General features: G+C 47.0%; 1 protein-coding gene across 1 annotated transcript; it reads left to right on the top strand.

Moving 5' to 3' along the window:
- The first annotated feature begins 921 nt into the window (after positions 1-921).
- LOC131566190 (heparan sulfate glucosamine 3-O-sulfotransferase 3A1-like) lies at positions 922-36676 on the top strand. The gene is made up of 2 exons (XM_058817407.1): positions 922-1618; positions 36058-36676. The coding sequence occupies exons 1-2, from the start codon at positions 1056-1058 to the stop codon at positions 36674-36676; spliced, it is 1182 nt and encodes a 393-aa protein (XP_058673390.1). The 5' UTR covers positions 922-1055.
- Positions 36677-60948: the final 24272 nt, after the last annotated feature.

The following is a 60948-nucleotide window of genomic DNA, read 5'->3' as shown; positions in this document are numbered from 1 at the left end:
ACACCAGGAATTTGTTCTTGGGTCCGGAGGGATCCGGGGGGGGTCAATTAAAACCCTGAGTGGCCGGACAGGCAGGTGGACAGGGTGGTCAGCCAAACACCGGGGTCTCATTGCACCACACACGTGCTGGACAGAAAAGTCCTGCGGGGTTCGGCTGCCGAAAGAGGCAGCCCGTGGGCAGCAGGATGTCCCTGTCAGCACCGAGAGGAAAGCTAGCAAAGAGTTCCCAGCTCTCCTCCCTGCCCCGTGGGATGGACTCAGGGCATCCCTGCTCCCTCCACAACAGATTCTGGGGTATCTCCGCGCCTCCCGGCACAGCCTGCGGGCATCCCTGCATCAGAGTACCTCTGAACAGCCTCCCGGCCATTCAGGGCATCCCTGCACCATCCGTGACAGCTTCTGGGACATCCCTGCACGTCCCAGCAGAACCTCCGGGGCATCCCTGCATCCCTGTACCTCCGGAACAGCCTCCCGGCCATTCAGGGCATCCCTGCACCATCCGTGAGAGCCTCTGGGCACCTCAGCACCTCCCGGCACAGCCTCCGGGGCATCCCTGCATCCGAATACCTCCGGAACAGCCTCCCGGCCACCCACGCATCCGCCGGCACGGCCTCCCGAGGGGTTCCCGCATCCCCCGGAGCATCCCCCGGAGCATCCCCCGGAGCATCCCCCGGCACGGCCTCCCGGACCCCCCCGCTCCCCCCTAAAGGGCTCAGCAGCGGTTTCCCGGCGGGTCCGCCCGCTCCGGGCTTGGCTTGGCCCCCCGCCCCCGCCGCGCCATTGGCCCCGCCGCCGGCCGCGCTCCGCCCCGCTGCCGGTGATGCCTCGGCCGAAGTTTTCCGCGGCGGGCTCCGCACGTGGGAGCCCCGCGTCGAGCCCCCCGCAGCCAGCCGCGCTGTCCCCCGCGGGGGATGCCGCCCTGAGCGCGCCGGGGATGCGGCGGCGGCAGCGCGGAGCCGCCCGGCCCCGCGGAGCGCAGCGCGGAGGGGCCGCGCCGGGCGGCGGCCGCGGAGCAGGAGCATGGCCCGGGCTCCCCGCAGCCCTCTCGGGGTAGCATGGCCGTGAGCGCGGCGGCCGCCCCCGCCGCCGAGCCGCTGCCCCGCAGCATCTTCAAGAAGTTCCTGGTGATGCTCTGCTCGCTCCTCATGTCCCTCTACGTCTTCTACTGCCTGGCCGACCGCTGCCAGACGCTGCCCGGACCCATCATCGCCGCCGGTGCCGCCGCATCGGAGGAGGACGAGGGCGGCGGCGGGGAGTTCCTGGGCGGCTCGGCCGAGCTGCCCCCCTGGCAGGCGGCGGCGGCGCGGCGCAAGCGGCTCCTGCAGCGCCTGAAGCAGCGGCGGCGGCGGCAGGAGGCGGCTCCGGGCGCCGAGGAGCCGGCCGGGGGCGGCGGGAGCCGGGCCGGGGGCTCGGGCGGCGGGGCGGGCACGGCCGGCACCCTGGCGCTGCTGCTGGGCGAGGGCAGCAAGCGGCTGCCGCAGGCCATCATCATCGGAGTGAAGAAGGGCGGGACGCGGGCGCTGCTGGAGTTCCTGCGGGTGCACCCCGACGTGCGCGCCGTGGGCGCCGAGCCGCACTTCTTCGACCGCAACTACGAGCGGGGACTCGCCTGGTACCGGTACGGGACGGGGATAGGGATGGGGATGGGATGGGGATCGGGATAGGGACGGGGATGGGGATGCAGCCGTGGCCGAGCCGCCAGTGCCCCCCGCTGGCCGCCGCTCCTCGCTCCCGAGCCACCGCCGAGCCTTTCTCAGCCCCGCGTTCGTTCCTCCGCTCATGGAGCTCTCTTCCCCGCAGCCTCTCGCTCCACCCGTTCTTCCGTCCCTGCTCTCAAATCCTCCAGCCCTCCTCTCCCGGCTGTCCCCAGGACCCTCCTGTCCCCGCATCCCTCTCCCGGGCTGTGTCCATTCCTCGGTGCCCGCATCCCTCTCCCGGCTGTCCCCATTCCAGAGTGCCCCGGGACCACCAGCGCTCCCGGGGTCCCTCCGGCGCTCCCCGCTACAGCCCGGCTGTTGCCTGCTCCCAAATCCTCCAGCCCTCCTGTGCCCGCATCCCGTTCCCAGTTGTCCCCATTCCTGCATGCCCCACGACCCTCCTGTCCCCATTCCTGAGTGCCCCAGGACCCTCCTGTCCCTTCATCCCCCTCCGGGCTGTCCCCATTCCGGAGTGCCTCAGGACCCTCCTGTCCCTCCCCCGGCGCTCCCTTCTCCAAAGGGAGAAGCGCTGGGTGCCCCGCTGGCCTGGGGACTGCACGGGGATGCTGAGGCACAGCTAAACCCTGCCGTGAAAAGCACAGCCCCTTAATATCTTTATGCTCCCCCAGCTCTTTGCCAAACCTGTGGCTGACCGCTGAGTCTCAGCCGAGCCCCGGCTGCCTCCCCATCGCCTCCCGCCGCTCCCAGCCCGGCGCTGCAGAAGCCACTTTTCCTGTAGTCAGTGTGGATTACTTTTCCTGTAGTCAGTGTGGACAAAACCCCCTTATTTCCCACGTAAATGTTTCGGCATCCCACTAGTGACTAACCAAAAGTGTCGCTTTCAGGAGCACACCCCGCATACTCACCTTGCCTTTGAAATACGAGCAAAGGGTTGATCGGGTGTTTATTTCAATGAATTAGTGTTTTGTTAAACAAGCCGGTAAATGTGAAAGCCAAGAGGGTTCTCGCTGAAGTTCAGGGTTTTTTTTTGTTGTGTGTTTTAAAGTTAGCAGAGGAGCGTTTTCCCGGCAGCTTGGTTAGGGTGAGAGTGAAACTGCTGTCTCCAGAAGTGTGTCCTGTGTTTGTGGCTCTCTTGAATGAACAAGCAAACAGGAGAGGATTTGGGTACCCCTGGAGTTTGTTTTACTTTCACATAAAGCCCGGCTATTAGCAGAGAGAAGAGGATTTTGGCTCAGCTTGTGGTGACAGCATTGAAATGTGGAGTAGGGTAGTACTGGCAGTCCGAGTGTTGATGTAAAAGTCTTAACACGTGGAAGGGATGAGCTTCCTTGTGTATCTGCCAGTGTCAGAAACACTCTGGGTTCCTGCAGCCTGCAAAGTGTGACTTCTCTTGAGAAGGAAGATTTCCTTTTGTGTGGGCTGAAGCTGTCTGCAAAATTATATTTTTAGTCCGTGCTTATCCGATTTCCACATGCTGACCCTGTGGCAGAAAGGAAACGTTAAAAATGAATCTGAAAAACCTCAAGAACTCTAATCAAGCCTTGACTTTGAAAAATAAACACATGGCTGTGGGGTGGCATCTACTGAAATTTATGGTGGATATGCAGAAAAGCTCATTTGTCAAAGATGCTGTGGAAGCTTTGAGGAGCAGATGGCAGTGGGATAGACCTGCTTGTGGAGCAGTCCCTGAGTGAGGAGTGCAGACCTAGACAGAGGAGGAGCCACAGGCATTTAGGGCAGGGGATATAATTTTCCAGAGGTTTGGTCTTGATCTTGCAGCTCTTTTTGCCTGGCTGTGCTGCCCCGTGTGCTGTTTGTGTAATCATTATGTTTTAGCAGTTGGCACATGAGCTCTCCCATTAATTGCTGCAGTTTGTTTGTTCTGGTATTTGATGTGCTGAGTTCAGTTTCATTTTTTTTTTTCCCTTTCCTTTTTGTTTTTGTTGTTTTATTAGCCCTGTGGAGGCTGAGGTACAGTGAATTCTTTGTGTGGGATTATTCCTTTGAGACCTAATCTTGCTGGCTTTGCCTGTGTGAGTAATCTTTGCTAACACAGGATGGCAGAGCCGTGGTGCCAGCACTCTGGTCACCACTCACAAATACTCATTTACAGACCTACCTGTCTGTCTGCAGGCTTTGTTGTGATCTTTGATGAGGGTTCAGGGCTGGGGAAACGGCCAGATGTTTGCCAGAGGTCCCCATTCCTTATCTTTGCCATCAGAGGCTTAGGTTTCATGTGTGCTGCTGTTTCCCAGCAGTCAGACTAAACAGGTTTAGGGTCATTACAAGGTATAAACACTTGGGTTTGTTTTCAGTGCCCCAGGAAGCCAGCACAGGCAGCCAGCACCCAGGGAACAAAAAGCTGGTGGCTGATGCACAGATGGAAGGGGCAGCCAGCCTGTGGAGCTGTCACAGGGACAGGGTGGCTGTGGGGTTTTGGCCATGAGGAAAGCCCTGATTTTTCCCTGGAAATAAAAGAGCTGCTCCCTTAGCAGGGGGAAGGGCTGGGCTGTGCCTGCAGCAGTGGTGATGCTCCTGGAGCAGCCAGCCAGGTGTGCCTGTGGGGTTTGTGAGGTGTTCACAGGGGGCTTATGGTGAGGGAAGAGACGAGCATCTGACCCCATGTCTCAGAAGGCTTGATTTATTATTTTATGATATATATTACATTAAAACTATACTAAAAGAATAAAAGGAAAGGTTTCATCAGAAGGCTAGCTAAGAATAGAAAAGAATGAATAACAAAGGCAGCACTCTCAGACTCTCTCTGAGCCAGCTGACTGTGATTGACCATTAATTATAGACATCCAACATGGGCCAATCCCAGATGCACCTGTTGCACTCCACAGCAGCAGATAATCATTGTTTACATTTTGTTCCTGAGGCTTCTTGGCTTCTCAGGAGGAAAAATCCTAAGGAAAGGATTTTTCATAAAAGTTGTCTGCAACAAGGCTTGGTGACTTGCAGGTCACCTGCTGGGGTGCATGGAAACATCCTCCAGGAAATAAAAGGAGTAACAGTGCAGCCCCTGGTCCCCTGGAGAAGCTGACTTTGTGAAATCCATCCGTGGGATTTCATTTGGTGAGTGTGACGCCTCCGTGTGTGGGTTGAACATCAAGGGCAGTTGTGTGCCCCAAGGAGCTTTTTCTGCTTTGGGTTTGAGTCCCCTCGTGCAGTGGGGACAAAAGGAGGGAGGGGACAGCCCACAATGCTGGCATTGACTTCAGTGCTGAGCTGGCTGCTGCAGCCCTGAACAAGGCTATTGAGCCAGCAGGGTTCAATAGCAGGTGAGCACGGGCTTTAATAGAGTTCAGCTGCCAACCCCCAGCCCAAAACGGCTGCACAGCCTGGGGAAAACTCCCAGGAACAGGGGCTGAGCCAGGCATGGAAAAAAAAACCTGGATTAAAGGGAAATATCTGTGTTTGCGGCTGATACTGCAAATGTGGCTCTTTCCCTCTGATCTTTTGTTAGTCTGCACTGATTGAGCTGCCTGTTGGAATGCCATTATACTGTCACTCAGCCCAGGAACATTTATTTCATATGTTTTAATCTCCCTGCCTCTGTAGCACCGATGCCACTTTCACTAGAGTGAAGCTGAGTTAATGTCATTAGATTCCATCTGATGCAGGGGAAGATGAAAGATAATTCAGAGTTACTCCGTCAGGTTGGGAGTTTAAATATCTCTCCTCCTCAGTGCTTCCAGAACTGGGGAGTTCTGACTCCTAATTAATGTCCTCTTGGGATTTATTTCCAGGTGTTTTTTGTGGGTTTTTTTGCTTCTTTGTAATCTAGGCAATGACATTTCTGAGTCAGAGGGAACAGAGAACATCTCAGATGCTGAAGGGGTGTGAGATGGAGGAAAAGGGGGAATTTTGGGGATCCAGCTGTGAGCAGCTGGATCCCACCTCGAGCTGTGTCCCATCCTCTGTTGCCTCAAACCAGGGTGAAATCAGAGCCTGATGGGGATGGAGGAGTCAGGGGCTCCCTATCCCTGATGGGGATGGAGTTAGGCTGCTCCTGGGGCAGGGGTTTGAGGTCTTTGTGATCATGCAGAGCATTCTGTGAGTGAATTATTGTGGGAGGGAGGAGAGGAGTGTGTGGATGATGTTGGAGGGACATCAGGGCAGTAAATTCAATTTATGGAAGGTGGAGCAGGACTGGGTGGCCTTCAGGAGGAAAGAACTTGTTGCAAACGCCCCTGTGTGAGGGAGGTGCTGCTGCAGGAGTTGCCTTGAAGGGATCATTTCCCCACCTTCCTTCTGCAAGAAGCACCAGCTCAGCTCTGTGCCTGTGTTCAGGGTGTGCCCAGCACAGAGCATTGCCTGTTTTATTGGACATTCAACCAGTTTGGGTTTTCCACTGCCAGCTGCAGGTAGGAAGGGCTGGTTTAGCAGCACCTTCTGCTTGTCCTGGGAACATCTCATCCATCTCATCTCCCAAACACATTTGACTCACTAATAGCATCAAGCACAGCCTGGAGCAGTTTCCCTGGAAATTGCAGCCTTGCACGGCCACATGCTGAAGAGGATCAAGGTCCTTGTTTATTTATTAGCTGTGTAATCAAACACCTCCTGAACCGAGCTGGCAGCGCCAGGTAATGTATAAAAAGGAAACAAAAGGTGGTTGTGGCCCCAAAGTGCAGCAAATTCACTGTAAACAGCAGATGGAGATGGGCTGAAGCTGTGCTGGGTCTCCTGGGCAAGGAGTCCCTGCAGGTGGAGGATGAGGAGGGTCTGGGGGTGGCTGAAGGGACCTTTCTGTGCTGGGGAAAGGAGCTGGAAATGCTGGGGAAATGAGGGCTGGGAAGAAAATAACTGGTTCTGGTGCTTTGCCACTGCCTGGAATTGGATATTCCAAGGGTTTTCAGCAGAGATCTGAAGCAGTTTGGAAGTTTGGGGAGATGTGGTGTGCCCCAGTCGCTGCAGGGCTGGGAGCAGCAGGGCTGTGGTGGGACACATCTCTGCAGCACAGAATGAGGAGGCACAGGGATTCTGATGGGTTAAACACCACCCAGAGCTGTTGGGGTCTCTCACTTGTCAGAGTGAACTCAAGGAAAAGTTGGAAAGTCTCTTTTCCCAGCCCGGCACTTGAAGAAGCAGTCAGGGCTCTTCATTTCTCAGTCTCAAGGTTGTTCATTTTACCTTATCTATAAAATTCTTTCTCCTGCCCTGCCCAGGTCCATCCAGCAGGACAGTTCAGGCACTCTGCCTGCCCCCAGGGCGGAGTTATGTCTTTATACTAAAAACTACATATACAATGTTTACAATTACTTCCCAATACCTATCACCTGTGTTAGACAGTGAGCTTCTACTCTAAACCAATCCAAAAGTGCCACCATCACAGCAGAAGATGGAGGCCAAGAAGAAGAAGGAGAAAGGCAGGACATGCCCAGATCCCTCCATCTTGCCTCCTGAGCCCCCATACCAGAAACCCCAAAATCTACATTTCCACCCTGTGATAAATTCACTATTATTCTACCTAAACTGTTGTGGCTTGCAAATTACCAACCATATAAGTTTGGTAATTTGCTCTACCAGTCATAATCAAACCCTGAGGTGTTTTGGGCTCTGTGCCAGGGTCTCTGAGACCCCTGGCAGGGGTCTTGGCTGCTCAGGACAGCCAGAGGGATGTCCTGGGTCCTGACAGGTGCTATTTAACCCATCAGAAACCATGGCACAGCTTTGGCTGTCCCCTTGCACCTGGATGTGCCTCCAGGGATGGCACTGCACAGACACTCCTGCAGAGAACTGGGCTCTTTCCCCTCTTACTCCTTAAACAGACCCCAAATGGTTATTGGTTTTTGGTGCGGTTTTCCAAGCAGTTTGTGTCTCTACATATCCCTTCTGTTTTGTGTTAATGGAGGAGTTCATATCTGGGGTTTGTGTCTGTTCCTGGTGATGGAGTGAGCTCTTGAGTTGGCATATTAGAAGTCAACCACATTCCTATCAGAAAGCACCAAAATAAATACTTCAGATTTCACTGGGCTCTTCTTTCCAGATGCTGTGGTCTGAGCAGGGGAGTCTCAGAGGTCTGTAGCCCATCCTCCTCTTCAGTGCTGCTTCACACCCCAGTCCTGGAGAGAGCAGCTCCTTCCTCACCCACTGTGGCTCTGCTGATATGTTTGCAAATAAAGCTCCCCTGGCCCTGTCTGCTGGTGCTGAGCAATTGGGAAAGCATGGCCTTGGCTGTCCAAGAAGCTGTCAGTGAAATTCTCACAGCCAGCTCTCGTGGAGAGCAGCACAAAGCTGCAGCTGGCTGGGGTGAGAGCTCATCTATGGCAAAAATTGGGATAAACTTTAGAGAAGCAGCAGATTCACCTGCTCTAACCACTCTGGCTGGGTTTTGTGAGTGTCCAGCTGTGCTCCCAGCCTGTCCTGCTGCCCTGGGGGGCTCCTGGGAGTCATTCCATGGAGTGTGGGACTCAGGGCCATGCCCTGGCCACACCATCCCTGTTGCAGACGTCTTTTCATTAAAATTCCTTTCCTTAGGATTTTTCCTCCTGAGAATCTGAGAGGCCTCAGGAACAAAATGTAAACATTGATTATCTGCTGCTGTGGAATGCAACAGGTGCATCTGTGATTGGTCTCATGTGGTTGTTTGTAATTAATGGCCAATCACAGTCAGCTGGCTCAGGCTCTCTATCCGAGCCACAAATCTTTGTTATCATTCCATTCTATTCTTAGCTAGCCAGCCTTCTGATGAAACCTTTTCTTTTATTCTTTTAGTATAGTTTTAATGTAATATATATCATAAAACAATAATCAGCCTTCTGAAACATGGAGTCAGATCCTCATCTCTTCTCCCATTTAAGAACCCCTGTGCACACCGTCACACGTCCCCACCAGGATGTCTTTACCACAGCCCAGCTTGGGTTTCACCTTTTGAAGTTTAGAATAGGAGCAGAGAGGTCTGGGGAGGGGGAAGGGAGCTGGTGCACTTCCAGAGAGTTCAGGGCAAAGAACCAGTGATAGAAAACCTGAGAACAGCCCCCTGTGTGAGGCAGGCATTGAAACCCCTGAGCTGCCAATGATGCTTTTCCCCTGGAGGATTCTGAGCTAACCCAAACTGCAGATGCTGGAGAGGGGCAGCAGGGGCAGGGTGTTGTGGCCATAAATCTTTGGAAATTCTCATTATGTGCAGGTATTATGGGAGGGGAGTGAGTTAGGTCAGTTAAATTTGTGTTGCTGGGGTTGGGTACTGGTGATAGCGTTCAGGAACACATAATCACAATAATGATTATATGCAGGTGCTTTTATTGAAGAGCTCTGGGTGTCAGGGGTACAAACCCAAATCTGACTCCAATATGGGTTTGGGATGAACATGTTTTATATTCTATCACTATATAACTTTCATGTTAATTATTAAACTTATATTGTATACATAGATTTCATCCAAGCATAGGCTCCTCGTGGTCCTCCTCAAACTTCTAACATAGTTTCTCATGATTCTTCTTACGATTAAACAAAAATTATATTTAATTACTAAACAATCATCAATCTAACAATTATATCATTTATCATATACTGCTTATGCAGGTGCAATTTCACATGATCTGGCAAACACAAAGCCTAACATTTTCGGAGTATTTTTAACATTTTTTCCAGGGCCCCACTAAGTCTAGCCTTTTTCTAATTCCCCAAATTTTATGATTTGAAAACCTTTTACTATCACTGGGGCCATCCCAGGGATTGTGACAGTGGCTGGGGTTTCTGCCTTTCTCCTGCATAACCCACCTCCTGAGAAATTAACTTTTCCACGTTTTGGGGTTAAACACATTCAGCTGCACACCCACCTGAGCCCTGTGAGCAGGATGGTGCTCACAGTGAGGGTATAAATAGAGCAGCTCGAGGAAGGGAATTATTCCTGGCATTTCTTCCATTGAATAACGAGATTCTGCAGCAGGAAATCTTTCAGCAGAAGGAATTGCTGGTTCCCCTCATGCATGGCAATGCCATCCTTCTTGCTTCCTGGAAGTGAGGAGCCTCGTTCTGTGCTCCACCATCTGTTGCAGGCTTTGAAGATCCCTGCTCAGACTCCCCCCGGCTGCTGGGTTTGTCTCTGGTGGGAAATAGAGAGGGAAATTCTCCTCCCTGCTGCCCCAGGGGAGCTTTGGAAGCCTCCTGTGGTTGTTTTCCCCAAGTGTCACATAAGGAAATCCCCCTGGGGTGATTCCAGGCATCTGGGGGCCTTTCTTGCACCAAACTCCTGCAGTTTCAGTGGGATCCTGCTCTACCCTTTGTCTGCAGCTCCTGAGCACAGCTGTGAGCTGGGATGCTAACAGCTGGATCATTTCCATCCACAGCCACCTTCTCATGTCATCCCCCCTGGGGAGAGATGTTCAGGTTCAGCATCACCATGGGAAGCTGGCTCTTTATCAATTTAATTATTTATTTCTCTCTCTCCAGCGGGGTCTTTTTTTGTTAAAATTTGTAAAAAGCCAGGCTGATTTGTTCTGCCGTTGCCTGTTGGAAGAGGGCTCCTTCCCATAAACCAAGCTGTCTGGGGAAGCCTTTTATGGAAAAACACCAGATCAATAATTGTGCCTTCTGTGTTTTGCCACATGTGGCTCTGTGTGTTCATGTCTGCAGCTTTCAACTCTCAGTGTCGCATTTTGTCATTACCATTTCGCTTCTGCCTTCATCATCTTGTCTGGTAACACAGAGCATCTTTTGTCGTTATTTAAACACTTGAGCACAGTCTGAGCTGGACTGTTTGGGAAGCCTGATTACAGAGAGAAATCCCAAGAACTGGCTCTGTAGAACAAGTGAGGAAACATCTGGATTTCCCACCTGTGTCCTGACTCCTCCAGCTCAGAGTTAGTGAGTGAAAGGCTGGAGATGGGATGCCCAGGAGAGATGCTGTGCCAAGGAGGTGCCTTGTTGTATTTGCAGGGATGCCCTGATGAAGGAATGAATTATGAATCTGACTCCGTGTTCTTAGAAGGCTAATTCATTATTTTTATAATACTATATTATATTAAAAAAACCTAAACTATATTATACTAAAAATACAAAATAAAAACCCTTACTAAATACTAAAAAAATTTTAAAAATACTAGAAAAACCCCCTTACTAAATACTGAATAAAAATGCTAAAAAAATTTAAAAACTCTTACTAAATGCTAAAAAAATACTAAAAATTTTTTAAAAACCCTTACTAAATACTAATAAAACCTTGTGGCTCTTTCTAGAGTCTTGACACAACATTAATTTATAAAACAACTCACACTAAAATTTAATAAAACAATCTCCAAACACATTCCACACATAAACACAACACAAAAAAACCCCAAATAAAATAAAAATTACTTTTTTTTCTGAAGCTTCTCAGCTTCCCAGAAAAAAAAAATCTTAAACAATAATTTTTTTTTCAAAATATATAAGTACCACAGGTGTTCAGTGTGTGCTGAGCTTCCCTTGGCACCAGGCACATCCTCCAGGCTGCTGCTTGTGCTGAAGGTCAGGAAAAATTCCTCTGACACCTCTCACAAGAATTGAGGGTGCTAATCCTCATGTCTGGGCTAAATTCCATCTCTGGTAATCCTGGTCTGTGTCCCTAGAAATGAGCTCTGCTGTTTGAGCTGGCTCCAGTTCCTTTGTTCCCTGCCCATGGACCTGCTGGCAGAGCCCCACCTCAAGGCTTGGTGTGCTCTGCTTCTGATTGCTGAGAGATGGATGTTCTGAAAGCCAGTTTGGGTTTTTCTGCATGCAAAGCTGCGTGTCACAGCAAGGCACAAAGGGAATATTGCACAATTATCCTCCTGCACTGCTGAACTCTGCTGTGTGAATGTGAATATTTGCCCTTAAATGTTTGCCTGGCGTTCAGCATTCTTGTGCGTGTGTGGCAAAGGTTGTTAGAGCCTTCATCACCTCTAAAGGAGGATAAAAACACAAAGGGAAAATCTCAGTGCCTGCAGCAAGCAGAGAACAGGCAGTGACATGCAGAGCTGGGGTTTGGGGCTGTGCAGGGCTTGGGGAGCCCTGGCTTGTCCTTGTTTGTGGGAACTCAGCACATCCCTTTGGATGTCCAGAGTTGCCAAGAACCCCGTCAGGGTGCTTGGAGACCCTGGCATGCTGCCCAGAACACCTGGAGACTTGATTTTGACCCTTGCAACGAGTTGCCAGCTTTGTATGAGGACTTGAAAGTCACACAGGTTTGAATGGTGTAATAACAAGGTACTCACGGAGTGAAAATATAGATTTTAGGATTTTTGGTATGGGGGTTATGGGGACAAGATGGAGAAATCAGGGCATGTCTAGTCCTTCTTTTTTCTTCTTGTTGTTCTCCATTTTCTGCTGTGATGTTGGCACTTTGGGATTGGTTTAGAGTAGAAGTGCACTGTCTAACATAGGTGATAGGTATTGGGAATTAAGTGTAAATATGTTATACATAGTTTGTAGTATAAAAGGACAACACAGAGTGCCTGTGGCTGCCCTGCTGAGCAGATCTCGGCTGGGCAGAAAGAAAATTTTATAGATAAGAATTAATAAACAACCTCCAGACTGAAAAGAGAAGAGTCCAGACTCGTTCTTCAGTTGTGCAGGCCGAACCAGAGACATCCTGCACATCTCGGGGCAGAGAACATCAACAGCAACCAGAGACTTGCTCATTCCAGGGAGGTTTCATAGGGTGCTTTCTGAGGCACCCTGGCCTCCCCCTGTCCCTCCTCCCCCTCTCAGGTCTCCATCTGTCCCATCAGCAACAGGTTGGAAAGAAGCAGAATTAGAGACTTCCTCAAGCTGTGTGAGGTTAAGCTGTGAAATTGGCTGCCACGGGAGGTTTTTCGCTAAAAGAGTCTGAAAAGTGCTTGGCAAAGAACAATGCACCAGGAGCTGCTGAGTGTGATGGACCAGAAGCAAAGCCCAGCTGAGGGAGCTGCCAAATCTTACCCTGGAGGGACCCATGTTCTGCTCCTGCTGCTGGTGCAGGAATTATCTTGTGGATCACAGGGTGACCCAGGGAGCCTCATCTTCCCAAATGTTACTCAAGGGGAATTATGGCTGGTGTTGTTATGTGTTTGTGCTGCCCCCAGATGAGAAAGGAAGGAATGATGAATCTGATTCCATGTTCTCAGAAGGCTAATTTATTATTTTATGATACTATATTATATTAAGGAATGCTATACTAAGCTATACTAAAGAATACAGAAATTATCACTGGTTGGGGTCTCTGTACAAATCACAAACAGGACAGGACTCTAGGAACACGTCTCAAGCTGTTGTATTTTCCAGCATCAATCTCATTCCATGGTTATGACAATGGGAAGATGCCAGCAGCTCACATCCCAGGCAGCAGACCCAGAACTCAATGTTACAACTCACTTTAAAAGTTTTTTGACCAATCACACAAAGCAAAAGCACATTGACAGCAGTTCTGTCCAACCACTATAAGCACAGGTACCTTTGGTTAAACAATGCTTGCTTATTTCAAATACAATACCTGCTTGTGAGCCTTAAAACACAATGTACAGAGCTCCATTACTGAGCTTAGAACTCCCTAATATCTCACTGATAATCTTTTCTGCAGCTTAGGGAGTCATTCCAGACAAGGGTTAATACACAGAGCATTGTTCTATTTGTCCTGACTTTTCTACTTTTTACGTAATTTTTCTGCTGACCAATCTCATGGCTGCTGCATAGCTCTAACCACAGTTTTGCTGTCTCTGAGGCCTTTTGCAGCTTTCCCAAAACCCTCTGATTTTATGGATTCCCACAATAAAGGATACCTACAGAATGATAAAAAGATAATAATGAAAACCCATTACTGTTTCTAAAGTCCTGACACAGCTTGGCCCTGATTGGCCAAAGAGTGAAAACAACTCACACCAGAATCCAATGAAACAATCACCTGTGGGTGAACAATCTCCAAACACATTCCAAAGCAGCAAAACACCAGAGAAGCAAATGAGATAATTACTGTTTTCCTTTTTCTCTGAGGCTTTTCAGCTTCCCAGGAGAAAAACCCTGGGCAAAGGGATTTTTCAGAGAATGTGAATGCCACAGTGTTGTTTGGTTAAAAAATCCAAGTTGCTGTGCAGGGAGGAATTTTCCACTGCTTTGCACCATGATCTGGGTAATTTGGGTAGAAATGACCCTCAAACCCCTGCTCCCTGTCAGCTCTTGTGGTCATTAGCCCAACTCCTGCTCCCCGTGCAAACCTGCCAGGGTTTAAGGGCTGCCAGAGGTTCCTGAGCAAGAAGAAAAACCCCAAAACAATCCGTGGGTGGGTGTGAACGGCTGAGAGTCAATGTGTGTCCCACAAAACACCAAATGTTTCTTGTCCAGCTGCTCTGTTGGACCCTCCCTAGGAGCAGGGATGGGATTTTGTTGGGCAGCTGGAGGTGCAGGGGCCAGCGTGGGCATTGCCATGGCTGGGACAGCATCTTCTGTGTCGCGTCAAAGGAGGCTTTGGCACACACTCAGCTGGCTGGTGCTGAGAAGGGCCTGATGAACTCACAAAGCTGAGCTCCCAAAGCAGCTGGGAGGGCTGGGACTGGCTTTCCCTGCTCTGTGTTTGCTCTGACCACAGGCAGACACAGAAGGTGCTCAGAGTCTTGCACAAGGAGTCACACTGAGCTGAAATCTTGTTTTTACATGCCCAGGGTGTGATCCCTGATCAGCCCAGCACAGCACCCAGAGCTGTTTGTCACCAGCTGTGATGGTGCTCTGCCTGCTCCTGGCTCACCACAGAATCACAGAATAATGAGCTTGGAAGAGACCTCTAAGACTGTAGCCATGATATTTTATGAATAATCCTTTTGCGAGGATTTTTTCTCCTGAGAAGCTGAGAGGTCTCAGAGGAAAAGAAAAACAATAAATATCTGTTGCTGTGGAATGCAACAGGTGCATCTTTGATTGGTCCATGTTGGTTGTTTCTAATTAATGGCCAGTCACAGTCAGTTGGCTCGGACTCTCTGAGAGTCACAGGCCTTTGTTATCATTCTTTTTCTTTCCTTTCAAGCCTTCTGATGAAGTCCTTTCTTCTGTTCTTTTAGTATAGGTTTAGTATTATGTATCTATCATAAAATGATAAAATATTATTATTTTTATAAAATAGAAATACATCTATATTATTATAAATATAATATATATATTATTATAAACAATAATATTTCTATTATTAATTATAGAAATAAAAATTACCATTTCATTATAATAATAAAATATTATAATTTTCATACTAATTATTATATTGATAATATAACAATACAAAATCATTATCTTATATTATAATGTATTTTATATATAATATATGAAAATATATATTATATATAAATAGATAAATATATAACTATATAATATATATTATGTATTTATATATAAAACATATAAAATATATAAATATATATTGTATATTGTATATAGTATATTAAATACATCTATATTTATATTTATATTTATATTTATATTTATATTTATATTTATATTTATATTTATATTTATCAGCCTTCTGAAACACGGAGTCAACATTCTCATCTCTTCCCATGTCAGGATTGGGAAATTCCCATGTAAGATCATCAAGCCCAACCTGTGCCCCAACACCTCAACCAGACTATAGCACCAACTGCCATGTCCAGTCTTTTTTAAACACACCCAGAGATGGTGATGCCACCATCTCCCAGGGAAGAGCATTCCAGTGCTTTATCATTCTTTTGGTGAAAAATTTTTTCCTAATATCCAACCTATCCCTCCCCTGAGACAGCAGTACCTCCTCTGGAATAGGCTTCTGAGGAGTTCAGCAGGCACGTTGGAGGGGCTGGGGCAGGGAAGGGCTCCCAGGCTGACCCAGATGCAGAGCAGAGAATTAACACAGAGTTAATTGAGTTTGACCGAGCCCGGTGCCCCCCGGTCGGGTCAGCCCCAGCCCTGGAGCTGCTTTGTTTGCTGTGAGACAGCTTGAGCTCTGCCCTGCCTGCACGGGGGGCCGTGGCCCCCTGTCACATCCAGGGACCTGCTGTCCCCGTGGTGTGATGTGACAGCTCAGTGAGCTGTGAGCTGTGCCTTTGGTTGCAGCCTCATCTGCTCCCAGCCCCCTGATTGCACTCGGGCTCTTTGGCACAGGGACAGCATCTCGGGGTTGCTGCTGCTCACAGTGACTCTGAGATGTGTCACAAAGCCTCTTTTTCCCAGCCTGGTGGTCAAAGAAGGAGTTAAAACTCTTCTATTCTCATTCTCAAGGTTGTTTATTGTTTCTTATCTATAAAATTCTTTCTCTGGCCTGCCAATGTCTGCTCAGCAGGTTAGACAGAGGCACACTGGTGTTATATTTTTATACTAAAAACTACGTGTGCATTATTCACCATAACTTCCCAACACCTATCACCTATGTCAGACAGTGAGCTTCTATCTTAAACCAATCTGTAAGTGTCACCATCACAGCAGAAGATGGAGGACAAGAAGAAGAAGGAGAAAGGCCGGACATGCCCAGATTCTTCTATCTTGCCTCCTGAACCCTCATTCTAAAAACCCAAAAATCTATTTTTCACCCCGTGACAAACTAATTATTACTCTTTTGTGGCTTGCAGATCCTCATATAAGGCTGATCATTTTTTCCATGGATCATAATCAAAGCCACAGGGGTCCTGGGCTCTGTGCCAGGGTCTCTGAGCCCCCTGGCAGGGGTTTGGGCCATCCAGGACAGCCAGAGCTTTGGGGAGAGATTTACAGCTCAGCTGGGGCAGGGCTGTGGGTCAGAGAGGCCCAGTGATCTCCTGGTGATGTTCCTGCTGGAGAGGATGCTAAACCAACGTGGCAGCAACAGATCTACCCCCAGCTTTGGAGCCAAGGGAGGGCAGGGACAGTGGGGACACCCCCTGAGCCCTGCTCTGCACAGGCACCAGCCTTGGGTCACCCTGGCATTGCTGACTCAGCCACGGGCCCTTCCCTCTGCAGAGATTTCCAGGAATGCCCTCCTTAGCATCTCCCACTAGGCAAATCACAGCCAGCACATGCTTAGGGAGAAATTGGATTTACCCTGTAATCTAATCAATGTTAAATAACAGTAATTCTAACTCCAAGCTCCGTGTTTAAAGTGCTGTTGTTCTCTGGGGTTCACTGGAGTTATTTAATCTAATGAAATCCCATTACTGGCTCATGAGGGTGCACCACAGGATGTCCTTCCTAGGAAGGAAGGCAATGGTTAAAGAATTGGGACAAATATTTAGGGACAAATATCCAGGGACAAATATCCAGTAGGGGAAGGGGCTGAGTGCAGTAAGTTGGGGGTTTCACCTGGCAGGAGCTCACAGCACTTTGGCTGCATCACTGCAGTGGTGCTGTCATTGCTCAGGACATGGTGGTGTCCAGGTTCCTCCTGTCACCTCCCTGGGCGGCTGTGTCACCTTTTACCTTTTCCTGGCCCTAACAGGGGTTGTGTTCCTTAACCCATCTCAATACCCCACCCAGCATCACACTTGCTGTGCTTCCTGCAGTGTTGGGTTCTCAGCACTGGCTGTGTTGGGCTTTGATGGAATCAGAGAATCACCAATGGTTGGGTTTGGAGTGGACCTTACAGAGCAGCTCCTTCCAATCCCCTGCTGTAGGCAGGGTCACCTCCCCTAGCCCAGGTTTGTACCAGCCCCATCCAGCCTAACCGTGAACACTTCTGGGATTTGAGATGTTTCCCCCAATCCTGCTGTACTTTCCCCATTTGCATCGAGCAATTTTTCCTAATCTGCTTTACAGAGGCAGATAGGAGCTCTCCCAGGTCACGTTTCCCAGCTGGATTTGTGACAATTTCTGAGCCTTCAATCAATTCCATCCCAACAGAGTCAAGCTGAGACCTTTGCACCAGTTGCTTTCCTGCATGCTGAGCTCATTGTATTCAAATATCTTGGAATTCTCTCAGCAGAAGGCAGGGGCTGTGCTGCTGACAGATCCTGTGTGCTGGGGGAGTGTTCCTTCCCCTGCAGCACGTGCTCCAGTTTCCCTTTATCACTTCTTTAATAAGGCTGATATTTATTCTGCATTGCTCATTTGCTGCCAGAATTGGAACCATTAGAGCAGCAAGTGATAATTAATTACCTTTAGAGCAGTGTGGGGTAGGAGCCCAGCATGGTGCTGCCCCAAAGGAGAGGGATCAAACCTGATTTTGGGGTGTAAATTCCCATCTCGCTCTATTCCTCACTTTCTAGAACAGCTGGGATGGCTGTCAGGGGTGCTGAGCATCCTCTAGAGGAAGGATTGCACCCAGAGGTGCAGGGAGAGGACACAGCTGGCTCAGTGGCAGTGGATGGGATGGGAATGAAGGGTTGTGGCTCTGTGCTGCTGAGTTATCTTGGGACATCTTCAGAGCTGCCCATCCCCAGGGAACAGCTTGTTTCCTTGAAAACCATCTCCATGCTGGAAAAAAAACCCCAAACAACATTAAAAAGGAGCAAGTCTGGTAATTTAATCATGTTAAGTGCTCCTAAAATCACATCTGCACTGCACAGCAGCATGCCAGAGCTCTCTGGAGGAGCAGATGTGGGAGGGTTGGGTGCAGAGAGATGGGGCTGGTGCCTCAGGTTTTGGCTTTTTTATTTTTCACATTCTGTGCTGCTTTAGTGTGTGAGTTTGGGTTCATATGAGGGGATGGTGAGCTCTGTGCACAGAGCAGGGAGACAAAACAATTCCTGCTCCAGCTGGGCACCAAGGACAAATGACCCAAATCTCAGCCCAAGAGCGCAAACAACATGGGCTGGAGAGAGAAAAAAAAGGATGGGACTGCATAAGCTAAAGGCATAATTAGACAATTAACTCCAAGATGCAGATGGAGCAGAACTGATCAAAGTGAGAGACCCTGTGAACACTTGTGAATTTTGGGACCATTTTGGTTCACCTTGGGTGCAGCCCTGGTGTGGTATATTCACATGGCTTCTGAACAGAGAGAAGCTGTGAGTCAAGCAGAGAAGAAGGGAAACACAATTCTTATCTCGTTTGCTGTGCCTGTGTTGTGCTAAAGCAGAATGCAATATGGAGATTGTTTACCCACAGTGAGGATGTTTTGTTCCCTTGGCCTGTCAGGGCCAGGTGTGTGTGTGTCAGACTGGCACGGGACAGAGATGAGTGCAGTTCTGAGCAGTTGTGAGCAAGAGTGAGTGCGTGGCAGATTCAGTTTAGATGAAATGTACATAGTACAGTATAATAAAGTAATTCTTTAGCCTTCTGATGATGGAGTCACATGCATCATTCTCTCTCCCCTTGGTCGGAGTCGCCTTTGATTTACAATAGCCCTGGCTGGGCTCTTGTGCTGCCAGGGTGGATCCATGGAGGAGATCCTTTTACTAAATCCCTGCTTTATTCTCTAACTCTACCCAGCCTCTGCTCCAGCTCAGCCTTCCCCAGGCATCAGGGCAATGGATGGAGGGGGGGGGACGAGATGCCCTGTGCTTTGGCAGCACTGCAGGAGCAGCCCTGGTCCCCTGGGGGGTGGCTCTGTGTCCCCAGCCCCTGGGGGAGGCTGGCAGGGTCCCCTGGCCCTGGGCTGGCCTGGCAGCAGGGGCAGAGCTGGCTGTGCTAACGAGGAGCTGCAGTCCCACCGTGCCTGTGCTCATTACGCACGTCCCTTTCACGCCGCCCTCATTATTCCCCTGCTATCTAGTGTCATTAAGATATCAAGTTCATTTAGGTACATCCACATTGGCAGTTTAATTATGTCTGGGTACTACTCTGTATTTTATTCATGGACTATCTGGGGGCGGTTGTCAAACACAAGGCCAGGAGATAAAGGTTTGGTGGCTGCAGAATGCTAATGTCCTGCTGGCTCCCTTTTGACAAATACACATGCCAGTTATTGCCAAACTGATTATTTCATTCATTAACACCACATACATCAGCTCCCTTCACCCAGCATTATTGTGTACATTCATCTTTTCATAAACAATTACCTGACAAAGTTGAGAGGGGCAAGGATTGGGGAATGAGAGCTGTGCTGGGAAGTTGTGGTGTGGGTTAGGAGCAAGGTGCTGGGGGTGTGCAGGACGCTCCCTTAGCATGATGGCTTCATTAATCAAATTAGGGACAATGGCATGTCACATGTGTGCCCTGCTTCCCAACAGCCTGCTTGTGCTGGGCTCCCTCTTGGGCTCCCTGAGCAGTTTGTGGTGATGGGGTGGGTGAGGTGGAGCCCAGGGGACCCTGTGGGAAGGCTTGGAAAGCAGCCAGAACATGACCTGCATTTCTCATTATTATTTTTATTTTTAGTATTACCATTACTATGATGAGGACTATTTGCATGAAAACAAACATTCTTTGTTTATTGTTTCTGTCTCTTTTCCAGCTTCCTCATACTGCTTTTTCCAAAATTGGAACCATTAGAGCAGCAAGTGACAATTACCTTTAGAGCAGCGTGGGGTAGGAGCCCAGCGTGGTGCTGCCCCAAAGGAGAGGGATCAAACCTGAATTTGGGGTGTGAATTCCTGTCTCACACTGGAGCAGCTTCCTAGGGACAGCTGGGATGTCTGAAGTTGGAACCCTGTGCAATAGGATTAGAAATATTGGTAGGAATGATTAGGACATCACAAGTATGTAACCAGATGGGAACAAAGCCCCCAGCATGATTGCTTTCTGCAGTTTTTGACTGTAAAAGCTGGAGATGGAGAAAAAAATTAGCAAGGAGATGAGAGTAGTGAAGAGTAACCAAAGTCATGAAATAAGTGAATCCTGAAGCTTTCCTAGAGATGGTGGTGAGACCCTGTCGCACACATCTTTTATGAAAATCCTAAATCTTTTAGGATTTTTCCTCCTGAGAAGCTGAGAGGCCTCAGGAACAAAATGTAAACAATGATTATCTGCTGCTGTGGAATGCAACAGGTGCATCTGGGATTGGTCTCATGTGGTTGTTTCTAATTAATGGCCAATCACACTCAGCTGGCTCAGACTCTGTCCAAGCCACAAACTTTTGTTATCATTCTTTCCTATTCTATTCTTAGCTAGCCTTCTGATGAAATCCTTTCGTCTATTCTTTTAGTGTAGTTTTAATATAATATATATAATAAAATAATAAATCAGCCTTCTGAAACATGGAGTCAGATCCTCATCTCTTCCCTCATTCTCAGACCCCTGTGAGCACCACCAGAAGCCCCACCAGAGGGACCTGCCCAGAGGAGATCATTCCCATCTCCAGCTCCTCATGTCCAGCACAAATCCCTGTGGAAGGGGTCAGCCCTGGAGCTGCTCCCAGCCATGCCCTGGAACACACAGCCCCCCTGTTCTCAGTGAGGTGTTTTGTTTTATTTCCTCAGATGCTTTGTGCCCTCAGCTGTTCCTGCAGGCAGAGTCTCCCTGGTGTGGAGGAGCAGCAGCTGCAGGAGGCCACCAATAGAGCCAGGATCAATTCAGCCTCTCACTCAGGCAGACACGCTCCAGAAGCAATGCTGCAGGGGTCACGCTGCTCCAGTGCACCATTTGCAAACTAAATAAAGGATCTGAGTGAGTTTTAAGTGCCTAACTCCCTTAGGCCCTTTTGGAAAAAGCCCCACTGGAGTAACTAAGAAGCTTTCAGCGTGCGTTTGCAGGAACATTAATCCCCCTTGCTATGTCAGCTCTCTTTGATCACACTTCAAAACCTTCATCTCCAGGGGTCCTGTCTGGGCTTCCCAAAGTGGCTTAAGGGCAGAAGACCTGGGCTCCCAAGGCTCAGGATCCTCTTCCAAATCCATCCACATTGGAATGGAGGGATCACACCATGGCAGGGGTCCCCCCTGTCCCCCTTCCCTGCAAGGTGGGACCCACCATGGGTGATGGGTGACTGTTGTGGTGGGTTTAAAGTCTCAAAAGTGTCAGCCTGGGCTTGGTCAGTTCTGTCTGTGCTTCCTTGCTGTTCCCAGGGAGGTGTGATGGAAGAGGAAAGGGGGTTTTGTCTTTGGATGCTGAGAAATGAATGGTGAAGGAGGGCTGGTCTTGCCAAGCAGGGCAGGGCTGGAAAAGGAGAGGCTGGAGTCACCTTCAGGAGCTGATCTGAAACCTCCAGCCCATGTTCAGAGCTGGGTGAGGAGCAGCAGTGTCTATTGACCTGGATCCAAATGACCCAAGTTGACTTATGAACTTGATGTCAATAATTGGGGTTTTTATAGTCCATCCATATTCTGGAGAACTCTTCCTTTTCCTTCCTTCCTTCCTTCCTTCCTTCCTTCCTTCCTTCCTTCCTTCCTTCCTTCCTTCCGCCACTTCCGCCACTTCCGCCACTTCCTTCCGCCACTTCCTTCCTTCCTTCCTTCCTTCCTTCCTTCCTTCCTTCCTTCCGCCACTTCCTTCCGCCACTTCCTTCCGCCACTTCCTTCCGCCACTTCCTTCCGCCACTTCCTTCCTTCCGCCACTTCCTTCCACCCCTTCCTTCTGCCACTTCCTTCCTTCCGCCACTTCCTTCCTTCCGCCACTTCCTTCCTTCCTTCCGCCACTTCCTTCCTTCCTTCCACCACTTCCTTCCTTCCTTCCGCCACTTCCTTCCTTCCGCCAATTCCTTCCTTCCTTCCTTCCTTCCTTCCTTCCTTCCTTCCTTCCTTCCTTCCTTCCGCCACTTCCGCCACTTCCGCCACTTCCGCCACTTCCTTCCGCCACTTCCTTCCGCCACTTCCTTCCTTCCTTCCTTCCTTCCTTCCTTCCTTCCTTCCTTCCTTCCTTCCTTCCTTCCTTCCTTCCTTCCTTCCTTCCTTCCTTCCTTCCTTCCTTCCTTCCTTCCTTCCTTCCTTCCTTCCTTCCTTCCTTCCTTCCTTCCTTCCTTCCTTCCTTCCACCACTTCCTTCCGCCACTTCCTTCCTTCCACCACTTCCTTCCTTTTATATTATATTTTATTTTATTTTCCTGTATTCACTCTGAACAACCTCGGTGTCAGTGCCCCATCCTGAGCCTCCACATCCCCTCCCTGTGACACAGAGCTGAGCATGGTGCAGACCCGCAGAGCAGAGCTGGCTGCTGTGCCATTTACTCCTGAAATCTGCATCTGCTGCAAACTAAAACTCCCTGAAATATGTCAGACGGCTCTGGTAGTGGATCAGACAGTGATGCATTCCCTGGAGAAGGTGGAATTGCTGAGCTCAGGGAAGAGCTCTTGCTACAGGATCTTGTGAGAAATGGCCAAATTCCCTGCCTTGGCCCTTGCCTTGCCCAGAACTTGCACATTAGGCCAGGAAGATTTTTTTTCAGCTTTCTGGAGACTTTTCCCCCTTTTGCACCTGACTGCTTTGCTCTGGGAATGAAAGTATAGAGCCCTTTCCCAGCTCTTAAAGTTTCATTTAGCAAAAGGACAAAGAACTGGCACAGGAAGGATGCAGAAGCACTGCAAGAGTAAACTTGTGTGACTCTATGTATTTTAGATCACAGCCTGAGGTCAGGCTCCCTTTTCTGTAATACAAATAAAGGGGTTTTGGCCATGCAGCAGCAGGAGATGTGTAGTGACACATAAAAAAAGTCACTTCTCAGCAGAATTTAAGGAACAGCCTCTGTTCTCAGCAGTGAGGTCTTTGAGGTGTCTGGGTGTTTCATAAACCCCCAGCAGATACACTCACAGATGTGCACTCAGCATCTCCAGCAGCCCAGGGCATGCCACAGGAATTTCCAAAATTTATCATAATCTCTGCTGAACTGTTGAGGACTCCACAACACTGTCCTGGCTGGCAGATCCTTTTGCCTCTGTAGATAAGGGAGAAAATCCATCTCCCTGCTCCCCAAACCCCATCAGCCAGTTCACAATCTCCAGAGACACAAGGGTGCCCAGAATCCCCAGGTGTGGCTGTACAGCCCAGTGGGTTCCAGCCTGCTGCATCCACTGCCCATTTCCAATATTATTTCTCTATCTCCAGCTTCAGCTGCCTTTATTTAGCCAGTTTAGTCCCTGCACTCATTTTCAGTCTCTGAGATTTGGTGGCATTTCTTCAGATGGAAGGAGAATGGAGGAACACTGGGTTTGTTGGGATTTTTTTTTTTTTTTCACAAATCACCTCCATTTAGTGTTTTTTTCTGTGTCCTTCCAATTTTCAGACAACATTTTACTCCCCTTTACATTGTGTGCAGCTTCTCAGCCCCCACCCCTGTCTCCAGCTCCATTTCCCACCCCAACTCCTCTCCTTCCTTCTCCTTTTCCATGGCAGGAGCAGTGAGTGTGCATGGCCTGCCCAGGCACCAAGGAAAAATGAGGCAGACATGGAAAAGGAGCAAATTGCATTATTATGTATTGCAGGCAATAATGCAGCTCCCAGGGGACAGAGATAATGCAGTGAGAGACAAAGGAACAAGAGTTTTTGCTGGCCTGAGCACTCACTTGATTGTGGCCTTTCTGGAATTATTCCTGACTTTTGCTGGGTTATTGTTTGTGTCACCCTTTTGACTTTTCACTTTTGTCTGGCTTGAATTGAGCCCCAGGATATTGTATTTGTGGGGTGCCCTGTGGCAGGAGTGATGAATCTGGCTCCATGTTCTCAGAAGGCTGATTTATTATTTTATGATACTATATTATATTAAAGAATGCTATACTAAACTATAATAAAGAATACAGAAAGGGTAATTACTGAAGGCTAAAAAGATAACAATGAAAACTCGTGAGTCTCTCCAGAGTCTGGACACAGATTGGCCAAAGAGTGAAAACAACTCACAGCAGAATCCAATGGAACACTCACCTGTGGGTAAACAATCTCCAAACACATTCCACATAAGCACAGCACAGGAGAAGCAAATGAGATAAGAATTGTTTTCCTTTTTCTGTGAGGCTTCTCAGCTTCCCAGGAGAAAAATCCTGGGCTAAGGGATTTTTCCAGAGAATGTGAATGCCACACAATGGTTTTTGCTGGCCTGAGCACTCAGTTGATTGTGGCCTTTCTGGAATTATTCCTGAATTCTTCTGGGTGATTGTTTGTGTCACTCCTTTGACTTTTCCCTTTTGTCTGGCTTGACTGGAGCCCCAGGGCTGTTGAGGGATCAGGATGTGGGCAGAGGCATCCCCCAGCACGAGGGATAGGGGTTATTTCCAAGCTGGCTGTGATTTTTGGGGTTTGTCTGTCTGGGGGACTTTTTTTGGAGACCTGATGGTTTGGGTTCCCATTTTCTGGTGGGGGCAGATGTGCCATTGGCAAAGGGAGGGAAGCAGTGGAGATTCCCTGAGTTTTGGGTGCAGAAAGAGGCATCAGGATGGAGCTGCTGGCATCAGCCATGCAGAGTGTGTGTCCCAGGCCACATCTGGGCTTGGGGCTCCTGCAGGACGCAGTGATCCATGGGTTTGCAGGGCACTGAACTCTCCCTGAGATGGGGATGGGTTTCCTCAGCAGCCCAGGTGGTGAGAAGCTGCCCAAATCAAAGCTCCACCAGCTTTTGGAAAAATCCCATCTGAGATGTTTGCCTGGGGGCTCCCCAGGGTCCCCCTACAGAGACAGCCAAGGCTCTAAGATGTGCTTTGGACTCTTCTCCTCTTCTCTTCTCTTCTCTTCTCTTCTCTTCTCTTCTCTTCTCTTCTCTTCTCTTCTCTTCTCTTCTCTTCTCTTCTCTTCTCTTCTCTTCTCTTCTCTTCTCTTCTCTTCTCTTCTCTTCTCTTCTCTCTTTCTCCTTCTCTTTCTCTTTCCCTTCTTTTTCTCTTCTCCTTCTTTCTCTTCTCTTTCTCCTTTGCTTCTTCCTCTTTCTCCTCTTATCTTTCTCTTCTCCTTCTCTTCTCCTCCTCTTTCTCTTCTCCTTCTCTTTCTCTCCTCCCCTCTTTTTCTCTCCCTCTCTCTCCTCTCTCTTTATCTCTCCTGCTTTTTCTCTCCTGCCTTTCCACCTTTCTGAGATATAAGCAAATTCCAGGGAGGCATCAGTTGTCTTTAACACCCAGAGGAAAAATCGAAGGGAAGGGTTCAATTACCCACACGAAAAATGAGTCTCCTAACAGAGCTCTATCCATTTGCTAGTTGTGCTTGTTTTAAAACTGAATTATAGAGACTGCACATTTTTCCAGAGACAAATGCATTAATTTTTCTCCAAACAGACAAGGGAGAAGCAGAGGGAAAATAAGATAATAAGAGTTTCCACAGTGATTTATATGCCTTTGTGAGAAATAATGGGGGCAGGCAGCAGCGTGCTCCAGCAGCTGGGAGGAAGGGGCAGGGGGGTGGCAGGGACAACTGCAAGGAAAACTGCCAGAAGTCCAAGTCTGATTGTTGGTTTTAGATGATATAAGATCACTTTATGTCTCTGACTGGCTTGAAAAATCTCTCTTCCTCTCTCTCTCTCTATATATATATACACATATAAAATATAGACCATATGATGCACTTAGAGCCAGCCCAGACTGTGGTGTTTATACAGGAAAGGATTGTGTTTCTGGCCGACCTCTCCTTCTCCTGACCAAGGATAAACTGGGACCTTTAGAAAACAAAGTGGTGGCTGCAATTTTTAACAGATTTGCTCTTGTATATATTTATACAGGGCAGGCAGGCCCTTCCCCAGGGCAGCCTGCTTGTGCCTGTGGGCAGAAACCAGGGGGGTTGAGTTTATTTTTTTTTTTTATCTGTTCACTTGGGTTTGATTTATATGGTAAAAGAGATATTTTTATTATAGTGCACAGTAAATTGGGTTTCTTTATTGCTCATGAGAGCTGTTTCCCAAAATTGGACTATTTATATAGCACACTGATTGCAATGTATTTCTGATCTTGATGTCTAACTGTAGGGAATAAAAAAAAAATTACAGAAAATCAGATGTTTTTTAAGAAAACCTGCAACTTCTCTTGAAATAAAATAAAACTTTTTCTCAAGATGATGATGTAGCTCTCAGCATCTCCCAGGAAATCATCTTGGGTTGGTGACTAAAGACTTTTGGTGGGAATTGGAGGCTCTGAAGCAGTTTTGTGGTTTGTCCATTGGTGTAATCCACAGGAAACACATCCGTGGGGCCAAAGGCCACCCTGGCTGTGGTACCTCCACTGATGTTTCCCTGCAATTACGGGAATGATTCAATGAATGAATTCCCACTTGGTTTCCCAGCAGAAAATCCTGCAGCGTTCAGATGGACGTGAGGGTGGAGGGAAGTGATGCTTTACAGCAAATCTTAAATCTGTTCCAGGGCAGATGGTTAATTGTGGAGTTCCATTTATTTGCCTAATGCAAATCATGTCCCATTTGCCCATGGCGCCAGGGGAACCAGATTCCTGTTTGTTTTTGCTAAAAGCTGGATTTTCAGGGAATATTCCGCAGCTCCCATTTATGGCCTAGGGGAGGATGACTTGCACATAGGACAAGCAGTGGTTCCTTGGAAAGGTGCTGGGATGAGAAATAAACCCAAATTTCTGTTTGTTTTTGCTAAAAGCTGAATTTTCAGAGAATACACTGCAGCTCCCATGTGAAGCTCCCATTTATGGCCCAATAAGAGGATGACTTGCACACAGGACAAGCAGCATGGAAAGGTGCTGGGATGAGAAATAAGAACCCAAATTCCTGATTGTTTTTGCTAAAAGCCAATGTTTCAGGGAATATTCTGAAGCTCCCATCTATGGCCCAATAAGAGGATGACTTGCACACAGGACAGGCAGCATGGAAAGGTGCTGGGATGAGAAACTGAGAAATAAGAACCCAGATTTCTGTTTGGTTTTGCTAAAAGCTGAATTTTCAGGGAATATTCTGCAGCTCCTATTTATGGCCCCAGAGGAGGATGACTTGCACACAGGACAAGCAGTGGTTCCTTGGAAAGGTGCTGGGATGAGAAATAAACCCAAATTTCTGTTTGTTTTTGCTAAACAGGGAATTTTCAGGGAATATTCTGCAGCTCCCGTTTGTGGTCCCAGAGGAGGATGACTTGCACACAGGACAAGCAGTGAGTCCCATGGAAAGATGCTGGGATGAGAAATAAAGCCAGATTCGTGTTTGGTTGTGCTCAAAGTTGATGTTTCAGGGAATATTCTACAGCTCCCACGTGAACCTCCCATTTATGGCCTAGGGGAGGATGACTTGCACACAGGACAAGCAGTGATTCCCGTGGAAAGTGCTGGGATGGGGATAAGCTGCCCACACCCTGTTGGTTTGCAGAGTTCAGCCTCTTATTCTCATGGTTCCATACCTGAGAAGGTGCTTTGGCCTCCTCTTTTCCCATCCCCAAAGTCTGTGGGGCTGGATTCCTGCTCTGGGCCATGAGGGTGTTTCTCAGGGAGCTTCCCAACTTCCCAAAAGGGCCTAATTGAAGCCTGTAGAGATTTTTTTTCACAGATTCATGGCTTTTCAAAGGAGAAATTTGCATATTAATAAGAAGCTGTTCAGACTGATTGGCTTAATGTGTTTGGTGTAAGTATAATTAAATGTCAAGGGAAATATATAATGAAGTAATGGAGCTGGAGTTAATTTATCAAAAAGAAACGAATCCTAAAGAGGGAGACACTTCCAATAACAAACAGTTCTTTAACCTTCCTCCTTGAGATGATTTGCTTAGTCAGGGCTGAAATGTGGTCTTGGAGATCCTTGAGTGAGGGAGAATGAAGTTGGTTTGGGGATGGAGGTTTTTTCCACACTCTCCCATTTACAGAGCCCTTTTTCAGATCCTGCACTTCTTTAGTGCATAACTCTAACCTCCATACAAAGTGTCAGCTGCTGCCTTCACATTTTCGTCAGACAAAACAATTCCTCTGGGCCTGAAACTCAAGGACACCCTACAGCCTCAGGCATCAAAAAGTACAAAAAAAGTGAATTCGGAGGGGAGAGCAAACTGAGGGAATAGGACTCCATTACCTGAAGCTGTAATTGGACAATTAACCCCTGATATGTCAATGGACCAAAGTTAAAATTGTCTGAAAAACTCATGACCATCACCCATCCTGGGTGCAGCCCCTCTGGGAGGCTTTTGAGTGCCCAAGGTGTGTCTATTGAAGGCCTTTAATAAATGCCATGATAAATTGAAGGTCTTTAAACAGAAGGTTCCCCCAGGTCCAGGTGGGGAAGGTGCAGCCCTGCTCCCTCCAAGGCCAGCAGCAGCTCCTGGGAGGGTTTCTGGGTGGATGTACCCCTGTGAGACTTCAGAGATGCCCTTAGAGGGGAAGAATGAGATGGAGATTTATTTGTATCAGGTGCTGGGCCATTTGTAGCCATTTTTTTGGTCAACCCTCAGTCTTTGCTCTTTGAACTTTTCAGAGCACGTGCCATCACCCTGCTCTGTTCACATCCTAGCTGGGCACAAACCCACAGCCCACACAAACAAAAATCTCAATGCAGGTGCCAAAACTAGGTGGTTTAAGATTGTAATTGAGGGAGGTGAGGTGCAGGCTGAAGGCTGTGCTGATCCCTTCAAGGCTGTGGCTCCTGGCATCCATCTGTGGGATGGAAAGAGGCTCCCTCTCCATGGGGCAGTGGACAAACAGGCCAGGACTTCCAGCAAAACTCTGCTTTAGGTGGGTGTAGGTCCATGGATTCATGTCCAGCCACGTCCTCTGCTGGGATGAGAAACAGGGACTGACCCTGCTGTGTGCTGAGATGGCAGAAGGGAGTTCTTGATTTGCACTTGCAAGGGATGTAAAAGGATCATGTCCATTGTCTCAGCTGGAAAATCCTGCTTTGACATGACAGACATAGAGGGGAGTCAGCAGGTTGTGATAAATAATCCCTTTTCATTTGGGAATGCCATTGAAAATGTGATGAAATCACTGTGAGCCTGATTTTCTCCCTTGTAAGAATCAGCTGGTGCTGCAAGAATTTGGCAAAGCTCCTTGAGTGATGCTCTGCCCACTGCTGGGGTTAAACTGGACATGGTGCTGGCGAGACCAGAGGTGATAAGTGTTGGGTCCAGGAGGAGTTTGTCCTTGCCAGTGCATGACTGGAGCTGCTGGGAGTGCTCTGGGTTAAAGAGCCCAAGGGGATGTCACAGAAAGGGCAGTGACACCAAGCACTGCAGACATGGCACAGAAAGATCCTTCAGAAGATGCCTGGTGGTGTCTCCATTCCCATACAAAGGTTGGACACGTGTTGAAGGAGCTGTGACCAAGAGCCCTGGGGCTCCTCATCTGTTCCTGGTGGGCAGAGGGGCTGGGATTTGCCAGCAATTACCCATTGGAGAGAAAACAATCTGAAACACCTTTCTCCAAAGGCCAGCTGGACAGCCCAGAGGAGCTGGAGGTGCCACCTGTGATTGCCTCAGCCTCGACGAGTTTCTTGTTCCAGCAGAGAAAATCAATGGCTTGCAGGGCTAATGGCACCAGGGAGTTTCTGCCTGTCAATAGCACTTAGGCCCTGCTGCTCTCCAGATGTGCCTTCCAGCAGGGAGGGTTTTTTGGGAACCTCTTGGCACAGTTTGCTCTCCCAGACTGGTCACGGGATGCTGGGACATGGGGGTCACCTCTCAGCACAAGGAGACCCCAGGGCACAGCACTCCCCATACCTGCTGCCCTCAAAGCAGCAGCTCAGCCCCTCAATAATTCATCAGAGCAATTAGACAGAGCGTTTGCGTGCTGTAATGAGCTCTGATCCACACGCTCTCCATCCCAGAGGAGCAGAGGGGCAGGGGCTGAGCACAGGAGGCACAGCAGGGCATGGGATGGAGAGCAGAGCCCCCTCCTTGTGTGCAGCTGCTGCCCCTCACTGCGCTGCCCCGAGGCTCTGCAGACAGGGCAGTGACACCTTGGCACCTGTGACCCTGCTCTCCAAGATCTGCCGTGCCTTCTGATGTTTACATTTTTATAATGAAACTTCCTTACACGCTTTTCTGTAAATAATTATTGTTTGATGTTCTTTCCTGGAGGAGGAGATGGACTGTTGGTTTGTCCAGTGTCATTGGAGAGGTGGCACTGCCACCCTCCAATCCACTGTCACCTTTGGAAATCTGTAAATGTTGGAGGCAGAAATTAAACTGCCCTTCTTCTTACCTTGGAGGTTCCAGTGCCCATGTTGTGTTATTTTGTGTCCTAGAGGGACAGACACCAAGGATAGGCATACCAATAGGAGTGACACCTGTCACCCTGCTCTCTAAGTTCTTCCAAGCCTTCTCATCTTTGCATTCTTCTAACAAACTTTCTCATGCGCTTTTCTGTAAATAATTATTGATTTACGTTCTTTTCTGGAGGAGGAGAAATTTGATGGACTCTTGGTTTGTCCAGTGTCATTGGAGAGGTGGCAGTGTCATCCTCCAATCCGCTGTCACATTTAGAAATCTATAAATGTTGGAGTCAGAAATTAAACTTCCCTTCTTCTTACCTTGGAGGTTCCAGTGTCCACGTTGTGTTATTTCGTGTCCTAGAGGGACAGACCCCAAAGGGAGTGACACCAAGGAGGTGACACCAAGGGGGTGACACGAGGTCACTCTGTGCTGCTCTGGCAGAGTCTCTGGGGGTGTGTGACCCCCTTATCTCAGGGACACTGCTGTTTCCTGCCTTGGCTCCCTGAGGTGCAGGAAGGATCTTCACCTCTGGAGCGATCAGCAAACAAGCTGCATCCTCCATGACATTCCTTAGATGGATTTCCCAGCTCCTCAGGAAGGGATGAGGCTTCCTGGCTGTGACCTCCTGACAGCTGGGTGTGTCAGGCCATTCTGGAGGCAGTGAGATCCCTGCAGTGGGTTGTTTTTAAATGCTGAGGTTGTTCAGCCCAATGGTGGAAGGAGTGGAGGTGCCCGTGGCACTGGGTCTGCAGCTGGGAGGGTCTGCAGAGGACTGTCACAGACATCTTTTATGGAAAATCCTTTCCTTTGGATTTTTCCTCCTGAGAAGCTGAGAGGCCTCAGGAACAAAATGTAAACAATGATTATCTGCTGCTGTGGAATGCAACAGGTGCATCTGGGATTGGTCTCATGTGGTTGTTTCTAATTAATGGCCAATCACCGTCAGCTGGCTTGGACAGAGAGTCCAAGCCACAAACCTTCATTATCATTCCTTCCTTTTCTATTCTTAGCTAGCCTTCTGATGAAATCCTTTCTTCTGTTCTTTTAGTATAGTTTTAATGTAATATATATGATAAAATAATAAATCAGCCTTCTGAAACACGGAGTCAGATCCTCATCTCTTCCCTCATCCTCAGACCCTGTGAACATGGTCACAGAGGACCCCTGGATGGGAAATGGATTTGTAGGGAATCCTCAAAACCTGACAGAAGGCTCACACAGTATGCATCTGTGTGCAGACCTTGAGATAAGAAATGCTGACTTAGAAATGCCATGGGATAGGACAGACATTGCCGAGAGAGAAATGGAGCTAGAAACAAGTTTGGATATATATAAGATATATCATATATATATATATATATGGGGCTTTTTGTAAAGGATGGCCTTGCAAAAAAACCCCATATGTATATAGGATATATCTATATGATATATATCATATAGATATATATGTATGGAGAAGAAATTGTGGGCAAAGAGGATTTTTCAGAAAATATGGCAGTGACAGGAGGGACTTCACTGTCCTGGGCACAGGACGATGCCAGGGAGGCAGGACAGCCACCTCAGCACATCCTGAGGGAGTAAATAATTCAGAGATTGTTTCCTGACAGTGGGAGTGAGGCAGAGCTGCTGGAAACCTTTCTGACCACAGGCAAGGGAAAAAACCACAAATATTTCAGCAGGTGACACCCTCATCCTGCCTGGCTTGCAGTGCTTCCATGGGGATGGAAGAGCAGAGACACAGGAAATTCCAAGGCCCCTGACTTGTTTTGTGAGGATGCAGCATCCCCTGAGAGAGGGCAGTTGTGTCACAGATCCCTCCAATAACACCAGAATTTCCCTGAGCTGTATCTTTGTGCAGAGAGAATGCCTGAACAGCAGGATGGGGAGGGATAGGAGACACCCAGGGCTCCTTGTCCTCTCCCAGGGCTATTCCTGCCTCTTGTTTTGCTCCAAGCCCAGCTTAATCCATCCTCATTAAAATCAGTGGCAAGAGTGTCCTTTTGCTATTGGGTTTGATTTCACATCCAACACCACAGTGAGTGATTTTCTTTTTTTCCTTGCAGATCTCTCTGATCTTTTGCCCCTCTCCTTTCAGCATGCTCGGTCTCACAGCTTTTCTTGGAGGTTTTTTCCTTTAAATTTCTCTCAGTTTCCTGAAATGCATCTTTCCCTGTATCGATTTCACGTGAGATCTGAGGGAGGGCAGAGCAGGAGGCTCAGCTGACTCCCATGCACACTCACAGCTCATCAAAGCAAGCACAGAGCCCAGTGAGCTGCACAGCCCCTGGGCTTAGCAGCTGCCCCCATGGGAGGGAGGAATTAATCTCTTTAGGCAGCATTCCTGAATTTATATGTCCATCCACGCTGCTGGTGACATGGAGTTATCACTCTTTGCTAGAGCGTCTTTCTTTTCAATCATCTCCTGAACATGCTGCAATGGCACTTCAGGGAGTGTGGGCTGGGCTGGGGGAAGGGGAGTGCTTGTGAGAGCTGGGTTTGGGTTTTTTATAAATTCCTCTTGCAGAATCACTGCTTAAAATGCTTTGGAAGAAAAAGAGAGATGGTGGGGTGTGGGAATTCAGGACATTGCTCTGGCTGCCCTGGAGGACTCCAGACCCTGGCAGGGGCTCAGAGACCTTGGCACAGAGTCAAAACCACCTGTGCCTTTGATTTTAACCCATGGAAAAAATTACTAACCTTATATGAAGATTTACAAGCCATGATTTTAATTAGAATGATAGTTAATTTGTCACAGGGAGGAAAAGTAGAATTTTGGGGTTTTTAGAATGGGGGTTCAGAAGGTTCAGAAGATGGAGGGATTTGGGTGTGCCTTGTCCTTCTTCTTTCTTCTTCTTCTTCTCCTCCATCTTCTGCTGAGATGGTGACACTTCTGGATTGGTTTAGAGCAGAGACAGACTGTCTAACATAGGTGATAGGTATTGGAAAATTATTGTCAATAAAGTACACGTAGTTCTTAGTATAAAAAGCCAACACCACCCCAAGGGCAGAGTCTGTGCCACAACCCAACCTGCTGGACAGATCTCAGCAGGTCAGAGAGAGAATGGAATAGATAACAGAAAATAAAAGAACCTTGAGAAGCAGAACTGGAGAATCCTGACTCCTTCTTGGATTGCAGTGCTGGGAAAAAGAGACTTTTAATACCTTGGGGTCATCTCAACCACAGAGAATCTGAGAGTGGGGGAAGAAGAAGACAAAGAAGAAGAAGATGAAGGAGAAGAGAAGAGGAAGAAGAAATAGAAGAAGAAGAAATTAGTTGCTGGTGGCAGCAGTGACCCAGGGAGCTGCACACACCCCTGTGGGGCTGTCAGTGAGGTTGCACCAAGCCAGGATGCTGGCTGTGCCTCAGTTTCTCTGTCCGGCTTGTCTGGTAGCTCCATGCTGGAGGGGGCTCTGTGTTCCCCCAGGGCTGCCAGCCCTGTCACACGCCTGTCACCGCCGTGCCTGGCTCCTGCCTGGGGACAGGATTCTGGCACTGGTTCTGGGGAGCAGTTGGAGATGAAACAAGCCCCCTCAGACCGTTCATTTTCCCTCTCTGCCCTGCTGCTCCACCCTATCTAGAGGGTCGCATCCACCCTGTGACCTTGTTGCATTTCTGGGAGCAGATCTGGCCCCTCCTTTCCCTTTTCCACAGCACCCAAGGCTGATTGCAGAGCTGTGCAGCTCTTTCAGAAAGAGCAGCATTTCTTTAATAAGTTTTCCCTGCAATGACCCTTCAGTGGCACCTCCTTAGAACAGCACTTGCCACCACGACAGATTTCCTTTCCTACCACTGCCTCAGGCTGGGGTCTCCAATGCCAGCCAGACCCTGGACATTTCCAGAGGAATTTTCCAGAGGAAAATCAAGCTGCAGCAAAGCAGGGAAAAGCTAACAGAGGGCTGATTTCCCCTTTGCAGTTTGCTTAAGGTGTTACCACATCCACCGGCAGCTCATGCCAAGCCATGAAAGCAGGAAGGTGCTCTAACACCACATTATTGTCAGTGGGGATTTCCTTTACCTTCACATCTTCAGGATGCATGAGAGATCTTTCATACTCCTCAGCTTGCCTATTCCCCAGCCTGAATGTCCCAAATTCCTGGAGTTTCCCCCAGAGAGAAACCCTCAGCAAAGGTTTGACTTCTCTGGGAGCACATCTTTCTCAACCCGTGTCAGGTGGTTGCAATTGCTTTAGGAAGGGCCATTCCTTGCTCTCTCATTTGTAACATAACAGCCTGGGGTTTGGTTATTATTGCTGTTTTTAGCTGCTGTTGGCTTTTCATTGTTGCTTTTTTGATAGATGGGTTCAATTTTGCTGGCAGGTTGCTCGGGTTTGCAAAGCAGATGCTGCTGCTGCAGGACAGGGAGCATTCACCCCATACACGGGGTCAGAGCCAAGGGGGCAGGGTATGGGGGCTGCACTGCCAGGAGAGCTGCTGGTGGCGTGGTGGGGAAACTCAGAGGGGCTGCAGCCACCCCCCAGCCCCCCTGGGAAGGATGGGACCGTGGAAGATCAGCTGGGGAGAGGGAAACTGCTGAGGATGGGTTTGTGTGTCACCACATGATGGGTGGGAATTTGTAGATGCTCCTGAGAAGGCTGACCTAGAACAGAGGCTGGACAGAGTTAAAGAATAAAGCAGGGATTTATGAAAAGGAACTCCTCCATGGATCCACCTTGGGCAGCACGAGAGCCCAGCCAGGGGTGCACCCAAGTTGGACCAAAATGGTCCCAAAATGAACCAAAATGGTCCCAAAATGCACGACCGGGCACGGAGTCTCTCCCTTTGATCAGTTCTGCTCCATTTGCATCTTGCTGTTCACTGTCCCATTCCAGCTTTAGCCCATCCAGTCCCATCCTTGCATTTCTCTCTCCAGCCCACGGTGTTTGTGCTCTTGGGCTGAGATTTGGATCATTTGTCCCTGGTGCCCAGCTGGAGCAGGAATTGTTTTGTCTCCCTGCTCTGTGCACAGAGCTCACCATCCCCTCATGTGAAGCCCACACCCACACACTAAAGCAGCACAGAATGTGAAAAATATAAAAGCCAAAACCTGAGGCATCCCTGGCTCTGGGTGTGGTGTAGCAGTGATGTGTGTGAGGGATGGGATGTGGTGTGGCAGGCAAGAGGGATGAGGAGGACAAGGAGAGGAGCTGGGAGTCACCTGCTCCTGTGGCTCCTACACTTCACTTTGGGTAAACAATTTCCATATTGCATTCCATTTTGGCACAACACAGGCACAGCAAGCAAGATAAGAATTGTTTTCCTCCTCTCCTCTCCTCTCCTCTCCTCTCCTCTCCTCTCCTCTCCTCTCCTCTCCTCTCCTCTCCTCTCCTCTCCTCTCCTCTCCTCTCCTCTCCTCTCCTCTCCTCTCCTCTCCTCTCCTCTCCTCTCCTCTCCTCTCCTCTCCTCTCCTCTCCTCTCCTCTCCTCTCCTCTCCTCTCCTCTCCTCTCCTCTCCTCTCCTCTCCTCTCCTCTCCTCCTTCTCCTTCTCCTTCTCCTTTTTCCTCCCTCCAAGAGATAAGAATTGTGCTTCCCTTCTTCTCAGCTTGTCTCTCTGTTCAGAGGGCACGTGAACCCCACACATTTTGGCACTGACATGTCCCTCATTCCCCCTCTGCAGGGAGCTGATGCCCAGGACCCTGGAGGGGCAGATCACCATGGAGAAGACCCCCAGCTACTTTGTCACCAAGGAGGCCCCAGCCCGCATCTCCTCCATGAGCAAGGGCACTAAGCTGATCGTGGTGGTGCGCGACCCCGTCACCAGAGCCATCTCGGACTACACCCAGACCCTCTCCAAGAAGCCTGACATCCCCACCTTTGAGAGCCTGACCTTCAAAAACAGGACTACAGGCCTCATAGACACCTCGTGGAGCGCCATCCAGATCGGCATCTACGCCAAGCACCTGGAGAACTGGCTGCTGCACTTCCCCATCGGGCAGATCCTCTTTGTCAGCGGGGAGAGGCTCATCAGGGACCCCGCGGGGGAGCTGGGCAGGGTCCAGGACTTTCTGGGCCTCAAGAGGATCATCACGGACAAACACTTCTACTTCAACAAAACCAAGGGCTTCCCGTGCCTGAAGAAGGCGGAGGGCAGCAGCAAACCCCACTGCCTGGGCAAGACCAAGGGCAGGACCCACCCTGACATCGACCAGGACGTAGTGCAGAGGCTGAGGGACTTCTACAGGCCCTTCAACATGAAGTTCTACCAGATGACAGGGCAGGACTTCGGCTGGGACTGAGGCTGAAAGAAATAATTTAAGAAAAGGAAAATATAATATAATATATATCTATTTTTTTTACCTATCAGTAGAGAGGCGGAGGGGGGGAAATAATGGGGAGAAAAAAATAATAGCTGTGCTGAAACACACTTTGGTTTTTATCTTTTTTGTTACACTGCTTTGTTTTCTTTCTTCTCTCAGAGAAAGGGGGCTGTGCACACCCAGAAAAGGAGGCTGTGGAGAAACAGCCTGGTCCCAATGACATGGGCAGCTTCCCTCAATGATTTTTTTCCCCTCTGTAAAAAAACACAGGTGCAAAGTTTTTAGCAGTGACAGGGGTGCTGGGGGCAGCTCAGATTCTTCCTGAAAGTTCAGCCAGGTTTTGGCTTGCAAGGGCCATTTTGGCCAGACCTCACCACTTTTGACAATAAAACAAAGGTGGCTTAATACCTAATTTGGCTTTCCAAATGTTACCTTAGGGGATTTTTTTTTATTACATGAAACATTTGGTGAATTTTGCTTCCACTTATCCAATTTTTTTGTTTTACTTTTACCCCCCTTTAAATCAAGCTCTTTTCATCAGCCGAGCTTATTTTTCCTCTTAAGGAAGCCAAAACCAATAATCCTTTGTTTTGTTTTGAGAGAAAATAATTTTGGTAGCCAAAAGTGAAAGAACACAAACGATTCTTTTGACTCTATAATGAAAATTGCCAGGTAGTCAAAAGCCTCATTCACAGGAGCTGGCTCTAAACCAAGGCTCCCTATTGCATCCCTTTTCCTACTCTGACAGCAAAATAGTTTTTTTAAGGGTTTTTTTTTCTAAGAGAGGCCCATCTGAAGGGATTTTGGGGATGGGAAGGAGGTTCCACACTGAGATGATGCTCATGGCACACCCTGAAGGTGTTTGGGGCACCCACCATCCCACCAGGGATGTGCAGGAAACTCCTTGGTGTCCAGTGGACATGGTGTAAGCCATAATGAGGAATGCTTTAAGTTGGGCCAGTCTTAAATAGACTGGAGGAGGGGTTGGTTGGGAAAAAGTGAGTAATAATCATGTCCAGAAAGAGGAATTAGGAAACAATTGTTCTTTCCTAAAGGAGAACTGAGGGTGAACCTTGAAGGTTGTGAAGGATGTCAGGCAAAAACCTTTCCCACGTGTGTTTAGCTGGTGGAAATGATTCAGTGACAGAAATCTGTTAGTGAAGCAGAGTCTTTTATTACCATGGCTTCATTTATCTGCTGGCTCTTGATCTTCAGCATTTCTGAGCTCTGGGAGCACCCAGTGACACCTTGGGGCTGCATAAACCACATGGAAGTGCTCCCTGTCCTGAGCCCAGCTCTGAAGGGGTAAAACTTGAGGGCCATGTGCAGGAAACTCCTTGGTGTCCAGTGGACATGGTTGAAACCATAATGATGAATTTTTTAAGTTGGGCCAGTCTTAAATAGACTGGAGGAAGGGTTGTTTGGGAAAAGGTGACAATAATCATGTCAGTAGACGGCAGGAAGGGTTGGTTGGGAAAAGGTGAGCAATAATCATGTCCAGAAAGAGGAATTAGAAAACAGTAGTTCTTTCCTAAAGGAGAACTGAGGGGGAACCTTGAAGGTTGTGAAGGGTGCCAGGCAAAACCTTTACCACGTGTTTTTAGCAATCTGCCTGTGCTGGTGAGAATGGGCATGAGCTGTACCCAAAGGGATGGTGGGGAATTGTTGGAACAAATATTCCAAGAGCAAGGTTTTGGGCAGGAATGGGGATGGACGGCCCCCCATGCTGTGCTCTTTATTCACATGGAAAAACCAAAGTGGTAGCAAGGCTGAGGCCTCAGTCACTCACAGGCATAATCAAACAGTGCCAGAACCAGTAAGGCACAAAATCTGAGGCCTTCCAGCTGAAAAGAAGATTTTAGCATGCCATTTCTTTGGTATTTCAAGGAGAATGAAGGCTGGGATAATACAGACATAGCTTTCACAAGTTATTGTGGTTTAAGCCCAGCTGGGATCTCAGCCCCACTCACTCCACAGGTGAGACAGGGGGAGAATTGAAAGAGTAAATCTCAGGAAACCTGTGGGTTGAGATAAAGACAATTTAATAGGTAAAGCAAAAGCAAAGCAAACCAATAAATTAATTCCAGGCTTCCCATGGGTGCTCAGATGCTCATCCCCAGGACAGCAGAGCTCCCTCACATTTGGAATGGTGACTTGAGAAGACAAACACCATCACTCCAAAAATTCCCTGCTTCCTTCTTTCCCCACTTTTATATGCTGAGCATGATGCCATGTGGTCCGGAATACGCACATCCAATATGAGCATGATGTCATATGGTCTGGGATATCCCTTGCATCCACCAGGGCCAGCTGTCCTGGCTGTGTCCCCTCCCAGCTCCTTTGCATCCCCATTTTCCCCACTGGAGGAGCAGGAAAAGCCTTGATGCTCTGTAAGAACTGCTCAGCCCCACTGAAAACGCCCCTGGGTTATCAGCACTGTTCCCAGCACAAACCCAAACCTATTTTGTCCTGTGAACAAAATGAACCCTACCCCAGCCAAAACCAGCAGACAAATACAAACATCACTTAGGAGAATGATGCTTTAAAAAATCAATAGAGTTATATTGCTGTTTTTCTCCCACACGGTCACATTTGCACTGCCATAAAGCAGCTTTATAGGGCCACAGACTGGGCTCCCCATATTGCACAAGCTGCAGCAATACCAAGCATTTTTTACAGCTGAATATCTGCACCTGCCACCAAATCCCTGCCATTAAATCAGCAGAGCCTTGATATGTACAAAAACCCATCAAATGTGCCTTTAAAAACTCTTCCCAGCACATCAAGCTCAGCCACTTAGGAATCCTTTCCCCTAAATGCTTCAATGTTTTGCTCCCCTCATTTCCAGGGGTTTGAATACCTTGTTGCACACCTTGTAAAGCTATTTAGGGATCTGGGGCTGTGATTGATTGCTTTTGATCTGGGCCATAAGTAGTTTGGAAAATCCCTCCACGAATGAACAATGGCTTTTAAAAAGAGGTCATGCAACCAAATTGCTTTGAACTCTAATAGCATTTAAGCCTCTAAACTCTTTAGGCTTATTTGAAAATCCAGCCATGAAGTTTAGATTATTTTAACCTTAAGAATTGGGAGGTAAACTATTGAAAACCACATCCCTCCTGGGCCTGCAGTGCTGGGCATGTGTATTGGAGGGGAAATCAAAAGTAGCTATAAATAAAAAAGTGTTTTTCTTTAAAAAAAAAAAGGCAGAAAAATCTAAACATTAACCATGAGAAAATAAAAAAATTGTTAGGTTAGTAAAATGGTTCTGGTCTCAATAATCTGCCATTAGGCATTGATGAAGCTCAGGCATGATGCAACATTTTGATTTTAGAACAAAATCCAAATTTTGGATTTGTTTTGAGGGAAAAAAAAAAAACAACCCACACCAATCTTTCTATCAGCATCAAGTATCAAAATGATCATGAATTTTACAAAATGAGGCCTGGGTTGCCCAGGAGGTGGATTCCCCATCCCTGGAAGTGTCTGAGGCCAGATTGGCCTTGCAGCATCCTGGGGTGATGGAAGGGAATGAGATCAGCTTTGTGGTGGATTCCAGTCCAAACCATGCCCTGGTTCCATGATCTTTGAGGAGACAGACACAGCCTCAGATGGCACCACAGCTCTCCTGCACTGAGAACACAGCAGTGTGGGTTTGGGTGTGCTGAGCACCAGGATTGCCCCAAAATCTTCTGTGACGGCGTTCACAGGGGTCTGAGGATGAGGGAAGAGACGAGGATCTGACTCCATGTTTCAGAAGGCTGATTTATTATTTTATGATATATATTGCATTAAAATTATACTAAAAGAACAGAAGAAAAGGTTTCATCAGAAGGCTAGCTAAGAATAGAATAGCCAAGAAGAATGATAACAAAGGCAGCTGTCTGGGACTCTCTCTGTGTGCCAGCTGACTGTGATTGGCCATTAATTACAAACAACCACATGAGACCAATCCCAGATGCACCTGTTGCATTGCACAGCAGCAGATAACCATTGTTTACACTTTGTTCCTGAGGCCTCTCAGCTTCTCAGGAGGAAAAATCCTAAGGCAAGGATTTTTCATAAAAAGGTGTCTGCGACAGTCTTCAAAAATCATTTTTTCCCCCACTGCTGCTGACATGCTTTGGCACAGGCTCGTGGACCCCAGCCCATTGAAGGTGAGATCTCCCTTTAACCCATCAGCAACAGCTTTCAGCCAAACCTGGAGGGTGGGGAAGCTCTTTGCTCTCTGTTTCAACTGAAAAAATCAGAGAAATGGGGTTTTCTTTACCAGTGCAGTTTGGCAAGGCAATGCCAGGTGTGTCTGCTGCTATAAAATCCATCCCTGCCATTCCTGGCAGGGGCTGCTGTGCCCGTGGGATCCTTGGTGCTGATTTTGTGCCACGGGGAATTTTATCCTCGGCTGCTGTGGAAGTGCTGCCACTCCATGATCCACACAGATAAAATGAGTTTATACATCCTGGGGATCAGTGTGTGACACTCCTCTGCCTGATGTCGGGGTGGCCTTGGGGTGCAGCACTAAGGAGCCAAATTTCCATCAATAATTTGGCTTTTCCCGCCCTGCACAGGGTGATTCTGGCTTGCACTGATTCCCAGTTCTCCTTCACACTTCACAGCATCAAGTCTCCAGATGAAGGGGAAACATTCCCCATTTTCCTAACCATTAAAATATTCCTTGGTTGTATACAGCAGGTTCTGGGGTTTCTCTCCTCCCTCCTCTTCACTTGGTGATACTGTCATCCTTCTCCCTTTGGTGCTATTTCAGGATGGAAAAAAAAAATTAATTTAATTTAAGAATGAAAAAGCACACGTTTAATAAAGTTTACGGGTACTAAGAGGCTGTGCTCTCTTTTTGCTGGTGGCAGCAACATGGAAAGAGGGGGTATAAAAAGAGGGAAAAACCACACAATTTATGAAAAAAGGAGGGAAACCACAAAATTTATGAAAAAAGGGGGAAAACCACAAAATTACCCATTTGTGTCTGATTTCAGTGTTCTGAACCTCACTCACTCCATGGCTCTGCCTTCTGTGAACTCCCCAGTGGCATCACTGTTCCCATGACCTCTTGTCTTGCACCACATCAAGGTCAATGCCATACTCCTTTCTTTAAATTGCAAAAATCCTCAAAAATTCAGGTTTCCCTTAAAAATTCAGGTCTCCCTCAAAAAGTCCTGTTTCCCTGTCTCCCCCAGTGCTCAGCCCTTTGCTGTCCCTGGCCCTGCCTCGTCCACAGCATTTCTCCACTGAGATGGAAGAATTCCTGCTTGCCCTGACCAGGATTGTCCCAGTTCACAGTGAGTGAAACCCGAGGGGAAAGGAATTCCTCAAAAAATATACACAGTGGAGAAACCCCCCTCCTGTATCAGCTTTGCTGTGTGGTCAAGTAAAATGATATTCTATTTACTTTTTTAGATGTATAAACAGATTAAGTCCCAGGGAAAATATGCTCCCAAACTTCATAATATTTTATTAAACCACTGAAGTTTAATATAATCTTTTGGCTTCCACAGAAAAAAAATTTCCATTTCTTTTTCTGAGTACCTTTGATTTTATTTTCTTTTAATTATGGTTATCCGGAGTTAACGATCTGGGGTTTGCACTCCACCCAGAAAGGACTATCCAGATTAGGAGTGGGGAATTCTGCTGAAATACAGAAATACAGAAATATCCATGTGGTGGTAAGAAGTCAATGACACCAGAGCAGAAAACTCTGGAGAAACCAATGCGCAGAATTAATTGTGGCTGCATTCCTCAGTTCATTTCTTACCTAAAATATTGGCCAGCCGTGGCTTTTGTGAAGAGTTATACCTCTGTCACTGTAGGACACGAAAGAACACAAGCTCACACTGCTGCTCTCAAGGTGAAGAAAAAGGGAAGTTTATTTTCTGACTCCAACATTTATAGTTTTCTAAAAGTGACCGTGGATTGGAGGGTGACAGTGCCACCTCTCCAATGACACTGGACAAACCAACAGTCCATCAACTCTCTCCTCCTCCATAAAGGAATGCAAAACAATGAGTTATTTACAGAAAGTGTGTGAGAAAGTTCACTACAAGGATGTCAACATCAGAAAGCTTAGAAAATCTTAAAAAACCAGGGTGACACACCTCCTCCATCTTCTGTCCATGCTGCTTTTCCATCCTGGGGAAATCTCTCCTGAGCTCATCTCCAGCTCATGAGCTCAGCCCTCATGGACACAGCCCTGGATCATCCATCGGGGTGTGAAGATGCAAGAGAAGCCAACACCACCCTGAGCCTGGAACATACAGCTGGCCCCTGACCTGCCAGTTGTGCTGGCCAAGGAATGCCCCACAGGCAGCCTGGCTCCTGGGGAAAGCTGCTGGGAGCCAAGCAAAGCCCCTCAGGAAAGACCCAGCGCCTGCATTTCCACGTTGTTAATTAGGAATGATGATGGCCATCGTAGTGGTGTGGTTCTTTTCCAGTTGTGTGGATTCTGGAGGGCAGATTTGGTGGTGTGAGCATTGCCCGAGGTGTTCAGGGCTGCAGAGGAGCTTCAAATGTTGCTTGTCAGCCCCACCAATGTGTCCCTGTAACTCAGATCAACTACTTGAAATGGAGATCAGCTCTGGAAATGGAGAGCAGCTCCTGGAGATGGAGATCAGCTGCTGGAAATGGAGATAAGCCCTGGAAATTAGGGCTGACAGATGGAGATCAATCCTGGAAATGGAATTTGCCCTGGAAATGGAGCTCAGCTCCCTCCTCAAAATGGAGATCAGCCCTGGCGATGGAATTAGCCCTGGAAATGGAGATCAGCCCTGGAGATGGAGAACACCTTCTGAAAATGGAGATCAACTCCCGGAAATGGAATCAGCCCTGGAGATGGAAGGTGCTCCTTCACACCAGCCTCTCTGAGTTTCCCCATTGGTGCCCAGGCAATGGTGAGGCTGGAGGTCAGACTTGCCTGGCCAGAGTTTCTCCATCTCATTTCCTTTGTTCTTCCACCAGCTGCTGTGATTTAGGGGTGTGGGCAGCAGTCCAAAGGAAATGACTGAGAGGCATTGGCTGGGGGGCAATCACCTTCCCTGGGAGAGAATCAATAGATTTTCTATCCAGCTCCCACTGGGGACCCCCAAGGCTGGGCACAGAGGAGGTGTCAGGGCAGTGGGAACCTTCTCTTGAGCAGGACAGGATTGAGAACACAGGGGAAAAAGGCCAAATACATCCTATTGACAGGGCAAACACAGTCACCATCTAATTCCTCACCTCTCTGCTCCCTCCCAGCTCTGCAGGGCTCTGCCAGTGCACAGTGAGCACCAGTGGTGTCCTGGCATCCAGGGCTTTGGGGTGTGCAGGGCTGGTGGAGGCAGAGGGACCATCCCACCAGGCCTGATGGAACGCCAGGAGCCATCTCCCTGCTGGGTTTGAATCAGCTCTGTTCACTTCTGACAGGGTCTGCTGGCCCTGCAGTCCAAGAAATGCAATTTAGGGGCACCTCCTCTCCCACCCACCTGCCACAGGAATTATAAAGAAAAACCCAATGGCAATGATACACCATGACTCAAAACCACCTCGCTGCTCCCCTTTCCTTTGACTCAAACCTTGCATTGTCCTGGGACCAAAACTCCTTCATTTTTCCACAAGGGGAAGAAGACTCAAGATTAAATGAAGAAATTATTTGTATGACTTCTCCTGGGAGCTGCTGGGGCTCAGGGCACAGCCAGCTCTGCCTGTAGAAATTGGATATTAACCCTGAGTGAGCAAGATGGGAGCTCTGCCTGACCTGCAGTGAGCCTGGTGTCTGGGAGATGCTGTTGAGGGAGTAAAGGGCTACACAAACACTTCTGGGGTCATATCTGGGCTTCCACCAGCTTGGAAATCTTGTAAATTGGGAGGTGAACTATTGAAAACCACATCCCTCCTAGGCCTGCAGTGCTGGGCATGTGTATTGGAGGGGAATTTAAAAGTAGCTATAAATAAAAAAGTGTTTTTCTTAAAAAAAAAAAGGCAGAAAAATCTAAACATTAACTATGAGAAAATAATTAGGTTATTAAAATGCTTCTGGTCTCAATAATCAAATCTGCAATTAGGCATTGATGAAGCTCAGGCTTATACACGATGCAACATTTGGATTTTAGGAGAAAATCCAACTTTTGGATTTGTTTTAAGAAAAAAAACCAACCCACACCAACCTTTCTATCAGCATCAAGTGCCAGATTGACAGAATTGACCTTTTGACAGAATTGACCTTTTTCCAGCAGAGCCTGGTCCTGGATGCAGCATTCCACAGCAGATCCCAGAAAGGTTTGGGTGGGAAAGGAGCTCAAAGATGATCTCATTCCACCCAGGCAGGGACACCTCCCACTGTCCCAGGCTGCTCCAAGCCCTGTCCAGCCTGGCCTGGGACATTTCCAGGGATGGAGCAGCCACAGCTTCTCTGGGATTTCCAGGCAATGGGCACCCAAATTCAGAGTTTGGTGTCTGAACCACCTGAACCCCTGTCAGACACGATGTGCCCTGGATGGGGATGGCTTGGGGACAGAGAGGGGCTCGTGGTGTGTGACACACACAGGGGTCTTGGGATGAGGGAAGAGATGAGGATCTGGCTCCATGCTTCAGAAGGCTTGAGTTATTATTTTATGATATATATATATTACATTAAAACTATACTAAAAGAATAGAAGAAAGGATTTCATCTGAAGGCTAGCTAAGAATAGAATAGGAAAGAATGATAACGAAGGTTTGTGGCTCGCAGAGTCTGATCCAGCAGACTCTAGTGATTGGCCATTAATTAGAAACAACCACATGAGACCAATCACAGATGCACCTGTTGCATTCCACAGCAGCAGATAATCAATGTTTACATTTTGTTCCTGAGGCCTCTCAGCTCAGGAGGAAAAAACCCCAAGGAAAGGATTTTCCATAAAAGATGTCTGCAACAATGGTGCACATTGAACCCTGGGCATTGTCACCCCAGAGGGCAATGCCACCCTCTGCAACCCCTGCCTGGACAGCCAAACCACCCCACCAGCCTGGGAAATTCATCCTGCTTTGACACCCCATATTTTACCAGCTTCACTGAAGGGAAAATTGTCATATGCTTCCACTTTTCGAGGAGCTGAGCTGTCCTTTTGATAGCAGCTGCCAGCATAAATATACATGAGAAACAGGTTTTCAGTTCCTGAAAAATGTCTAAAAATTGTAAACAATCCCCAAGTCATATGGGGATAAACAGTCAGAATTTTAATATTGTTTATAGTTTAAAAAAGCAACAGTTGTCTGAGTCGAGTTAAGCCAAGTCCTTTTGAACAGATAATTTTCAAACATTTGGTTTCAATTCTCCCAAACCTTCAGCAGAGAAGTCCCATTCATGGAATATTTAGCTTACAATTCAAAATGAAAAATATTACAGAGTAGAAAATGGGATTGTCTATTTCAAAAAATAAATGGCCTCAGATACTGAACCATCTTGAAAACCCTTTTTAGAAAAAAAAAAATTAAAGGAGAAAAAAAACCACTCAGCCAAGAAGTTTATTCAGGCTGTTCTGCTGCTGAAAATTCCAGTTTTGCTGAGTTAGTTTTTTGTTTCACTTAACAGACAGGAATATTCAATCAAAAACACAGTTCTGCTTGTCAGGCTGAGAACAGACCTGGCCCTCCTTGTCCCCCACCCTCCAGCATAGAGATTCTGACACTGGGGAGAGTGGAAAAGAGTTCTTTAATTTCCTTTTTGCATTAGAGTTCATTAGGAAAAATCCCCCTCATTGTGCCTGCATTTGCATGTCTTCTGTGGATGTTTAAATTGTATTTTCCTGTGGTTGTTTGGATTTATTTTTTCCAGTTTCATGTGTCTTTCCTGTATCACTGACACTGGATGGCTTCCCTGCTCACAATTAATTCCTGAAATAATTTATTTCACTTCTGTCACTGTTTCTCAGCTGGATGGCTCACACAAACAGAATTTGCTAGTTGTGGTGGTGGGAAATTATTTATTTAAGCTATTGGTATTGGGGAATAATCAGTCAAGTTTCATGGCAGGACTCCTTTTCCCAGACTGGATAAGACATTTCTCAGGAAGAAAGGAAAAGTTACTAAAAAGCTTTACTGGATGCATTCTGGATGCTTCACTTTCCCTTATCATAGAAAATAATTAAGTTTGGAAAAGCCCTGTAAGATCACCAAATCCAACCATTAACCCAGAACTGCCAGGCCCACCACTAAACCATGTCTTCAAGGGGCCACATTTGCACGTTTTTTTAACACGTCCAGAGATGGTGATTCCACCATTTCCCTGGGCAAAAATGCACCAGATCTGATGAGTTTTGAACCAGAATTTGTTTTTTATTCAGAGGGTGGGCAGGCCCTGGCACAGGGTGCCCAGAGCAGCTGTGGCTGCCCCAGGATCCCTGGCAGTGCCCAAGGCCAGGCTGGACAGGCCTCGGAGCAGCTTGGGACAGTGGAAGGTGTCCCTGCCATGGCAGGGGTGGCACTGGATGGGCCTTAAGGGCCCTTTTAACAAAAACCATTCAATCAATTGACATTTTGGTGTGGATTATTGCTGCTGTCCTCTGCCCCAGATCTCCTGGATGCACACAGAGGGGTTCATGTGGGACACCGGAGCAGTTGGAGCTCTGGCAAACCCTCTGTGCAGAGCATCAGAGAGTTCCCGCCCTGAAACACAGCAGAAGCAGCAGAAAAAAAAAAAAATAAATAAAAGAGCTCCCAGATGTTCCACTTGACTTTCTATCAGGCTCTTTGCTACCTGTGTGGCCTTGGCAGAGCCCTGGGGTTTCTTGGACGTGAGCTCCCTGCTCCTGCTGGATCCATCCCAGGCTGGGAGCTGGCTGGTGCTCAGGGAGGAGCAGCCAAGCTGCAGCTATTTCCTCCTTCCTCTCCCAGCCCGTGGGCTGTGCTCCAGTGTCTCTGCTGAGAGGAGAAGTTTTTTTGGTTCATCAAATGAAATAAAGATTGGAGGGATGAAAGGGAAGGTTCCAGGGAGCTGCAGGTGGGGAGACCTCACATAGCTGGAGGGCAGCTGTCTCTGTAGGGCTCAGTCCTACAGAATTTGTGCTTCACCCTTTTCTCTGTAGGGCTCAGTCCTACAGAATTTGTGCTTCACCCTTTTCCCTATTCCATCTCCAGGAATGAGAGATCTTTCCACCCTTCCTTTCCCCCAGCCCTTCTCCCCCTCACGCCCAGGGCTTGGGCATTGGCTTGTCTCAGACATCTTTTATGGAAAAGCCTTTCCTTAGGATTTTTCCTCCTGAAGAGCTGAGAGACCTCAGGAACAAAATGTAAACAATGATTATCTGCTGCTGTGGAATGCAACAGGTGCATCTGTGACTGGTCTCATGTGGTTGTTTCTAATTAATGGCCAATCACAGTCAGCTGGCTCGGACTGAGAGTCCAAGCCACAAACCTTTGTTATCATTCCTTCTTTTTCTATTCTTAGCTAGCCTTCAGATGAAATCCTTTCTTCTATTCTTTTAGTATAGTTTTAATGTAATATATATGATAAAATAATAAATCAGCCTTCTGAAACATGGAGTCAACATTGTCATCTCTTCCCTCAACCTGAGACCCCTGTGAACACAGTCACACTGGAGAATGCTGGGCATACTGCTCATCCACACTGTGCTTGGAGAAAACAGTGACCAAACCCTGACCAAACACTGACTAAACACTTACTAAACACTGACTAAACACTGATTTTTCTATCAGATACTCTCAGAATCTCTGCTGCTCAGAGTAACCCAATATAGAAAGTCTCTATTCCCAGCCTGGCAGTCGAAGAAGGAGTCAGAACTCTTCTATTCTTGTTCTCAAGGTTGTTTATTGTTTCTTATCTATAAAATTATTTCTCCAACCTGCTGAGGTCTGTCTGGCAGGTTGGGGTTGAGGCGCACTAGTGTTATCTTTTTATACTAAAAGTACTTGTACATTATTTACCATAACTTCCCAATACCTATCACCTATTTTAGACAGTGAGATTCTACTCTAAACCAATCTAAAAATGCCAACATCACCCAGAACATGGAGGCCAAGAAGAAGAAGAAAAAAGGAGAAGGCACACTCAAATTCCTCCATCTTGGGACCCCGAGCCCTCATTCTAAAAACCTCAAAAATCTATTTTTCACCCTGTGACAAACTAACTATTGTTCTACTTAAAATTTCTTGACTTGTAATTCTTCATATAAAGGTTGGTAATTGTTTTTCCATGGGTCAAGATCAAAGGCACAGGGGTCTTGTGCTCTGTGCCAGGGTCTCTGAGCCCCCTGGGTTGGGGCTGGAGCCCTCCAGGGCAGCCAGAGGGATTTCCTGGGTTCCAACAAGATCCAGGCTTTGGGGCTTTCCATGCCCAGTCCTTGGCCCTCATCCTTCCATGTGCCAATCACCCAAACTCAGAATGAAGCAGATTAATGAGATCCAGGGCGTAAAAAATACTCCCTGCCTTAGTAATCCCAGTTCCAATTTATTGGCACACAAACCACCAGTTTCCCTTGGTTACTCCCTGTTGGAAATTCCTTTTCCAAGCTCTCCTTCCTTTCCAGCACCACCACACCCATGTCCAAGCAGACATGACACCAAGAACTGCTGCAAATCTCCATGCACAGAGGGTGTAGCTCCATCCTCAGGCTACCTCCTTGTTTTTGTGCCTGCCCATATCCATCCCCTGCTCGTCTTCCCTTCAGCTTTTTGCTGAACCTACAGCAAACATTTTGGCCATGCCTCTTTGGTGCTGTCACAGTGGAAACCTTCACATCCAGAGGGGCTCAGTGCTCAGCTCTTCCACTGTGTGGAAAAGTGGCTTGGGAGGATGTGACAGTGTTCACAGGGGTCTGAGGGTGAGGGAAGAGACGAGGATCTGACTCCATGTTTCAGAAGGGTCGATTTATTATTTTATGATAAATTACATTAAAATGATATAAAAATATACACTAAACTATACAATTTACAATATACATTATTATTGTAATGTTATATACAATATAATGTATATAACAATGTAATGTTATATACAATATAACACTAAACTGTAAAATATACATTAAACTATAAACTATACATCCACAACACATAAATCTATATAAAAATATAGATTAAAACTATACTAAAAAATAGAAGAAAGGATTTCATCAGAAGGCTAGCTAAGAATAGAAAAACAAAGAATGATAACAAAAGCTTCTGTGTCAGAGAGTCCAAGCCAGCTGACTGTGATTGGCCATTAATTAGAAACAACCACATGAGACCAATCACAGACGCACCTGTTGCATTCCACAGCAGCAGATAATCACTGTTTACATTTTGTTCCTGAGGCCTCCCAGCTTCTCAAGAAGAAAAAATCCTAAGGAAAGGATTTTCCATAAAAGATGTCTGTGACAGGGGGACCTGGAGCTCCTGCTACTGCTCTGAAGAGCAAGGACCAAGGGATCTGTGTCTCCCTGGAAGGATTTCCATCCCCACAGCAGATTTTCAGCAGCATTAACAGCCAAAGCCTGCACAGAAAAATGTCTGTTTGTGGGTAATAAAGGCAGACAGATGCCCCCTGCATGCAAACTGCCAGTGCCTCGGAGACAAGAGGCTCTAAATAAATAATAACAAATCCTAGAGCTGAATGCACAGTTCCTATTTGCATCATAAATAAATGAGGAGGCTTTTATTTACTCATTCTGGGGGCAGAGCACAAACCAGAGGAAATCCTCAGAGCTCCCAGAGATTGTCATTAGCTCAGCACAAGTGCTCTGTCCCCTGCAGCTGCTGCCCCAGGAGATGCCCTCAGTGCTCATCAGTGAGAGGGAGAACCACACAGGGCCTCTGTGAGGATGGAGAGCTGCTGGAGAGCAGGGAAAGGGACCTGGGAATGCTGGTCAATCCTGGGCATGTGTGATTTGTTCACAGGGGTCTCAGGTTGAGGGAAGAGACGAGGATCTGACTCCATGTTTCAGAAGGCTGATTTATTATTTTATGATATATATGACATTAAAACTATACTAAAAGAACAGAAGAAAGGATTTCATCAGAAGGCTGGATAAGAATAGAAAGGAACGATAACAAAGGCTCTGTCTCGGACTCTCTGTCTGAGTCAGATGGGTTGTGATTGGCCATTAATTAGAAACATCCAACATGGGCTAATCACAAATGCACCTGTTGCATTCCACAGCAGCAGATAATCAATGTTTACATTTTGTTCCTGAGGCCTCCCAGCTTCTCAGGAAGAAAAACTCCTAAGGAAAGGATTTTTCATGAAAAAACCCTAACCTTTCTCCTTTCCTTTCTCCTTTCCTTTCTCTTTCTCCTTTCCTTTCCTTTTTCCTTTCCTTTTTCCTTTCCTTTCCTTTTTCCTTTCCTTTCCTTTCCTTTCCTTTCCTTTCCTTTCCTTTCCTTTCCTTTCCTTTCCTTTCCTTTCCTTTCCTTTCCTTTCCTTTCCTTTCCTTTCCTTTCCTTTCCTTTCCTTTCCTTTCCTTTCCTTTCCTTTCCTTTCCTTCCCTTCCCTTCCCTTCCCTTCCCTTCCCTTCCCTTCCCTTCCCTTCCCTTCCCTTCCCTTCCCTTCCCTTCCCTTCCCTTCCCTTCCCTTCCCTTCCCTTCCCTTCCCTTCCCTTCCCTTCCCTTCCCTTCCCTTCCCTTCCCCACCTAAGCTTTTGCAATGCAAAGCAGGAGATGCTGGAAATGCAAAGGGAGCCTCCATCAGCTGTTCCTCCTCTAACCAGCCACCCCTTGACCTGACCCTAAATCTGACCCAGGCAGCCCCTGGGGCAGGCTCATGCATTTTTCATGGTCCATGATGTCCATGCTTCACCCCTGGGGATGGTGGCAATGAGGAAACCCCCAGTGACCAACACCAGCTTGCCTCTGGCAGCCCGGGCTGTGCTGTGTGAGTGTGTCAGGATTTTCAGCTTCACAGGAAGAAAGCCAACACTGTGTGCAGAGTGGGAGAGATCTCAGAGAAATCCCCTCAGCCTGGTGTTCCTTTTACTGTGCCAAACACTGAACACAGCCCTGGGATTTTCCTTGTGAGCATTGATTTTGGAGGTTTCCCCTCAGCTGAATCATTTCTCGTTATGGCACTGAGCGACTCTGCTCTGCCTGGCTCTGTGCCACCTCCATGGCAGGGGGCCACGTTCTGTAATGCTTTGTGTTTCCCCCATTAGAGGAGAGCAAGCCTGCCCATGTTTCCTTGGCAGAAAAGCAGGCTATGACATGAGGTCTGTGGCCAAGAATCACCATAAACCCAAAGCTGTTTCATTTTAAATGACAGCTCCATTTACACTGTGGTGGGAATGAAGAAAGGCCTTCCCCTACAATCCTATTTGTTTATTTTTCCATGCTCATTGCTAACAAGCGCAACAGCAAGTTTTTAACACTGGCCATGTCAACCCATCCCATTACAGTAAATTCCTGTGTTGCATGAGCAGCTAGAGACATGAATAATTTAACCATGGTTTAAACAACATTAAACTAAAAGTTTAATCAAGACCAACTATGACATCTTTCCCTAAAAGAATCACAGAACAAGGCCCTGGCTCTGGTTTCACTGCACCAGAAGGACACACAAATCCTCAGTGAGGTTTCAGGACAGACCAGGGAACATGACCCAGGTACAGCAGGAGGAGCAAGGGGAGAGGCAGGCAGGAGCTTGGTGCTCCTGTGCTGTGCTTGCTGCAAGGATGGAAATACCATGGAAAATGCAGGGAAAAGGGGCAGAGTAGCTCAGGTGGTGGATATGAAAATGGCAAAAACTCTTGGGCTAAACAGAGACCAGTGGGAGGAGCAACCATGTGCAGGAGGCAGGAAAATCAGAGCCCAGGCAGGAAAATCTCAGCTCGGGCAGGAAAATCACAGCCCAGGCAGTGGGAGAAACCTGGTGAATCAAACAGTGCAGGAAGGATCATCCCTGAACATAGAGACAGTCATCCATGAACAAACACAGAAAAGATCATCCATGAACAAAACCAGACAGGATCAGCCATGCACACAGAGATGGTCATCCATGAGCAAACACAGAGGGCCATGCATGAACACAGAGAAGGAAATATCATGGAAAGATGGAAACAAACACAAATGAACAAACACAGAAAGGGTCATCCATGAACAGAGAAAGGATCACCCATGAACAAACACAGAAAGGATTATCTATGAAAAAACACAGAGAGGGTCATTCATAAGCAGAGAAATACCATGGAAAGATGGAAACAAACACAGATGAACAAACACAGAGAGGGTGATGAACAAACACAGAAAGGATCATCCATGAACACACAAAGGACCATCCATGAGCACAGAGAGGATCGTCCATGAAAAAACACAGAGAGATCACCCATGAACAAACAGAGAAAGGATCATGCATGAAAAACACAGAGAGGGTTATCCATGAACACAGGGATGGAAATACCATGGAAAGATGGAAACAAACACAGATGAACAAACACAGAGGGGACCATCCATGAACAAACACAGAAAGAATCATCCATGAACAAACACAGAAAGGGCCATGCATGAACACAGAGATGGAAATACCATGGAAAGATGGAAACAAAAACAGATGAATGAACACAGAGAGGACCATCCATGACCAAGCACAGAGAGGATCATCCATGAGGAGAGAGATGGAAATACCATGGAACAAACAGAGAGGGCCATCCAGGAACACAAAGAGGGTCATCCATGAAAAAACACAGACAGAATCATCCATGAACAAACACACAAAGGACCATCCATGAACAAATACAGAGAGGATCATCCCTGAACACCTGCTGGTCTCACCAAAGGACCAGAGAGCCACATTCCTCTCATTCAGTGTGGGAGCCCTCAGACACCTGAGGTCACAGTGTGTGGCACACCCTGGCACATTTCTAATGCCACCAACATCAGGGAAAGCAGATGCTGACGTCCAGCTCCCCTCGAGCAGCATCAGCCTCTTCAGCTGAAACCCACATTTCCCCAGAGGATTCTGGAGGAGAAAAATTGACCAGTTACAAGCTGAAACTCAATGGCAGCCAGGCAAATCCTCCCTCTCTGGACCTTTCAAATCACTTTCTGAAGCCCTTGTGCAGCCCAGGCCTCTCTCTGCCCACGAGCTCTGATTTATTAAGTGTTTTAAAGGATTTTATGGCTGTTTCTGCAGTGGGAGATCACCACAAAGGCTCAGGCCACACTGCTGGCTCGGGGCTGCATGTTTGTGCCTCTCCAAAATTCACAGCCACGCTGATTTTACTCCAAGCAGCCAGGGCATCCTGCAGTCCAAATGGTTCATTATCTCCCTTTCTTTAAAAGGTCAAGAAATGCTCTCTGCTTGGCAGATGGACTAGGGTAGGAGTCGTGGAGTCTCAGGATTTGTAACATAACAAGGCTATTAAACTGCAAACCCTGAGCAGAGGCAACAGCAAAAATTTGCCTGAAGTTTTAAAGAATGAAAAAAAAGTGATATTTTGAGAAAATTATTTTTTACCTTTTTTTTTACCAAAAAAGCTGGCTCTCAAAGCAAATAACTCTGCTTTCCAAGTAACTTCATTTCTCATTCTTTATTTCTTCTCTGACCTGTTGCTCCAGGCCCTTCTTCCCTTTTGCTATATATTTTTTCCCTGCTGCAGCTACTGGAGAAAAGAAGGAAAAGACGAGAAAAGAGTAGGAACTCCCTCCCCTAAAAGTTACTCATTCAACACGTTCAGCTCCCACTGCCTTTGTGTCAGATTGAGAAATCCAAAGCTCATCAGGACCAAGTACAACACCCAGCTGAAAGCGCAGGAGGAGCTCCTGGTGCTGCAAGGGAGCATCTTTGGGTCCAGGGCTGTTTTGGGATGGATTGGCACCCACACCCTGTACTGATGTCTCACATGAGCACCAGGAATGGGATCACAAAAAGAAATAACAGCCCGGCATTAAAAATATACATCCCATCTTCACCTCTTTGCTGCTGAGTCTTGCTGACTGTTTAAGCTGGAAGGGACCAAATGAAGACAAATGCACTTAATAATGATGAGTCCCCAAACAGAAAACCTCTGAGAGTTTGTGGTGCTTTTCTACTGCTGAGAAATCCAGCAACAACACTCCTTGGCTCTCTTGGCTTTCTGGGGTTGAAATGGCTCCTGAGGTATTAAAAAGTCTCCTTTTTCCCAGCCCTGCAACCAAAGAAGTCGAGATTTGTCGGTTTTGCTTTTCAAGGTTGTTTATTTTCTCTTATCTATTGCATTCTCTCTCTGACCTGCTAAGATCTGTCCAGCAGGTTGGTTTGTGGCACAGTCCCTGCCTTTGGGGTGGTGTTGGTTTTTTATACTAAAAACTATGTGTGCTTTATTTACAATAATTTCCCAATACCTATCACCTATGTTAGACAGTCTGTCTCTGCTCTAAACCAATCCAGAAGTGTCACCATCACAGCAGAAGATGGAGGAGAAGAGGAAGAGGAAGAAGAAGAAGAAGAGGAAGAAGAGGAAGAAGAGGAAGAAGAGGAAGAGGAAGGAGAAGGAGAAGAAGAAGAAGAAGAAGAAGAAGAAGAAGAAGAAGAAGAAGAAGAAGAAGAAGGATGAGGACAGGACATGTCCAGATTCCTCCCTCCATCTTCCTTCTTAACCCCCATTCTAAATCCCCAAAATTCTATTTTTTCACCGTGTGATAAATTCACTATCGTTCTACTCAAACTCTTGTGGCTTGTAACTCTTCACACAAAGCTGGGATTTTTTTCCATGGGCTAAAATCAAAGGCACAGGTGTTTCTGACTCTGTGCCAGGGTCTCTGAGCCCCCTGCCAGGGTCTGGAGTCCTCCAGGGCAGCCAGAGCAATGTCCTGGGTTCTGACATGCTGGCAAACAAGTTTGGCCCCAAATTCCATGGGCTGGGTGCTCAGGAGCTGTTCCTGTACAACCCTGATTGTCCTCATTACCCTTGGTACCCCCAGCTCTCCATGGAGCATTGGCCAGGAGCCAGGAATGCCAGCCCCAAATTCCCAGCCTGGCAATGCTCAGCAGAACTCAGACTTTCACCTCTGCAGGGCTTTATGCAGCCCTAGCTGAGTTTTATTGACTCAGTAGCTGCCTGGACAAAGCATTCTTTGTAAACCCCATTAAGCTCCTGCTTCCAGCAAACACTTTTTCCTTCCACGTTGTAATTATCTGCCAACAGAGCAGAAAGCAGGATCCACTCCGGGGGCTTGCAGCACCCATTTCTGTGCCACAGGTGCTTTGTCACAGTGGCACAATGGTGCATTTCTGCAGTCATGGGAGGAGGAACAGAGGGAAGGTGGGTGCAGGGGGAGGTTGCAGGCTGGAGGAAGAGGAGCAGGAGGAGTGATGATCATTGGGATGAAGCTCCTGCCCAGATTCTCTGCTTCGCCTGTGCTGAAGCAGCACAAAGGGTGAATGTCACTATGGGACACGAAATAACACGATGTGGACATGCAGCTCTTTCAAGGGTAAAAGAGTATATTTAATTTTTGACTTTAATATATATAGATTTTTTAAAGTGACAGTGGAATATAATAATATTTATATTATATTATATTATATTATATTATATTATATTATATTATATTATATTATATTATATTATATTATATTATATTATATTATATTATATTATATTATATTATATTATATTATATTATATTATATTCATATCATAAGAAATTATATACTAAAACTACACTAAAGAGAAAGGATATCTCAGAAGGCTAAACAAGAATGAATAATGAAAACCTGTGACTGACCAGAGAGTCTGACCCAGCTGGCTGTGATTGGTCATTAATTAAAAATAATTCACATGCTGGGTAAGCAATTCTCCAAATCACATTCCAAAGCAGCAAAACATGGAGAAGCTGAAGCGTCCCTGGAAAAGAAATCCTGGTGAAGGGATTTTTTCATAAAATACCACAGTGATAGGGTGTCTGTGCTGTCCATTAGCTCAGAGAGGACTTTCCCCTGGGAGCAAGGCCTGCTGGAATCCAGGGAAGCAGCCCTGGGAGTCCAACTTTGCTCAGGGTATCCTGGCTCCTTTAAACAGCCTTAAACACCTTCTCCTTTCTCCCTGCTCACTTTCTTTGTGTCACCTGCAAATTTAGATTAACAAGGAGGTTTGACAAAGTGCTGCTGTGTATGTTAATAAACCCATTAGTGTCGGCCTGCCTGACATATAACCTGCAGAGCCTCCAGTGTTTACTAATATGATTGTCAAAGCAGAGGAACATTACTTTTTAATGACATTTCATATCACTTCAGTTGAAGTAATATCCTGGGACACGATAATCAGAAAGCCATTTAGCCACAGAACTATGTGCTGAATCGAGGCTGGTGCATGAAAAAATGCTCATTTTGTCAGAATTAAAACATTTGTGTTTGCTTCATAAGTTGTAAGTGCACTTGTGGAGGAGAAACATGTTGTGAAATATTTATTGGAAGCAGCCAGGCTCAGGTAAATGGGGCTTCAAAATGAAATGCTGGGAAGGGTTATTATTCTAGTCGCTGTCTCTTTTGCATGTGATACATCAACTGACAATTCAAATGCATGAAATGCTTAATAAAGCAATGAGATTTTAGAACTTCTCTTTAAAGAGAAGTTCTGAAGGGCTATGAGTGGCCATAACGAGCCCAGCTGAATTTATTGCTGCTTTCAGAGCCAGGCAATGGCTGCAAGATGGACTGAGAGGGAGTTTGATTTTATAGCGCACCTCACATGCTCCAGGTGATTCCAAAATGTAAAATAAAATGAGTGTGGTTACAAAGGCAGCAGGGAATGCTGCCCGGCTGCTCTCCACAATCGTTCTCTCTCCAGCCTGGCTGTCCAGGGCCATCTCTGAGCTTTGCTCTGAGCTTTAGAGGCAGCAGATTGAGGAGCAAAGGAGGAAAGTCAACTGGGAAACTCCTAGAAACACCCTCAGGGCTGCACTGGAGTCATTGAATAAAACAAAGAAATCATCCTGGTTTAGATATAGATAAATAAATTAACAATAACTTCATAATTTCTCCTTTTTTTTTTGAAATAAAGAACCAAGGGATCCCTCTTTCAATGTGGTCAGAACAACCCTTCTGATAGAAATCAGCAATTGATTTAGTTCAACTCTCCTCTTGGATGGTGGAGAGAGCTGATTTAAAGCTATGCATGTACTCCTAATAGGAGCAGGATGCCTTTCTGTCATTATTATTAATTATGCTACTGTGATTACTATCTGTTCATCCATCCACTCATTCCCCTTTCTAGCATCCCAGCACTGGACACGTATGTATGAATACAGATTTTTATTATCTTTTTGTTCCAGGTTTTCCAGGGAGAAAAAAATAAGAAACAAACCAAAGCCCCCACCAAAAAAAAAAAAAAAAACAGAAAGAAAAACAACCCAAAAAAACCCCAAAATTTCCCCAAAACAGAAACAAAACAAAAAAAACCAAAAAAAAACAAAACAAAACCCAAAAAACCGAAAATATACTCCCAAAAAACCAAACAGGAAAAAAACCCAAAAACCACCAAACCAAACACAAAAAAACCCAAAAAACAAACCAAACCCCTGAATCTACAGGATTTCTTTGCAGAATGTGTGAGAATGTGAGTGTGTCTGTGTGAGAAAGTGGTGGGAGATGCGTGGGTGTGATGTACGTGGGAGCATTTGGCTGTGACAAATGCACAAAGGGAAGGTTAAACCAGGAAAAAAAAGAGACTTTTTGTTTAATTTGGACCCACTGGGCTCTTCCAACCTCCCCTGCCACAGAAGAACCTGGGTGTGAGCCCTGGGAACCTCTGCCACTCTCATTCTCCCACCTGGCACTCAGGTTTCTTGACTGGCCCCAGGATGGGCAGAAATTCTCCTTCACCAAATAATTAGGCTGTGATAAGAGGAAACAAAGGAGCAGTGAGGGCTGCACTAAAAGATGAATTATTAGGCCAAGATGGAAATCTCTGTTGATAAATGACTGGCCCCAAGCAAGGAAGGACTCAGCAGAACACAGCGACACCCTTGTTGTGACACGAGGAAGGAACAACATCAAAAGGCACAACAAAGACCCTGTGCTGCCACCTTGACCAACTGATTAATCAAATGCTATCAATATTTCCCTCTCTTTTTTTTTGCATCAGTTCCAGCCTCCAAATGTGGTGTGCAGGATGCTGTGTCCAGTCGTGGAGCTGGTTTGAAACCATGCAGAGCTCCCTGGCAAATACCACGAGGGTAGAGTGAAGCTGCCAAAACATCCCAAGGATTGCTGCCAAAATCCAGTGGATCCTCACAGCACTTCAAAGTTAACACTCCAGCACTGAGCCACAGCAGTCTGGGGACAAAAACAAAAAGAAGAAAGAACAGTTTTTTCCATTTCTCTCCCTCAGCAGGGTGGGTGATGCCTTGCCCTCCAAGTGGAAGAGCTGCCATTTATTAATGCTCAATTCCTGGGATTTTTAAATCCTAGTTTAGAGCTGGGGAAACATCTACTGGTGTCACTGAAAACAAACCTGACACTGGGTAAAACACTGGAATCAGCAGGTTTGACATTGCAGCTACTCCTGGGCTTTGGAGGAGAGGGGCAGAAAGTTTTTATGCCAACAAGGTGCAAGAAGAACCCTGGGATTGACACCAGCCATGATCAATGACACTATTGGAGCTCCCTGTAGACTGGAAAGCAGCTATCACTGAGGATTTTTTTTCTTTCTTTTTTTTTTTTTTTTTTTTTTTTTTTTGGAAGAATCAATAGAAACAACTAGCAGAATTCACATATTCACATGTATGTATATGTTGTGTATACCTATATACACACACCTTTAAAAAACTGAAATGGCTTGATCTGGAATTTCTAAACTTTTCCCTTTCCTTTTCCTTTCCTTTCCTTTCCTTTCCTTTCCTTTCCTTTCCTTTCCTTTCCTTTCCTTTCCTTTCCTTTCCTTTCCTTTCCTTTCCTTTCCTTCCTTTCCTTTCCTTTCCTTTCCTTTCCTTTCCTTTCCTTTCCTTTCCTTTCCTTTCCTTTCCTTTCCTTTCCTTTCCTTTCCTTTCCTTTCCTTTTCCTTTCCTTTCCTTTCCTTTCCTTTCCTTTCCTTTCCTTTCCTTTCCTTTCCTTTCCTTTCCTTTCCTTTCCTTTCCTTTCCTTTCCTTTCCTTTCCTTTCCTTTCTTCTCCTCTTCCAGCAACCACCACCAAAATCCACCTCTCCATTTAATGAGATTATCAAGGTACCATGCTAGATCTTTATTAGTTAAAGCTGACCACGCTGCAGAACTTAGCCTGAATTGTAATGAGGTGACTGCCAGAGTGAGGAGTGAAGCCAGCAAGCAGATTTATGCCAAATGGGTCTCTGCCTTAGGGAATATGCTTCCTGCTCTTTAACTCCCTGCAAACTGGTAGTTTTCAGGGAAAACCCTGAAGTTCAGCTTTCCTTGCCTGTGGTGCCACTGCTTCATGCTCGCACCAGCTTAATTCCACTGCTGTGGTGATTTGCATGAGCACAAGGTAAGACAGAAATGGATTAATTTGCTCTGATGGCTCACAGCAGGATTTAGCATTGAGGACAACTCTACATGGCAAGTCCTGCCTTCTCTGCTTTACTTGACTGGCAATTGGAGAGACCAAAATATCAAATATTAATACTGTTGGGTGTTGATATCAGCAGCATTTATTTTTACAGCCATCTTCTGCCCTCAAGCCAGTTAATTTGGATCCCAGTGTTTCATTTTGTGTAAAATGGGGGCAGGAAGGAACAAGTGAGAGAAAGTTCTGCTATCAAACAAACAATGCTGGCTTTGCACAAGGGAGAGATCTCCTGGACATCCTTTGGTACAGGAGCCCCAGAGGACAAAATGCATCTCTGCAACTGGATCAATTAAAATTGGCGTGGAGGAGAATTGTATTTGTACAATTTATAAAATTGTATTTGCAGGGAATGTCCCAATGAAGATAGGAATGATGCATCTGACTCCATGTTCTCAGAAGGCTAATTTATTACTTTATAATACTCATAATATAATACTATATTAAATTAATATAAAGCAATAATATAATACTATATTATATTAATATAATACTATATTAAAAAATACTATACTATACTATACTATACTATACTATACTATACTATACTATACTATACAAAAGAATACATAGAAAATATATTTATTTCCCTAACAGGGTGATGATGATGATGATCCCAGGCTGATAGGGGCTCAGTATTTCCATCTCCTTAACCAGGCAGACTCTAAACCTTTCCATATATTGATTTTTATGGCAGCAGTATTAGTAACAGTGCCTTGTGTACTCCACTGTGTGCAGCATGTGATGAATAAGACCATTAAAGAAGTTTTCACAGTTCAAGAAAGAGGGGGAGATGTGAGAAAT

Source organism: Ammospiza caudacuta, chromosome 19 (assembly GCF_027887145.1).
Source record: "Ammospiza caudacuta isolate bAmmCau1 chromosome 19, bAmmCau1.pri, whole genome shotgun sequence".
In the NCBI taxonomy this organism is placed as follows: Eukaryota; Metazoa; Chordata; class Aves; order Passeriformes; family Passerellidae; genus Ammospiza; species Ammospiza caudacuta.
This window is presented reverse-complemented; position numbering and strand designations above follow the sequence as displayed.

Excerpts from the sequence above, each read along its gene's own strand:
- LOC131566190 (XM_058817407.1), top strand. The coding sequence starts at position 1,056 with ATGGCCGTGAGCGCGGCGGCCGCCCCCGCCGCCGAGCCGCTGCCCCGC. Across the intron at positions 1,619-36,057 it reads CGGGGACTCGCCTGGTACCG|GGAGCTGATGCCCAGGACCC; the intron begins GTACGGGACGGG and ends CCCCCTCTGCAG.